Here is a 58,700-nt window from a genome sequence, read left to right as displayed (position 1 = left end):
TAGCGTATGTGAACATAGCCCTATGATGACTGATACGATCCGGTAGAGATGTCCAGCACTGGTTGATGGGCCACTGCTTTCAGTATTCGTTTAAGTTTATTTAGTGGTTGTAAACATGACCATACTAAGTCATTTTTAATTATTTTCCTCTGTACTTGGCCCAACTCGTTTATCGGCCAAATTTGGGGCAATGGATAAACACTCGGGTTAAAGCGTTTAATGGGGCCTTTTCACATTTTGGTAAACTGACAAATTAAAAAAAACAACATTGTTTCAGATTCGCAAATTTTCGTTTTAGTTATCATTTCTGTGAGGAAACAGTAATACTGAACATTTGCAATGCTCTAGAAAAGCCATTATATGAATCTTTTGACAATTTAAAAACCTGAAAATTATAAAGCGTTGCAACGCGAAACGATTGGAGAGTGCTGTTGTTGTCGTTATATTTTGTGATACTACTAGCATTGCTCATATAAAGTATAAAATACATCACTCATTGTATGAAAACGGATGGCAACGTGAAACGATTGAATTATTTGGAGAGTTCTGTTGTTGTCGTTATATTTGGTGAAACTACCAGGATCGCTTTTATAGGGTATAAAATCCCTTTTTCAGTGAATGAGCTTTTTTTATTTATTTTTTTAAATTTTATTCAAGATTTTTTACTTTATGCTTTTTAGATCCAAAGAATACATTTATAAATATAAAGCATTTAATGAAAACTTTAATACCTGCCAAAATCTGTGAAAAGGCCTCTTTAAAGTGGGTATGCACGATTTTTAGTTGTTCGCTTGCAAAAAACTAAGGTTAATAGTATGCATTGCAAGTCAGTCTGCTCTTAACTACGCGTAGAACGATAACCACCGCATCTGCCTGTTTATACTTCAACACTGGTCCACTGCAGACAGTGAGTGTGTGAATGTTATTAATAGTGTTTAACAGCTTGTGCGACGACATTGGCCAGTGTGTCAACGAAATCTGTATATATTGGCTGCTTTTAGGGAAAACGGCGCTTAATGCTATAAAATAAGTGGTGTCCCAGATAAGCCTGTGCACACTGATCAGTCTGTGCAATGCGCACAAGCTAATCAAGGACGACACTTTCTGATGTTATGGTGTTTTTAGTTTAAAGAGAGTCTCTGGTAATGAAATGAAAATTAATGCATATGCATTAAGCCCTGTTTTCCCAAAATGAAGCTTAAATGATCTTTTCTATTAATGATTGAAAAAAAAGATAAAAGTGATAATAACTTCAAAGTAACCTAGCTGACAAGGAAAATAAACAAAATCACTTTTAAATCAAATCAACAACCAATGAGTTCTAAATTTTTACCTTGTGGCATTTTTTAGTAAACATCTAACATGGACCTTTTCATAGTTTGTCAAATAATGCTCAATATTGATAAATTTAAACATTGGATCTTAAAAGCTACATTAAAAGAAAAGAAAGAATAAAATTAAAGAAACACAAGTTATCCTCAACTGGGCTCGAACCACTGACTCCTGGAATAAAAGTCTATCTATTAGACCACCCGGCCATCCGTGCTCATACAATGAGAGATGTATTTTATACTTTATATAAGCAATCCTCGTTATCTGCAAAAAATAACGACAACAACAGAAATCCCCAAATTATTAAATCGTCTAATTTTGCCAATTTACCAAAACGTGAAAAGGTCCATTTAATGTATTCAAACTTGCACATGGAATGAGTTCAATACACTGTCAGATCTTACATCATGAATAACTTGCAGGTTAAGTGGTTGCTTGTTAGCCTGGGGCCAGTAAATTTAATCCCAGGAAACTCAATTTTAAAAGTTGATTACAGTTGAACTAAAAAGCAGTGCAACTAGCTTTTTCAAAGCTTGAACAACTCAATCCAATAAAACATAAAATATTAATTGGCAACTGTGGATCAATTAGGCTTAAGAAATTATTCAATTCCGGCTCACAACAAGACTTGGTGCATTAAAAGTATGTCATGTCGGCTAAATTGTTGCTCAATAATTTAAGTAAATAAATAAAGTATTAGATACACATAACACAACATGTACATGATTCAAGGCTTGTTATTCTTTAGGAAGGCAATCACAATTCTAAAGATGGTTGCCAGTGCAGCAACCAATTGCGAAAGAAAAGAGACATATTGTTGTTATTTCGTCTCTCTGTTATCTCTTTGACATAAATATGAGGATAAACAGTGCACACACATCTCGACCTGCGCTTTAAGACATATTTTTTGTATAAATTTGAATGGGTTGTGTTCATTTCAAACTTATAAAAACCTATAACAAAATTGTGAAAACTAAGTTTCGTCTAAGATTATGCAATAGCGAAAATTTTCAGTGCATTCAGCGCTTTGATATGTGTTAAATTTTTATATATTGATAAAATATGTTTCAATAACACAAAATCGACAAGAAAAAATATACATTGAAGACGAATTTCATAAAATACAGCAAAGACAAAATTAGCGCCCCGAGCCGATTGTGACGAAGATATTGCGTACATATTTTCCTACAATAACCGAAGCATTCGTCTTTTTATTAGGATCGGAGTTAATGTGTGTGTGTCGTATGAATAGATATCATTGCAGGAAATTAAAATGAACCGTAAAAATAAATTTATATTCACAGCGTACATGCATGATATACATGCTGGCGAATTCGACTGTACAGCCATTTTAGATTTCAGAATTAAATATATGGCTTATTCCGCATTTTTCGACACATGTTCTTCTTAACTTTTATTTAAATTTATGTTGAAATATATGTATAATAAGTTTTTAAGTTTTAACACATTTTATATAAATTCATAAATATTTGACAAAATCGTACAAACCCACTTTAAAAAGCTTGTTTTTAGTTAGCAACATATTTATGTGCAAGTGACTGGTAGAAACACAAAGCAATTGCGATTATTGAGCTGAAAGATCGTAAAAAGTTTTAGATCAGAATAAAAAAACAATTTCACTACGTTTAATGAAGGCATTTAAATAACTATAATACAAGCTCGATTAAGTAAATGCCAATTTTGTCCGAGAAATATATTTCCTTTGTTATTATGTATTCTGCTGCGTCTTATAAGAGATATTTCGATCATTGTTCAAGTGTTGTCGTTATGCAGTAAGAGAACGATACACATTATGTAATATATATATATAGGTAAACATTCAGAATTGAAAGTCAACATAAAACAGAAAATCAATTTACATGGCGTGTCGATTCGAAAAATCAATCTGTAAGGACCGATATATAATTCTGTTTGAATTGACATTAAGTTATCAATAACAAAATCTGTATTTTCCATGAAAACACGTGTTTACACGATTTGTCCTTAGACTTCATGCATTCACGTTGGCTCTGGGTGTGAACATGCATTTAAGTCAAGAATGTTTATAACGAATGGTTTTGATATTATTCTAATTATATAATTGTTATTCCTAAACGTACACATTGCGCTAATGTCTGATGTTCTCTTACATCTGACAGTTGCATATGACAAAATGTAGTATTAGGCCATAACACTGGATCGATGCCAGCTTATTGAAGCTTAACTGGAAATGTGTAATGAGCACTTTAAAATATGTATTTTGTTTGAAGTTTAATTGTGTCTTGTTCTGAGAAAACTGGACTTAATTCATGTGCGTAAAGTGTCGTCCCAGATTAGCCTGTGCAGTCCGCACAGGCTAATCATTGACGACACTTGCCGCTTTAATGGTATTTTTAGTTTCAAGGAAGTCCCTCCTTACCGAAAATCAAGTTTATGCGGAAAGTGTCGTCCCTGAGTAGCCTGTGCGGACTGTACAAGCTTATCTGGGACGACACTTTACGCACATGCATTATGACCAGCTTTCACAGAACAAGACACAATAGTATGTGTCACTATTCAATTACTACAATGTTTCATGCGACATATCTGTTCAAGAGGGAAGTAGAAGCGTCTTGTAAAACTTTAGGATTTACTTGTAAAATTTTACAATATTGGTTTTATTAGAGCTACATATTTAGATTATAGAAATAATCAAGCACTTGAGCAATTATTAGAGGATAAATTCGTGTTCACATCCGATTGTATTTTATTTAAGACAGACGGTCAATTACCAAAATAAAAGAGGACAGCACACACAAAAGAAAAAAATATATAAATAGAACAACATCTGGGTTAACCGCATTGGACAGCCAAATGCAAAGCATTTGGAGTATTAACCGATAGAAAGGCATTCGAACATCGCACTTACGACACATTACATTACTAAAAACCAAAACTTTGCAAAAACTTGAAACTAAACGTATTTAAATAACATAAAAAGGAAATCTTATATACACTAGAGTAAATTGCAATACCATTAAAACATTATGTTATCTTCACAAGAGCAAGATAATTACAACATCCGGAGGCACAACGACGGTGGTTTTCAAACAAGTACCAGCTTTATCTCTTCTCGTTGACAAGATCATTACCAGGCACGTGTACCTGTCTAATCTGTCTAATTTTTACCAATGAAGAAATTATTGGATTTCCCCCCCCCCCCCCCATTATTTCAATAACTATGAGCATATTTTTAGTGACTGTCGTTGACCTTAATGAATCGCTACTATCGGACATTAATTTCAATAATTGTTCAAACGTATCACAGATGTTCCCTCCCTCTCCAGCGGAAACCTTTGCCGTCACAAGTACAATCCTTTCAGCTGACTTTGGACGATATTCAATTTAAACTCGTTCTGATTTCCTTAAATAAGATGCGGATTAAGGTCATATGCAAAAGTCCCCTGTGTATTAATGTAACAATAAAAACTCGGAGTGTTTAAATCTAAGTGCCTGACTATTAATGTTGCGGGACAGACACGACTGTTACTACAAAGTTCAAAGTTCTACTAAAAAGACTTATAAAAGGAAAGTCAAATTCTGAAGTTCGATCAATGTATATGGGACACTATTTACTCAGGGTAATATTTGTATAAATAATGCTTATATTAGAATATACAACTTTTAGAATCCAGCACAATTTAAGCAACGATTAATGATTTGCTATTAACTACTAACATCATAATGATTCATTTTAAACATGTACGAAAATAACCTATCAAAATAGTTTGATCCTTTCAAAGATTCTTGATCAATAAATTCGTACTTTCTATACATAACTTTCCTGTTAACATAGTAACCCGCAATCAGAAATTAAGGAAAGGTAGTGTGAATGAGTCCATCGCCGAGCCATACAATGAACAGTTTTAATGGCAATCTTCTAATGTATTTATTCAGGAACTTCAACCTTATTTGAAGTAATCTCGTCGATAATTTCTTCATTGATTTTCATTATTGTTTCATGGTAAATTATTCCTCGAATAGTTGTATAAAGTGCCTTTTCGTACTCGATGATGAACATGTATGGCAAATTTACCTGTGATATATTGAAACATTTCCCTTAACAAAAAACTCGATCAACAGCTGAATCGGTACTAGAGGAACGCTGACATCAATCAGTGTTAGGGACATCGATCTTCAAGAGCCGTAAGTGATGTAAAATCAATTACTTTTTGACTGATAGTTGAAGAGTCTTTGATTGATTTTAGAGACTTCAAAGAATATCGATATTTTTGTAATGCATAATGTATTTTACTTCACAACATTGCTTTGGGTATGCGGTATGCTACAAGTCAATATTTGTTTAGATCACTCTGTACAAGGACATTGACATTTTCTTTTGTGCAGAAATAACGGAACCGTTCATGGTATACCACGATACAAAGTACGGTACGCAATGATGTTTATTCCGCAAATAATAATTTCTACCGAACTAACGTGTTGATGTCATTAACGCTCCAATTAACTCATTCATGATCACGGTAAAGCTGTTTGGGGAACTTTTGTTTGTGTTTCTTTAAGTACTTTTAAATGACTGAAACGTACAATTTAAACGCAATAATAACAGGTTTGAGTACTTGTTTTAATGTCAGTATTGTAATTTCTTAATATTTGCCCAATACATAAATAAGCATGACAAATGTTTGAAAGATAATAATTAACCTACAGTCTTTTACGTCGGTTACATTTTAATCTCTTATGTATTGGGCTCAGAAAGTAGCCCATGAAAACCATCTGGTATTCAATCATCCTATCATTAAAATCATGCCCAACTTTTAACAGCTTTATTAATCTTCTGTCATGACCCCATGTTGACATTTTTATTAAATAGGTCACGAGTACATGTTTGTTTTTATGACCATGTTTTACATTTTAACTCTATGTCAAGTGTAATTTCTTATTGCATTCAAAACTAAACATCTTATTATCAACATCTTCTATGTTTAATTTACCGTTTGTATGGTTCATATCCGTGTAAAATCCATTTTTGTTGGTGATTACAATCACATGTTTGGATAGACGCCATATTTAAAGGAAGTGACTTTTGACCTTTTTTTTTAATTATGGGTAGTGTACATTGACGACCTCTGTAAAACTTGTCAGCAGACGGTTTTATCTTGCATTTTCGCAGTACATTTCTTCATCATGCGGAGGTTTGATTTTTATCAAATAATTACAGTCATGTGTATTTATATGTTCTAAACCTTATTATTATACTTAAAGAAACATTTACAGTCATTTTAATAAAGTTTTTACTGTTTAAACTTTAGGCGGTAACTCTGTTTATTTTGAGGTGATCGGTTACGCTCGGAAGACGCGCGAATGGTGCGCGGTTGAGTTATTGCTCGGATTAATGTTATGACCGCGCAAGGCTCGGACCTGCTCGGAGCCTTAGTATATAAACCCTGATAATTTCACAGTCAAGGACTCTGATTTTTTATGGAATTAAAGGCACATTCTCATTACTAAATTTTAATATTATTTTTTAGGCATTTTTATTAAAAGTAAGTTAGAAACATTTTTCATATTTTTGCATATAATAGAGTTTTTGAATAAGACTAAGGTATAGGGATATTTTATCGTACAGTTTTAAGACTGATTGAGCATTGTAAATGTGAGTTTGAGGATTGTATTATTTATGATAAATTGTTGAATGCATTTATGAACTATTGGTGCAAGTTAGTTGGAATAAAAATTTGTTGAACTTTATTTGGTTGTTTATTATAATTATTATTTGAGAGTCATTAAATGACTCAGGCTATTATCTTCAGTTTATTTTAACAGAGTCCATTTTATTTAAAATGTTTAAATACAACTTAATGAAAGAAAAGTTGGTTTGACACCAAGAGTAGGCCCGCTATCACATTGAAATAAGGAAAAGAAAAAGAAGAACCGCTCGGCTCGTTACACTTCTCTTAGATCCATGTTTGATTTCTTATATTAAAGGGACATTTTCACAGATTTTGGCATGTTGTTAAGTTTCCCCTTAAATGTTTTAATTTTGGTAAATGTAAAGATTATAACTTATTAGCAACATTATTAAACAAGAATTAAATTAGAGAAAGAAAAAAATCCACAACTGGGCTCAAACCACTAATCCTTGGTGGTTGTGAAAGTCTTGCGATTCAACCACTTGGCCAATCCGTACTGATATACAACGTGAAGTAGTTTATACAATATAAATATATATATATATGGTATAAACAACGATACATATATATAACTATTACGCCAGAACTCGACATAGTATACAATCGTTTTGCGTCTGTAATTTTCTGGTCTTTAATCGTCCAAAAATTACTATAATGAACATTTAAGAGCATGATCAATGTTCAGTATTTCTGTTTCGCCATAAATATCCCTAGTTTTCAACGCAAATTTGCAAATCTGTAACAATTATTTTCGATTGTGTTAATTTACCAAAACATGAAAACATGAAAAGGTCCCTTTAATATCGCGTTTGAAAATCATACACTTTTTGGATTTTCCCAGGCAGAAAACAAAACAACGTTGAATTCTTGTCCAAAAGTAACGTCATGAAACGATAAATAGATAATAATAGGTTGGTGAGGAAGTCGGAGGAAGTTATCGGCGAACCCGATAAGATCCTCCGACGAGCCAGATTACCATCACCATCCACGTCACCAACCTATTATTCTATTTATCCTGTCACATTTACAACATTCGTTGAAATGTTTCTAAAATATATAGTTTTCCAGTATTTTGTGTTTAAATATTTAATATGGGAAAAAACACGCCGCAGCAAAAACATTGTGACGTCACGTCATGCAAAACGCTTAGGCTAGCTTCCGTCTAGTCTGGATTACTGCCCCTTTGTATAAACAACACAGAAATCGAGTCAATCGCTATTAATTCAATACACAAAGACAAAATTATGCTGTTAAAGTAATAATTTTTAAACAAACAGTACTTTACACGTATGTTGTAATTTTTTTAATTGAAAACAAGTATATTTTATAAATAGAAAATAGTACAGGCGTGCGCATGCGCGAACAGCAACTGACGGATATTCGAGGTCACGTGGTCATCTAGCCTAATATCTTTTGGGATATTAGGTTACCTGGTTATCGGGCTGATTTAAAGGCATGTGACAGGATAAGGTTTGATAGCTCACTAACTTGCACAATGAATTAAAATGATATGTTCAAATTTCGGCGTAGAAATCGACATGTCCACGTAGTTTTGATTTAACTTTGGAGATAAATAACAATATATTGAGTATTAAACTCATGTTTGGTCAAATAACAATAAATAATCAATTAAACAAACAAAGGTTAATTCAAAGTATGTGCATACATATTTTAAAAAGAAGTTCATGTTACTGTGCGATCGTCGAAACGAGTATTGCATCAATTATTAAAGTGGATAAAACGATATAAGTCATTTAAAAATCATTTGTGAATACTGAATCCAATGATCAATGAAATAATTTTCGGTTTGTATAAAAACGGTTTTGTATATGAATTGTGTTATTTTGCAGAAACAGTACGATATTGTTAAAACGAAAAATATGAATGAATTTCTCGTTGTGCCATTTATATGCGTTGTAAATCTATTGATTCGTTATGCGCGATGGGCATATGAAGGGGAGGGGGTATTGTATGAAGAAGGGGAAAGAAAGCTCAGAAGGAAGTTGGGGCGTTCAAGGGCGAAATAAAGAGTATTCTGGATAAGAAGTTTGCTGACAAACGGAAGGTTCTCCAGTAAGAGGCAGAATTGGCAGTTAAAACATCGAGAAAAGGTCAGAGGTGATTGTTCTGTTAATTTAAATAAGTTGGTTAAAATGTATAACCTATTTTGGGACATCGATTACCTATGTAAAAGGCCAGATTGATTTGTTGTTGGGTGTTTTCCTTTTCGGAATTAACAATTTGACGTGCATAACACGGTCTTTTATAAACATCGGGCCATATGTCTTTTTAATTTAGGTTGTATTTACCACACAGTTGACACACCCACTCCATCGTTTTACGGATGCCTTGATTTTTTATTGTGTTGTTCGTGTTTTAGTTTTTAAGTAATTTGCAAATAAACCGTCTTACTACAAAAATAAATTATAAACTTGTTTGACATATGTTATTATAATATGCGTTTAATAAATGATTTATTAAAAGAAAATTGATCAAGAAGTTAACTTAAGTTTTAAGCATCTAATTATTATTATGTTTAAATGTCTGCAACATGGAAATCGTTCAAGAGTTTTATTTTGGTCAATAATGAATGCTAAATGTAACAAGTTGCTCCTTTTTTCTTCATTTTTAGAAGACCATCCTACTGTTTTCTTCGTTGTAGTGCAATTTGCAAGATGTGTTTGTCTGTTTAATGCAGCAGTTCCAAACGTTCTCCATATGCATACTTTACATATTCGCATTTTAATGTAAAACTACACTTTTTTACATATGAGTTTATTGACAGTAAAAATTTAATATGTCGTTTGTTTGTTAATTTCTTGTTGTGTAAATCTATTTAGTCAATATCCGAAATTGGATGTGACCCTAGTGTTTTAAGATAATTTGTTGAAAGAAACCTTTGTGATAATGTTACAGCTGCTATTCCCTAAAAAGAGTTTTAACAAAACACTTAAAATACTAAAAACTTAAATACTTAAAACACATCACTGTGCTTCACTGTGTGTACTTATGTGATATTTATTTAAGGCTAGCCGTCTGATTTGTATAAGTTATATTACGATGTGACCTATTTGTTTCTAATATCGTTTAAATACTTTATAGATATATACAATTTTGAACTGACGGTCATATGTTCTAATTATTTAACATTATGCTTCTGTGTCACATTATATGTTTATGTTTTTACTAAAAAAAACAGATGATCCATTTAAAATAGCTTTAAATTTGACCGAGCAACCTTTTTTATTGTTGTTTTTTTAAGTAATAGATACAAACTTCAAATAAGTGTTTGGATCGGTGTTTAAATTATTCCAATTGTTTTTGCAAAATACTTATTATTTAAGTATGTATATGTGACACCAGTTGTATCAAAAAGATTGTTATTACACTGTTGTTCTTTGTTGAAAGATATAAAAGGGGCTACCTATATTTTCTTACCAATTTCTGTTGTTGTTTTTTTTGGATAATATGTGCGATAAGAAAATCCACAATTACAAAATTGTGTTTATAGAAAGGCATAGAATATTTAAAGTTGGAACATCAAAATGGTTATTTTAAGAAAATGAAATACTGTATAAATATATCGAAAAACTATTTCTACTCGTCCTGTTAAACGTTTGAACTGTGATTTGTGTTTTGCAGATATTTCATATCATCTACTTTTTATTTAGACCAAGCTACTAGTATTTTTGTTAACAAAGACAGTTATTAAAATCAAATTTAAGATTGTTAGTTAATTTATTATTGATGATACTTTTACAAGTTCTTTTTCTGATTCTTGGTATTCGTTCATGTGGGGTTTTTAGTGCATCCACAACGGTTAATAATGTAACTTTAAAACTAAGTGTTAATACTGTTACCCTTACAAGTTCTATTAACAAGACTTTTTGTAGATTGTAGTAGAAACGTGGTAGGAGGAATAATGCTTTTCTCGTAAACCAGTTATGTTTAAGAATTGTTATGCCAGTTGACCTTTAATGAAGATCAGTTGGCCTAATGTGAAAACGTCATTTGTCTTTGATTGGTAAGGTGATCGTTTAAGTTTAAGTGATGTGCAAAAGCCAATTGTCTTGTATAATTAGCTGAATTATTAGTATTATTATTATTATCATTATAATCATAATTATCATAATTATCATTATATCATTATTATTATTATACTGCTACTACTACTATATCTGTGTATTTTATTATCTTCAGTCTGATCTGTGGTCAGCCGAACACCGTATAATGGCCAGTTGGCCAGGTGTAAGGACAAATACTGGATTGGACTAATAAGGAAAATGATGATTTTAATGAAATAAATAAACAACGAGGAAGGAGGGTATTTACAAAGAGTCTTCAAGTATCTTGCTTTTGCAAGAATGCTTGTTCGACTGCATAAAAGAAAACAAAAAGTAAATTGTATAAAACTCTTTTTTCGTGGAGTGTCCCTGCGCGTTTATAATCGTTTTGTATTAACCCATATTAACGTAATGAAAAAAAATAAAATCGTATAAACTCGTTTTTATTGTCAATGCTTTACAGGGTCCTCTCACTTTTGGGCTGATATTTGTCCACCATTCATGGATGGTTGTTGTTGCGTTGGCTGAGTGAAGTGTAGGCATTGGTTTCTTGCAGCTTTGCAGCTGGGGTTTTAGTTGCTGTTTATTTAAGTAGGCCCTTGTTTCCAAGTTTATTGCTTTTATCATCAACATCAATCACCAAGACCTGTGGTTGACAGTCATTGTCGGTAAGTCTTTGGAAGGATTTGTCTGCTGAGGGTTAAGCTGACGGTTAAATGATGGTATTATTCTACGGCAAACATCAAGATTGATAAATGGTTTCTTATTCTGAGGACCGCCGCAAGTTCTTTGTAATTGATTGAATCGCGTCACTGCAGTACAAAAGCTGAACCCGAGGTATCTTTGAACGTAATAATGATTGTGTATATATGATTTCATTTTTGAAAAGCCACGCAGTATGCTTGTATTTTTAATATATTACGTTTATTCAATATATACAATATACATACAGTCCATCAGTATACATGATATAAATAATGTATTCCTCGTTAAATGAAAACATTAGGATTGTTTGATATTTGAGAACGTAATATGCGATTGAATCATGAGCAATGTCAGCAATGGCAAACCGAACAACTGTTTGAAGAATCTGTTTAAAACAGGAAACGCAGCGCATTTATGTTAACAAATAATAATTGAATTTGATTTGAAATACGCATTGACGCAAGCGTTGTATTCTACTTAGACAAAATACCACATAATATGCAGTTTTTTTATTGTTCACGTAAATGCACAACTCATTTATGTTTGAAAAATGTCTTGTATTTTCTTCAAATTCTTTAGACTGTCTACAGTGTGCCGATTGGGTGTCGGTATTATCAAATGTATATACGATTTTATGAAGAAGATTCGGTAAAAAGGAAGCAATCCACATTTAGCACATGTTGTCAAACATAATGTTTTCTGCTACAATGCTGATAAAATCAATAAAATATTATACAAAATATTAAATTACAAAGTAAATGTAGAATTATCAGGTTTGGTCCTGATTTTTTTTATATATTTGAAAATGACTCTTCATCAAGTATACACATATTCAATATGTCAATAAATGATGCAAGTGACTGAGTAAAAGCATTTATAAGATACTATCAATATTTAGCGCATCTTTAGACTTGAACCTGTTCTGGAATAGCATGTAGGTGCAAGATTCAAACAGTTTACATCTATTGGTTACAAAACATTACTTAAACGCAAAGAAATACAGTTTTAATGCGAAGTGGATATATCCAAAAATACGTATGATGTTCTCTATCAGTTCCTTAACTACGTAGAGTTAGTTTAACGATGAATCAAGACATCAATTGGGACCTTCTGTCTATAGTTGTTCCTTCATAATAAATTTGTGTTTCCGTTCTTGTCAAACACTAAATTGCTTGACCAGCAAAACATTCCTAGCAAATTCATCTTATGTCAAGTGTTTTACAGCTTACTTGTTACCAATTGAATCTTATAGATTGATATACTCTTTAAAGCAAAACCCTTCATATGCCATGTTGTCGATCGCTATGTAATCCTCTTATCTCAATAACAAAAAAATACATACTGACTACTACATGTTGGTGTCAATTATTATAGATCAAACAACTTAATTTTAAGATATGTATCTTTTAGATATTTACGATGGTGTGATTGGCAAACACATGAAGAAACGCCACTATGTAATATACCAAAAACAATTGGTGACATGGGTGAATTTGTGACCAATGATCTAAACGAAGGCATGCACTTTTCATGTGGCCAGTGCTAGCGACTTTATAATTATTTGATGATGTGTCTGTTCCTCACATAATCATGTTTTAGACAAAGCATTGAAAAGGGCATCGTATCACTTGTAGTTGCAATATTGACTTCGGGACAGATTATTAAAATAGGAAAAATTTCCAATCCGTCAGTATTTTATTAAAGTCAGTTACTGATTGTAGATACAAGACAAAGTCATAAACATGACCTCAAACATAAAAATGATGCGTTCATAACTTTTTTTTGAAACCGAAATGAAGTTACGCCGACAAGGTTAATTTCTATTGGCAAGCGACATATTCTCTAAATGATGTGTTTCTATTATTTTAACAAAGTTTTGCTCATAATATGAATCGATTGCCAGAGAAAGCGCCTGTTACTAATGCACTGGCCGTCAAATGAACCCATAAATTACCATGACCTATTTGAACTATATTTGATCTCAAGAGTTTTATATGGTTATCTGGCAATTATACTAATGGGTTTAATTGTATCGAATAGAAGTGGACAGTTGTATTCATCAACAGAAATGCTCTAATTGCCACATGCTTGGTACGAATGTCAAGCTACATATAACAATTCTCCCTAACGGAAAAAGAAGTCTTTGGGGAAAATATGACTGAACTTTTAATTGTCATAACCGTAACAAAGGCACGCTTTATTCTCCACGCTTGAATTACTAATTATGCGGGTAAGATCACGAGATGTCGTTTGTATGGATGTCATTACACCATTAAAGATAATAGAAGATCGGTGTCTAGTTTGTTACTTTAAAACGATATATATCCAAAAACAATCACAGACAGTCTAATATATACGTTTCCAAATTCCTAAATGCTTTATAAACATGACCTGCTATGTACGAGCGGCGATACTTGTAAACTGGTTGTGACTGTATTTATATTTATATTTAGCTAGACATTTATAGTGAAATATATACACACAAAACTGTTATATACGGACAAAAAACAAACGCTTGTACGTCTGAGTTATGACATAACTATGAACGTTCAAACCGATATGTAACTAGATTTTTTACCACTCATTGTGTATTTCGCGACCATGTTAAAATAAAATCGTGGTGAAGCAAAACTCCATCATATGCTATTTCGAGGGTATATAAATATTTACATGACAAATGCTTAGATCTCTCCATTGGTTAAGTGCAGATCTTATAATACTATTTTCACACTTTTGTTTTTCTTTTTACCACCATCTTGTTATACTTCCTTTTGTGCATTTCGTATAATATGTACTCCCTGTGACATCATTTACACGTGTTTGATACAATTTATTATATATTAATAATTTTGAACACATTTCTTGTAATCAATACCTCTCAAATAAAATACGTGAAAGTACATCATTATGGACAAAAGTTAAATCAGTCACATGAAAAAGGCCACAAAGCAATTCAAACGGCCATAGTTTAAATGTTAATATGGTTTTAACTGCCAACTTTTTAGCAGCGCTGCTGCTTTCATTTAATTTGCACACAGTAAAAGTATGCCATTTGTTCTTTATTTCTGTCTTTTTAAAACAATTACATAATGTCACATGATTTGATGAATAATGTTTGTAAAGGTACCGTTCCTTTAAGACTCGCTTAAAATGTTCTTAGAAAAACTTTGTAGATATAAAGCAACCTGGTTTGGACTTAACCCTTTAAGCGCTGGAACCGAATTCTTAAGGCCTTTGCAAACAGTTTGGATCTCATCAGGAGTCAAACTGTTTGCTATTCTGATAGTATTCTTTGAAAACAAATCGAAGAAAATGCTAATTTTCAAAATTCAGCAGACGACATTTTAGCAATCGACAAATTTTCCAGCATGCAAAGGGTTAATTAACGCACGGTAAGACTCGTTTATCGACTTTGCAGAAAAACTGAGCTTCGTGCTGTAACCGTCAGGATTGCAGAGGCTGTGAAAACTCAGTGCAATAACCCCTCCAGAACCAGATACAACTATACAAGAACAATAAATAAATTTATTTACAACATTAAAATAAACTATTTACAATATGATATGACTATCAAAATAAATAAACCAACAAAGTATCAAAGTTAATGGCCAGTTAACGTAGTTCAACTGTAGATGTTAGATGTATTGGTGGAGCACTATTGAGTGTCACGACCTGAACCCATGTCCAGCCGTCAATGACCAGAGCCGAAACTGAGTACCGGTGTTAGTGTTCTGCGACGTAGCAACCTTCGAGCTGTATCAAGCCCGAAAGTAGAGTGCTGATAACCCGAGCTGTATCAAGCCCGGAAGTAGACTGTAGATACCCTAGCAGACTATGCCCGGAAGAAGACTGTAGTTACCCGAGCTGTATCGAGCCCGGAAGTAGTCTGTAGATACCCGAGCAGACGATGCCCGGAAGAAGACTGTAGTTACCCGAGCTGTATCGAGCCCGGAAGTAGTCTGTAGATAGCCGAGCAGACGATGCCCGGAAGTAGAACGTTGTCAAACGCCGAGCAGACGTTGCCCGGAAGTAGAACGTACTGGTGACGTTTACGTGACCGACCGTATATCGGTGCAAACGGTTCGCCGTATTCCGCCTTATAACGAGGTGTCGTCGGTAATGTCAACGAGTATGATCCCCTGTAGACTTGCGGATGCTCAAGTAGCTTTGGCGTAACGCTAACGGTGCGTTGACGACCTGACGTCTACCATGCCAAACACTACCCACATTGAAACGGCTAAAATAACTGACATTAGTAAATACTTTGCCATTAACGACCGCCTTACAGTCATACCATATAAATATACATAGTACAATGTCATACAATGTATCACAAACTTGCCTAATAAAATATTGCTACCCGCTTGAATGTATATATTACATGCATGGTGTGCCAAAAAGTTGTACACATAATACTCAATTCACCAACTAACATCTAAATGTTAAATATGATACTCCACCGTTAATGTGTAATATTGAATTAAATCAAACTCTAATGGTTTGTTCAATTTATGCATAAAACGTCTACACACAATAAATGATGTAAAGACATAAACAAAGTCATTATTATACATGCCTCGCGTATCTAGGATTAGGTACACAAGCAAACAACTACACATGTAATGCAAGTTTCCGCTTTTGACAACTATTTAAAAAATTGAAACACAACTTCGGCGTTTACTTGTAAACATGCAAACAACAATCTTCTTTATTCCTATAAGAATAAATGGTTATATTTAAAATAAACTTCGGCGTTTACTTGAAAAAATGCAAAGAACAATTTACTTTATTCCTATAAGAATAAATTGCAAAATTTAAATAAAGCAACAATATATTTCACCTAGCAAAACAAGAATCAAAAATGTACTTGAAAATAAAATTACTTACCCAAATGCCGTATGATATGGACACTTACGTCCCAGCTAGTGCTCTAGTCTCAAATCTGTAACTGTCCGTGTATGTCAAATAGTCTGTCGATTTATACGTGTAACCGCCCAGCAGCGTTTATCGAAAAATCGAGGAACATGCTCTCCATGAAATCAAACTGAACGACTTTTCTTCACTGACCAATAAAATTAGACATAAATCGATCATGTACACATCACCCGATATCGTACGACTAAAAGCGTAATTTACTGAGGCCCGAAAGTCTAACTTTACAGAAAAACATAACAATTTACAAAAATATGAAGATCGAAGTTTCTTAAAACCTTAACGAATTTAAACGTGTTTTGGCTTAAAATGTATCTTCTACCACACTGAATAATGTGGTTAACAAAAACTTGCTTAAAACCCCTATAATAACCATCAAACTGAAAAATCTGAAAACTTATATAACTAGACAAATGTAAAGTTCTATACTTTTTTCCTATAAGGGGCTTTGAGGGACAGATATTGTTGGTCGGTGTCGTGTTCGTTTAATGACTGCGTATTCATTTACGCCAGATCATACGTAAAGTCTAAGTTATATGATTTTTTTAAAAGCTTGATTGTATTGAAATCTTTAGACGAATTTAGAAAACTGTCGTATTAGTTCAAAGGGTAGAACCAGTTCATGGTGTCATTCGTGGAAACCAAACTCAATAATGTGGATTTAACCCGGTGAGCATTAAGCTCAATGATGGCACCAAATCTATCACATCACATGAAAATTATCTAAACGAACAACATGTTCACTCAAATCACTACACTCACAATCTGAATGAAAGGTGTAAAAAGAAATGTAAACGTCTTCAAGTATTATTAAATCGATTGGCACATATATATTTTGTGTGTATTTCTAAACAATCCCAACATTGCAACTTAGATTCCTTATTTTTTTGATATTTTTACAACACATGTTTTTCTCCTCCTACAAATGCGTGTTTTGGTACTCATTGTGATGTGTACTTCTTAATACATTTTTTTTTAACAACGTCCTTCTTTGTGATATTGACTGGTTATTTATTTTGATTAGTAATAATACACTATGCTAGCCCAGTGCTTATATGTGCTCTGTATTGATATTTGATTTCTTGTGTGTGCCAAAACTAATCTAAATTTTTCTCGAATGATATGACAGTTATACAGTCTATCACTTTCTGAGTTCGGGAGATCCACATATCAACTACTCTGTTTTTGAATGAGTGTTTTTGAAGTTTCAAGCGAGATCTTTCTTTGTATGTTTTCATATTGTGCCCCCTTGTATTTTCAGAATCTCGTATTTTGAATATTTTGCTCACCTCAGGGTCATATTTTCCTGTTAATATTTTGAACACCTCGATAATGTCACCTCTATGGCATCTGTATGTAAGTGACGGTAATTTTAACCTTTCTAATCTTTCCTGGTAGCTAAGCTTGTCCATTCCTGGTAGAGTTTTGTCGCCCTCCTTTGTAGATTTTTAATCATATCAATATGTTTCAGTTTATATGGACTCCAGAGAGGGCTTGCGTATTCTATTATCGGACGAACTAGACCAGTGTAAATAGTTTGAAGGTCTTGTCATCCAGATATTTAAAGGATCTTCTGATTGCTCCTAAGACAGCATTTGCTTTGTTTAACTTTTCGTTCATGTGACTTTCAAAACTCAAATTTTCATCAATAATTACTTCCACATCTCTTTCTTCTATTGACCTTTCCATTGGTTTTATGTCTTTCTTGAGTCTATATTTAAAGTCTGGTACTTTTGAATTTCCTATTCTCATAGTTTTACATTTATCAGGGTGGAATTGAAGCAACCATTTCTTTGACCATAACTGCATTACCTCAATATCTTCTTGTAAATTCAGACAGTCTTTTTCATTTATATTTTTTCTGAATATTTTCGTGTCATCTGCATAGAGAAAAATTTCACTACCGTGCTTTAGTGTACTGGGTAAGTCATTTATAAATAACACGAAATGAACCGGTCCTATTACACTTCCTTGCGAAATTCCTGATGTTACTGGTCTCCATGTTGAAGATTCACCTTTTACAATGACCCGTTGTCTTTTTCCCACTAAGAATGACTCAATATAAAGAAGTGAAACTCCAGCTCAAGCCAGCGAATATATAACGGCCCGATATGATATTTTTTTAGTTTATGCAGAAGTCTGTTATGTGGTACTGTGTCGAACGCTTTCATGAAATCGCAGCATGCAACGTCCACACATCCGCCTTCATCTATGATTACTGTCCATCTATCTTATACCTGAAGTAATTGTCGCACTGCTGATCTTCCCGAGATAAAACCAAATTGCTTGTCACTGAATAACTTATACTTTTGCATGTGTTTCACTATATTTTATCTTACAATTCTTTCCAGAACTTTACACAATATACATGTAAGTGAGAAAGGTTTGTAATTTCCAGCATATTTCTTATCTCCTTTTTTATACAATGCGGTGATGTTGGCCCTTTTCCATGTTTCTGGGATACGTCCAGTATCAACTTACTTATTGAACATGATGTAAAGTGGCTTTGCCAGGACATCTCTCATTTCCTTGAGAATACGGGGTTGGACTCCATCAGGTCCGGGTGATTTACCAATTTTCAGATTATTCAATTTCTTTACCACATCGTTTTCACTGAAGATCACATCCTCTAAAGTATCAATGTTTTCATCAACCTCTATATCTGGCATATTTTCATTCATATTTTCATATGTAAACACAGAACCAAAGAAATATGCCAGTACATCTGCCTTCTCCTTGTCTCCTTTAGTTAAGTTTACTTTATCACTGTCTTTATACAATGCTGAAATTGAAGACTTAGTTTTTGATTTTTTCTGCACATAGTTCCAGAACTGCTTTGGATTTTCCTTTGCATTTTCTGCAATAATTTTCTCTTTCAATTTTAATCGATTCCGGGTCATTTTTCACACTTGGTTTCTAACCTGGTTATATTCTTCTCGCACAGGAACCTTGAATTTTATCCACAGTCTTTGTTTTTGATTATTTTTTTATTTCAGTTTTTTATCATCCTCTCCCCTTTGAATGCGTTTTTCTTTCCATGCGTAATAGTCACCTTTGTTTAACTATTATTAACAGCCTCATTAAGTTTAGTGATAAAAACTTCCCTCTGGCCTTCAATGTCCTTATCTCGCAGTTCTGTTTCCCAGTCTAAAGACAGTTTTTTCTTTAATTTTAGCGTAATCAGCCTTTTCATAAACAAATCTGATTTTGTCTGGTATATCCTTCGTGTAAACGTTGAATTTTATTTTAATCAATGAGTGGTCACTGTTACCAAAAGGACTAGCAACATTTACATCATTTACCATATTGACTTCATTAGTAAGGCATAAATCTATCAATGTTGAAGTGCCCGCCCCTCTGCATCTTGTAGGTTCGTGTATATGCTGAAACATATAAAAATCTCTCACTTTCTCGATACATTCATATTCAGAGTTTCCTGGACCACCGGGCGTGCTTATATTTTCCCAATTAATGTTTGGGTAATTTATGTCACCGAAGACTAGCACATGTGAATATCCCAACGAGTTTATTACACATATATTACACAAGAGATCACCTACAAGTTTATTTATCGTTAAAACCAAAGTGTACGTTTAAATACAACTTACACTCAAAATACGAATGGAATATATGGGACCAATTGTTTATGCGGTCTATTATTGAGAAATCAAAATGCTTACTATTCAAACTAATGCTGTGAAAGTGTGTGTTATAACAGTCGTGCATAGTGTTTGTTAACCTATGGATACCTTTTCTTTTTTATCTTTCGTCAAAATAGTTGGATAGATTCGGCACTTTTCCCAACCTGTCATAACAGTAAAAAATAAGATTGTTCCTTTCATTTTAGTTTTTATTTCCACTTATTTTGACCTGTAGAAGATAAAACGCGCTTATTATTCATCAGTGCTAACGGATTCATATGGCTTCGTTCGATCCATTCTTGAAATCTTCTTTAAAGAAGGTAAATATTAATATTTTGAAATCCTGCTTCATCCTGAATTATGAATCACTTACTGACATAGTGAAGTTAGTCACTCATCAGGGCTTTTTTTTCCTTTTTGCGATGGGCCGTGGACGGACATTTCACAATTTTGACACGGCCAATTCACAAACCTGACATGTCCATGAATATTTACAAAAACGGCCGTTTTAAATCGTGAAAAACGGGGTAGCAGGCTCTTTGGGCCCCAAGCTCTTTGGGCCCCAAGCTCTTTCGGCCCAGTCCGAAATTTTAGGCTTATTCGGCCCCAAGCTTATTCGGCCCCAAATCGACCAGGCTCATTCTGCCCCATATTTTATTACACCTATGAACAGCGGGTGTACGATACAAACTGTTACCAATGTTTGTAATTGTTTAAATTGTTAAATTGTGCCGGCTTTTAATTGCATCAATTGTCGGTTTGTTTGTTAAATATTGCGTTTGATTAAAGGTATAAATGTAGGTATTAGTTCCATATGTTCCATTGTTGTTTTTTTGTCGGTTGTTTAGCAATTCTTAACGGAATATTGCAAAAACGTATAAAAGTGCTATTAGTGTTTTCATTGGTATCATAAATCATTTTGCTGTCTATTTTATACTTTGGTTACTAGTTCTATAATTGTGCTGTGAAATTTGGTATGATATGTGATGTTACTTGTGTAAATCTTAAATAAATTTTAACAAACAGTGTAAGTGTTTGTGAATTTGTGATGGAGGAGGACAAGTGTTTGGTGTGTAAGAAGGCTGTTCGCTCGCTGCAGCATGGCATCACAGGTGACGTTTGCGACAAATGGCAGTATCGCACCTGCAATACAGGTAAGTGTTTATTCAAACTCTATTTATTAAATATAATGTCTAAGATTTTCGACAGTCAATTAGTTGTCCAATATAAGCGATTTTGTTTTTATGTCCAAGTAACAAAGATTTTCCACTCAGCCCACCCCTCACAAGTTTTTATTTCTGAGTGTAATTCGCATATATAATCTACATATGTTTTGTGTATACAATCTTTAATCTACAAAAGTTTCGTTTATACAGATACCAAATTCCAAAATTAGAAAGTTGTATATGGATTTCGACAAAATCTATAATAGCCGCCCTAGTATGCATACATTGATACTTTTGGTCACAAATACTAACAATAAAATTCAAAATTCTCTCGCGAAACATTGTAAAAATGCTTTTAACTGGGAACTGAGACATTTAATGCAAACATGAATTAATCTAATTGCCTTATTACAATGTGTTAATCTGGTTACACACATGTATTTTACAACCTGATAAAGGTCATAAAACCGGGCATAGGTGCGGGTGCTATTCAATGGCTTCACTCGATAATGAAAGACGGGGTCGTTGTAATTAATGAATTATGATTTGGAGTTTATTATTATAGTCTCATTCAATATTTATATTTTTCATAATTTTGATTATATATAACATTAAGATGATGATGCAATACAGGTTAGTGTCAATGCCATCTGACTAGCTAAGATTACCGGTTACGGGTACCGACAAATAAATTATTTTCCTAAGTAAGCTTGAACATGGGTCTAATTTGCCAATTTTTTAATTTATTTTATTATCATGGTTATAATTTGCCAATATGTTTAATTTGTTGTATTGTCTGTTCAAAGTTAACTGATTTACCAACTTAAATCTACATTTTTTGTTACCTGTTAATCCGAATACACACCACACATGTATTTAACAACCTGATAAAGGTCATAAAACCGGGCATAGGTGCGAGTGTGCTAGAAAATGGCTTCATTTGATAATGAATGACAGGGTCGGAGTAATTAAAGAACACAACATCTGTTTAATGCATTAACGATGTGTGTACAAGTGTCAATAAGAATAAAAATTGATACTTTATTGGTTATGATGATAATTATGATGATGATTATTATTATGCTGATGATTGTGATGCTTATGATGAATGATGATGATTAATATTAATATGATGATAATTCTGATAATGTAATTGCATTATTAGTAAAATGAACAACTTGTGTGCAGTAGATTATGTATTATGTAATTATAGTAAATTAATGTATTGTGTTGTTAAGACGTATGTATTCCTTATCGTTATAACTTTAACATTATCCAAATATATGTAATTTAAATTATTTTATAGTTTGTTTTATCTTCAACGGCGTGTTATATTCTTGTATCTTTTTTTCTTATTTCGACGACGATATACCTGAAGCAAAAGACAAGATATTTTTTCAAATGCATTAATCCTCAATAAAGAGAATATATTACTGTAATAAACAATATTCCATAGTTTTAAAGAGTTTCGACCAACATATTTGCAAAGATTAATTCAAATAAAAAATGGGGCAAAAAAAAGCCTGGTACTTGGGCCGAATGAGCCTGAAATTGGGGCCGAATAAGCCTGAAAAAACCGGGGCCGAAAGAGCTTGGGGCCGAAAGAGCGGACAACCGAAAAACGGACTTTTCGTGCTCAAAACTGTCAAAAATGGTTTCAAAACCTCGTTTTAAATTCCGAATTCGCGGAAAATTGTCGACTCGCGTTAACGATGTTTGCTTGTTTTAATCGATTTTAAAGTGTTGTGTAACCGGTGAAACAGGCGTAAATAGTAAAAGCTCTGCCTAGCAACGTCTCTATAAAAAATGGCGACGCGGAACGCTCGTAACTACACTAAGAAAATTAAAAAAAACGCAAAATAATCCCAATTTATTGAAATTTGGGATAACAGTGAAGAAACAAAAGCTTTCTATAGAAGGGTAAGTTTTGAAACATGCACATTGATAACATTATAAGAAGTCATTTGATAAAAGTGAAAGCATCTGCCGCAGCTATGTATTTATGGAACTTGGAAGCTAGTCAAAACGTCCTCTAGTATTGATGACAGTGACTTGTAATTCGTATCTGTTTACGATTGTAAATCTTGCTTAAAGTAAAAATTTGGTCCCTTCATATATATTTTTTAAATTTAAATGCATATTCATGACGCATATTCATGATTCAAACTTTGTATGTAGTCTATTTATGCTTTGTGAAAAAATGTGAAAAATAAAATAACTCGTTTACATTTCTTACCAAAGTACTGTTGTTCAATGTATACCTAATGTTTCAGATCAAATGACAACTTCCTAGGGAGATCATCATGCACTGGCGAGGGTCAGGCTCACAGAACATGAAAAATATCATGAAGAAGGAATTTTCCTCTTCAGATATTGAGAGAATTATTGATATTTTCAAGAGTAAGATGAACAGAGTTTTAAAGCTGTAAAGTCCAGAACATGTCTGAGTTATGTGCCCTTGAAATGCTCTATGTTTAAAAATGTTTTTCCTGTGGTAAAGAAGTGTTGGGACCAGGTATTTTAGTTGCATTTGGTACATGAATGTTTTGCAAATCAGATATATGTATATGTGTTGTTATTATATCAAATACAGTATTCATAGAAGGAAAATATGCCTTTATTGCATTGCTTAAAGAATTGAAATTTTGATAATATTCAAGTGTTTAACATGCTTTAACTATACTAATGCATTGAACTTTGAATTTCACAATTTTAAGAAGTTTGCGACTCGTTTTTTCACAATTTTAAGAAGTTCGCGACTCAATTTTTCACAATTTTAACATGTTCGCGACTCATTTCTTCACAAAGCGAGGGGCCAGGGCCGCTTCACAAAGTCAGGAAAAAAAGCCCTGCAGTCATTCATTACAAACAGTAGCATACTAACAGCACGCATTAGGCATATATACATTGCACTATTGTAGAACTATTAAGTCTATTATGCATGAGTATCAGGCTTCCTGAAAAGTCCCAAAAAGTGCCTGTCAACCGGACAGGCTGATGGAAAAGTTAGCCTGTCCAGGCAAAAATTCACCTGACTGAACAGCGAGAGCTTATCACTGAATAATTAAGTAAAGTTTAACTCATATTTATTGCAATGTGGAGCATGTGTATAGGTACACTCGATAAAGTAAAACAAAACACCTGCTTGTTCTACCGTCGGCTTGAAGTCACTCCAGGGTGACATGAATTGACTTCTAGTCACCCCTGGGTGACTTGTGGGCCATTTCAGGTCGACAATGACCCAATGAGCTTTATTATCATAGAATCCAACCTCCTCATTGTATCGTGACTTTTACAAAAACAACTCAAGGAATGCTGGAACATTGATGTGTTTTTTTTCCTTCAATTGTTAGAAGTTTTAATTTATTTGATTGTTATCAAAAATAATAACTGCGATTATTATTCCCCCCCATAGGCGGAGGGATATTTTTTTGGCGTTGTCCGTCTGTCCGGAGCGATATCTTGGAAGTGCTCTGGCGGATTTCATTGAAACTTGGTATGAGTACATATATGGATAATAGGATGATGCACGCCAAATGGCATTGTACACCATCTGATAATAACAAAGTTATGGCCCTTTGTATTTGAAAAAAATGCTGTTTTTGGTGTCAAATATAACTCTTTTGTGTCCAGAAGCATATTGGCGGGGGATATCAATTCAACGAATTTGCTTGTTGTTATGATTTCCGGTGTTCATTGCAAAGTAGATCATGATTATTCCTGGGTGATGCTATGATTTTGAAATTACGTAACACCTAATTATGTAAGTTTGTTATGGATTAATAGTAGCTATATCAAATGTTTTATATGCCGCTTACTTTTAAATAAAATACGAACAAAATGAGTACGAGTGTCGTTTCTTTTTGGAAAAAAAAAACTTAGAGAGAGCACTCTTAAGAACTAGTGACGGGTTTGTGTTCTTTAAAATTAATGACAAAAGGCTCAAAATTCACAAAAGAGTGATTCTAATGGGGGTGTTTTTTTTCTTTTGGCAAGTATAAGACCTTCGGTATTTAATTATAATTTTTTTGGCCTCTCACAAGGACCGGCGATATAAGAAACTTCGCCGGACAGTAAAGAATTTTGCCGGACAAGACCGGCGGTCCGGCCTTTTCAGGGAGCCTGGGGTATAAATCAAAGGTACCGGTATTGGATGGAATAGAAATTTTAAAGGGGCCTTTTCACAGATTTTGGCATGTATTGAAGTTTGTCATTAAATGCTTTATATTTATAAATGTTAACATTGGGTTTAAAAATCTCCAGTAAAACAACAATAATACATTTAAAGAAATTAAAAAAAGTAACCCTCAACGGGGTTCGAACCACTGACCCCTGGAGCCATGGAGCAAGTCTACCGCTCTATTCACTAGACCATCCGCTCTCGTGACATGTCTAATTTATGCAACCTAAAAACACGACAATATTTCAACACACTTTTTTTGCTGCCATTTTGATTTTTAAATTTCCAACAGTGTAAATATTCGACGACTGTTCACCATTGTTATAGGCTTAGTTGTATCATAATAAAATATCACGATGTGCAAAAGGTTGGTGTACTGCTACCTAACCAATAGCGACTCTTTTTATCAGCAACAATACAACAGTTCCCAATATGGTGGATAGAACATACAAAAGAATAACAAAGTAAATAAAAAACAATTATTTCTTGCTTTAATGCTACCATTTGTATGAGCTTGTGCTTTAGACAGGTAAACATTGATAAGTTTAGGAGTATCAGTGTTCTTTAGCCTTTGCAGGGGTGATGAAAGTTTGCACCTTTGGACAATAGATGGCGCATTGCAACTCTCAGCAAGCTTTTGGGTTATAAAGCTCAGATTTGAATTGTTGCAACTAAACATACTCCCAGAGCCTTTGATAATTTTTGCTATGCGGCTCTGAGAGTACATATGTGCCTCTTCATTAACACAATCGCAGTTTTGTGCACAGATTTCGTGCGCATCTTTAAACAGATGACGTTTTTTACCAATTAAGGAAACCAATGAATAAACTCCCAAACACATTCAATTTACCTGAATGGCAGCCTACGGACGTTATCCATTGCATGTTACCTAAAAAACAAGACAATATTTCAACACACAATTTTTGCTGACATTTTAATTTTGAAATTTCGAACAGTGTAAATTTTTGGCAACGGTTCTACATCTATATCGACTGAGGCTAATAAAATATCACGATGTGCAAAAGATTGGTGTACTGCAACCTACCTGAAAGCGGCAACAATACAACAGTTCCCAATAATGGTGGATAGAGTGTACAAAAGAATAACAAAGTAAATAAATAGCAATTATTTCTTGCTTTAATGATACCATTAGCATGAGTTTGTGCTTTAAACAGGTAAACTTTGATTGTTTGCAATATCCGTTTTCCTTAGCCTTTGCAGTGTTGATAATATTTTGTACCTTTAGACAAAAGATGGCCCATTGCAACTCTTAGCAACCTTTTGGGTTATAAAGCTGAGAGTTGAATTATTGCAACTATCATACTCATAGTGTCGTGACTTTAACCATAAACCCTTAAGAAGAGCTGGAACATTAATGTGTTGTTTTTTTAATTTTTAGAAGTTAATTTGTTTGATGGTTATTCATGAATATAATTTAATGACGTGACGATCATTTTAATGATTTCTATTGTTCATTGGAAAAAAGGTCATTTTTATTCCAGTGCGATGCTATGATTTTTAATTTACAAAATTTTATATGATACTTATTTTTTAATAAAATGTAAAAATATTTAAAGAACAACATGAGCAAGAGTTTCGTTTTTTCCATTCAGATACTTGTTTTAGAACAAGCACATGCGCATATTAGCATATTTGAGCAACCAATCAGAAGGGCCAATACTATGAGACAATTGCACATGAAACAGATTACTTTAGGGAGCTAACTCACTGTCTAGCAATTATTTTGTCAATACAATGTCGATTTAAATGCAGTTGTACACATTGAACTATACATTGACATATAATACATGTACATGCGGGTTTTTGTATTTGTTTACTTGAAAGATGTGTATGTACATGTTGTATTCATTAAGAGGGCCAGTACTATGGATGAAGATGCTAACTTGTTTTCAAACAAAAACTAGTGTTAATAATTAAAAGTTTCACAGTGCATGAGTCCTTCACGTATTCCAACACTAAAATACATGGTAATATTTATGAATTTTCTTTAAATACTTATTTAAGCAATTGTTCATAAAAGCAAGACTAGTAGTTGTTATATAAACTGAACACAAAATTTCACAAATTCAGTCAAATAGTATCAAATCGGTCTTGCAACAGCATGAACAAATTATCAATTTAAGTTGTTTTTATGAAACAGTTCTTTACTTAAACAAATGTTTTTTTTGCTTGATGGCAATCACCAAAATGAATGACACCTTAAATGTGATAAATTGTATCACTAGGTATCCGGACAATTGCTCCTACGGACAATCGCTCCTACAATATTTTGACAGGGCGGAGAGTCGCTCCTATGATGTTTTGACAGGGCGGACAGTCGCTCCTATATTATTTTGCCAACCAGGACAATCGCTCCTACATAATTATGTCAACCAGGACAGTCGCTCCTACATTATTTTGACTCCACGGCAATACATAATATACGCCAATCAAAGGCTAACACCTATAATTAACCCACAATTAAAATTGCCAACTTGCTAAAAGTAAGCTGATTCAACATGAGCCGATCAATGTGATTTTAATTAATTAATTTACTTATTAAGAAACTATGTTACAGTTTGTCGTTTCTTTAAATGTAATTTAGCTCACTGTGAAAACTTATACTGTATATCGTAATGCCCCACACCTTCAAGTTCACATCCAACATGGAACTTCTAACTCCAACAAACGGGGTCAGTCTGTGCTATGCTTAGACGGTCACTAGTATTCAAAGCAGCACACGTCAAAGTCTACAAGACGATGGGTATGCAGTTAAAGTCGTTCCGCTTCCTGCAAGGGTTCGCCCATAACTGATCTAAGTGTAAGTCGACATATAAAAATAATTATAATGGTATTATGCCCATTCATGCTCACGAAACATTCGTTGTGTAAATAATATACTTAAAAATTCACGATTTAAGTGAGACTGCACGATTTTATCAAATATTTATGAATTTAATTGTCAGTTAATTATAGATGTTAGTCATTGATCGTCCTTTACTACGTTTTGTCGTGGAGTTAAAAATTATGTAGAAGTGAATGTCCGGGTTTGCAAATAATGTAGCAGCGACTGTCCACCCTGTCAAAACATCGTAGGATCGACTGTCCACCCTGTCAAATTTAGCGTAGGAGCGATTTTCCGTAGAACGATTGTCCGGGAATTGTATCACTACGGTCGGCTTTGTTTGACAATATTTCAGATTACATGTATTTTATATTTCTCTTTTCAATAAAAAAATTAAGTAAAATCAAGGGAGGGATCAAGTCCAGGTCTTAAATACTGTCATCAAATATTTGTAGAGCCAAGTTCATGGCTAGTGGATATGGTGTTTGCCTATTATTTTTTTATTTTCCCAGTACAAACACCCAGATGTTACTAAGACAGATGTTTTGACTGCGCTAACAGCATTTGGAGACTTGAGACCAAAATTTGAGGACTTTGGTAAGTGAACAGTATATGAAAATGTTTCAATTGATGTTTTGTTAGATACATATATATCATACTGAATGTTCCCTAGTAATTAATAATGATAAATATGGTTATCATCCATTTCAAAGTTTCTATGCATGCAAGGCTCATTTAATATAGGACACCACAATGTGTCATGCGACATAAAATTGTGTCTCTGATTTGCAGTGTTTAACGATGGCATTACTAGGCAGCTTGTGCAACTGGATGGAACCATACCTGTCACCTACAAAGGTACCCTTGATTGTTCAACTAGATTTCTCAGCAGTCAGAATATAGACATGAGTTTTGCTATGGGAAACAGGAGCTTAATGTTATGTGCGTCAAGTGTGGTCCTTCATAAGCCTGTGCAGTTCACACACATGCTAATCGAGGACTTTAAAAGGCGTAGGGATATAGAATTGGCATTATCAGTCTGTGTCTCACAAAATTTTGAAATTGGCAGGGTGATATGAATAGAGGTTATTTGTTGGATTTGGTGGAATATTGATTTTAATTCACGAGTGATCATAGAAAATGATATTGTTTGAACATGAAAATATATATTGTATATAATCATGAGTAAAATAAAATCGATGTTCAACCTAATCCAACACATTTTCTTTTTATTTTATACTTACAAATGATTATTTTTGCCCTTAGGACAATATAGTTCCTCATTGGGCGCCCCGACATGTACGTATGTTCAAGGGTAGCTTATCCATATGTATAAACATTCAATGCAGAGGAATAGACCTTGGTAACATTAGGGGGTCACAACGAGGAAACCAAAGATATTTAAAAATAGTTTGATCAAACAATGAAAATTATCCATAACTTTCACTGTTATTTTTCCCTGTTGGAAACAGTTAAATATCAGTTTTAATTCACTGATATTTCTCTATAAACCATCGGAAAGCATAAAATACAGTCAATGAGTTTGCTTGTTATGATTTAAATGCGCCGTATAATAATAGACATGGTTTTTGATTTTTTAACGAAACTGTTTACAGCTGATGAAAAAAATGTATAAATCGTTCTTTTCCACAGGCAATGTGTACAACATCCCTATCTGTATCTATCTAATGGACACACACCCATACAATCCTCCGATTGTGTTTGTAAAACCCACATCTACAATGCAGATTAAGTCCGGCAGAAATGTTGACCAGAATGGGAAAATAGACTTGCCATATCTGCGGGAATGGAAATACGTAAGTCAATATTATTTATATATTTTTCTTTTTGACTGACTTTTTGTTAAATTTCAACGCCCCAAATTTAAACGCCTCTCTATTTACTTGTTAAATAAAGAAATAGTTATTTGTTTCTCACTAAATCATTTGCACTGTCTAAGGTTTGAAATATATGCTTTCATGACCTTTTTAAGAAACAAATTTTTTCACATTTAGGACCCGTAAATTTGGTAATTTTCATGTCAAAGAATCACATAATCGGGGAAAATTGAGACATAAAATGTATGCTTTCTTGACCTTTTTAAGAAACAAATTTTTTCACATTTAGGACCCGTAAATTTGGTAATTTTCATGTCAAAGAATCACATAATCGGGAAAAATTGGGACATAAAATGTATGCTTTCTTGACCTTTTTAAGAAACAAGTTTTTTTCACATTTAGGACCCTTAAATTTGGTAATTTTCATGTCAAAGAATCACATAATCGGGAAAAATTGGGACATACATGTTGTAAAATGTATGCTTTCTTGACCTTTTTAAGAAACAAATTTTTTCACATTTAGGACCCGTAAATTTGGTAATGTTCATGTCAAAGAATCACATAATCAGGAAAAATTGGGACATTAAATGTATGCTTTCTTGACCTTTTTAAGAAACAAATTTTTTCACATTTAGGACCCGTAAATTTGGTAATTTTCATGTCAAAGAATCGCATAATCAGGAAAAATTGGGACATAAAATGTATGCTATCTTGACCTTTTTAAGAAACAAAATTTTTCACATTTAGGACCCGTAAATTTGGTAATTTTCATGTCAAAGAATCACATAATCGGGAAAAATTGGGACATAAAATGTATGCTTTCTTGACCTTTTTAAGAAACAAATTTTTCACATTTTAGGACCCGTAAATTTGGTAATTTTCATGTCAAAGAATCACATAATCGGGAAAAATTGGGACATAAAATGTATGCTTTCTTGACCTTTTTAAGAAACAAATTTTTTCACATTTTAGGACCCGTAAATTTGGTAATTTTCATGTCAAAGAATCACATAATCGGGAAAAATTGGGACATAAAATGTATGCTTTCTTGACCTTTTTAAGAAACAAATTTTTTCACATTTTAGGACCCGTAAATTTGGTAATTTTCATGTCAAAGAATCACATAATCGGGAAAAATTGGGACATAAAATGTATGCTTTCTTGACCTTTTTAAGAAACAAATTTTTTCACATTTAGGACCCGTAAATTTGGTAATTTTCATGTCAAAGAATCACATAATCAGGAAAAATTGGGACATAAAATGTATGCTATCTTGACCTTTTTAAGAAACAAAATTTTTCACATTTAGGACCCGTAAATTTGGTAATTTTCATGTCAAAGAATCACATAATCGGGAAAAATTGGGACATAAAATGTATGCTTTCTTGACCTTTTTAAGAAACAAATTTTTCACATTTTAGGACCCGTAAATTTGGTAATTTTCATGTCAAAGAATCACATAATCGGGAAAAATTGGGACATAAAATGTATGCTTTCTTGACCTTTTTAAGAAACAAATTTTTACACATTTAGGACCCGTAAATTTGGTAATTTTCATGTCAAAGAATCACATAATCGGGAAAAAATTGGGACATAAAAGTCCCTGAATGGGAATGAAAAGAAACACATAATTACTCATGTTTTTGTTGTCAAAATCTGTTTCAATATATCAAGACAAGCAAAACACAGCTAGTAATGATTGAAGCAATACTCATTTAAAGATTCTCTGGGTTCAAACTGGGGCGTCATAGTGTTATTTAAAAAAAGATAGAATTGGATTGTCAGAAAAATACTAACAACATTGGTGATTTATATTTGACTTTTTTAATGAGTCCATGTACATGTGTATCGTTTGGCATGGATAGTTGTGCACTTTTACAAGACCACTCTCAATAAGGATGGCACTGGCTAACATATTTTTTGATTCCTCTAACCTGTTTACTCCACATAAGTTGTATATTTTTAGCTCATCTATTTTTTGAAAAAAAATTATGAGCTATTGTCATCACCTTGGCGTTGGCGTCGGCGTTGGCGTCCGGTTAAGTTTTGCGTTTAGGTCCACTTTTCTCAGAAAGTATCAATGCTATTGCATTCAAACTTGCTACACTTACTTACTATAATGAGAGGACTGGGCAGGCAAAGTTAGATAACTCTGGCGTGTATTTTGACAGAATTATGTGCCCTTTTTATACTTAAAAAATTGAAAATTTTGGTTAAGCTTTGCGTTTAGGTCCACTTTTCTCAGAAAGTATCAATGCTTTTGCATTCAAACTTGGTACACTTACTTACTATCATGAGGGGACTGGGCAGGCAAACTTAGAAAATTGAAAATTTTGGTTAAGTTTTGTGTTTAGGTCCATTTTATTCCATAAGTATCAAAGCTATTGCTTTCATACTTGCAACACTTACTAACTATCATAAGGGGACTGTGAAGGCAAAGTAATGTAACTCTGACTGGGATTTTGACAGTTATGTGCCCTTTTTATACTTTCAAAATTGAAAATTTGGTTGAGTTTTGTGTTTAGGTCCACTTTATTCCTACAGTATCAAAGGTATTGCTTTCATACTTGCAACACTTATCAACTATCATAAGGGGACTGTTCAGGCAAAGTTAAGTAACTCTGACTGGCATTTGGACGGAATTATGGGCCCTTTATACTTAGAAAATTTGGTTAAGTTTTGTGTTTTGGTCCACTTTCCCCCAAAAGTATCATAGATATTGCTTTCATACTTGGAACACTCGCAAACTATCATAAGGGTACAGTAAAAGGACAAGCTGCATAACTCTGGTTGTCATTTTTACGGAATTATGGTCCTTTTTTGACTTAGTAACTTTGAATATATGGTTAAATTTTGTGTTTCGATCCACTTTACTTCTTAAGTATCAAGCTTATTGATTTAAAACTTCAAATACTTTCATGCTCTCATGAGGTTACTGTACATGGGAAGTTGAATTTTACCTTGACCTTTGAATAACCTTGACTCTCAAGGTCAAATTATTAAATTTTGCTAAAATTGCCATCACTTCTTTATTTATGATTAGATTTGATTGATACTTTGACAAAACTACTCTTACCTGACATACCACAATAGACTCCACCCAAACCATCCCCCGTGCCCTCCCCCCCCTCCCCCCCCCCCAAATCCCCCCCATAATTTTTTTTTTTTTTTTTTTAAGATCATCTCACAACTGACCACCACACCCTCACACTATACCCCCCCGCCCCACCCCCCAATTTTTGTTTGAAACGGTCAAAAAACACAAATATTTATTTATATTTTTTTATGATTGAAAAACCGTCCAACCATCGCACCCAAGAATCCCCCACCCCACCCCCTCCACCCTCCCCGAACCCCTCCCCCCATAATTTTTTTTTTAAGATCATCTCACAAATGACCACCACACCCTCACACTATACCCCCCCACCCCCCCCCCCAAGTTTTTTTTTTTTTTAAACGGTTAAAAATGTTATGTTTGAAATACCATCCAACCATCGCACCCAAGAATCCCCCCTCACCAACACCCCCCCCCTCATTTTTTTCCGCATATTTGGAAGATAATGTAATAAATGTCCACACACCCTCACTATACACCCCTCTTCACTCCACCCCTCCCTCCTTTGTGATTGAAAATGAGAGTTCCTTCATCTTTAAAAAGAAAATAGATGAGGGGTCTGCACCCGCAAGGCGGTGCTCTTGTTATACATATAATTATGACATCAAAAAAGATAAAATGATAAAAACTGTGCAAAATCTGTCCAAGATCAAATGCCTTATATCAAGATCTAGCATGAGTAAGCATATCGGGTGTCTGGGTCAATGTCACTGAAAACAGTGATTCTTTTTAGCTCACCTGATTGCTCAGGTGAGCTTTTGTGACCGGTCTTAGTCCGTCGTACGTCCGTCCATCCGTTAACATTTGTTGGTAAACACTCAAGAGGCCACATTTATTGTCCGATCTTCATGAAACTTGGTCAGAAGCTTTGTCCCAATGAAATCTCGGTAGAGTTCGAAACTGGGTCGTGCAGGGTCTAAAACTAGGGTACTAGGTAAAAAAAAAGAAAAAACTTGTAAACTCTGTAGAAGTCACATTTCATGTCCAATCTTCATGTAACTTTGTCAAAATGTTTGTCTTAATGATATGTTGGTTGAGTTCAAAAGTGGTTCCGGTCCATTGAAAAACATGGCCGTCAGTGGGCGGGGCAGTTTTCCTTATATGGCTATAGAGAAAGCTTGTAAACACTCTTTTTTTTTTTTTTTTTTTTAGGAGTCACAATTTTTGCCCAATCATCATGAAAGTTAATCAAAACATTGGTTTTATTGATATGTCGGACAAGTTCGAAAATGGTCCAGATTGGTGGAAAATATGGCAGCCAGTGGGCGGGGCTTTTTTCTCTATATGTATATAGTGAAAACATGTGAACACTCTAGAAGTCACATTTTTTGCCCAATTTTCATAAAATTTGGTCAGAACATTTGTTTCCTTAATACGAGAGTTGAGTTGGAAAATGGTTCCGGTCAGTTGAATAACATGGCTGCCGGTGAGGGGCAGTTTTCTTATATTTATATAGTAAAAAAAAGCTTGTGAACACTCTAGAAGTCACATTTTTTGCCTTATCATCATGAAACTTGGTGAATAGATTTGTTTAATATATATCTCTGATGAGTTTGCAAATGGTCCCGATGGGTCAATAAACATGATTGCCATGGGGGTGGGGCAATTTTCCTTATGTGACTGTATAGAGAGAAACCTTGTGATCGAACACTATAGAAGTCTCATTTTTTGCCTAAACATCGTGAAACTAAGTCAATACATTGGTTTTATTGATTTCTTGGACAAGTTGGAAAATGGCTCATATCAATGAAACACACTTTTTAGCTCACCTGATTGCTTAGGTGAGGTTTTAGGATTGGTCTTTGTCCGCTGTCCGTCCGTCCACATTTGGTTTGTAAACACTCTAGCATTCACATTTCTCAAGCATTTTTTTATCAAAGTTGCTGAAAGATCTCAGTCAAGTTTGATGATGAGCAAAATCACATAATTGATGCCATAATTATTGCCCTTAGATTGTCCAAATTTTCATTATATTATACAAAATCCTTGTAAGCAAAGTTTGATGTTAGGGGGGTCAACTCAAAATATAGGTCACCACTTCAAATATTACAAAAACAAAAACACTCCCTACGCCAGGGTTTTGGTTCAATAATGATGAAACTTGACCAGGATGTTTGTCTGGTCAATATCTAGGTCATGTTTGACATTAGGTAAAGATTGAATGAACCGACTCCTCTCAGGTGAGCAAACTAGGGCCATTTTGGCCCTCTTGTTTATTAATTGGGATGATTACTGGTACCAATCCAATTGGTAAAAATGAGCTCGAAAAAAAAGAAGAAAAAAATGAAATTGTGAAAATTTGCATCATGCAGTCTTCAGATAAAGAAATTAGTGCATTTATTTGTTGCAAACAAATACTTAAAAAATTGATAACTAAATCTTGTTAAGTTGTCAATGTGATTTAAACTTAGGTTTTAATTTAGGTTCAAGCCATATAGCTGCAAAGAAAAATAAACTAAATTTTGCATTTAATTAAAAAAATAAAATAAACCTTCAATTGGGATTGTTTTTGGGACAGCAATTAGGATTTTTTTAAAATATTTACCCCATTGGGAAAGTGTCATGTTCCAGAACTTTATAAAGAAAGAAAATATTCTGGAAGAATTATTTGTATTGAATAACTTGAAATAAATTTAGGAGTTGTAATGAAACTTGATACATGGATTCATTATATCCAGGTATTGCACATGAGATGGGTGTTGTCAAGGTCACTGTTACGAAATGAAAAACATAACCATTTTTTATCCCCGCCAAATTTTTTTTCGGAGAGGATATAGTAATTGGTCCTGTCAATCCGTCCGGCTGAAACTTTGTCCGGAGCATAACGCCAAATCTATTCAATGGACTTACTTTAAAATTAGAATATAAACAAATGGCAACTAGGAGAAGAGCAGTGACCAAGAACCATAACTCTGTCTACCTTAGTTTTTGAATTATCTCCCCTTTTATATAACTTTAGAGTTAATTTTTGTCCGGAGCATAACTCTAAATATACTAAAGGGATTTACTTGAAACTTGAAATATAAACAGATGGCAACTACATGTTGGAGAGTGCAGTGACCAAGAACCACAACTCTATCTACCTTAGTTTTTGAATTATCTCTGTATTTAATTTGAAAGTAAATTTTTGTCCGCAGCATAATGAATTATCTCCCTTTATTTGTTTTTACAAATATTATTCTACTCTCTTAAACAAATGTTGTCATACAAGAAAACACATTTCGGCAGGGATTTGGCACTACTGTGACAAGCTCTTGTTGTATATTATTATAAATAACCTACTCAACTAGATTTCCACTAAGTATAGACTTCATTGAAAGGAAAAATACCATAAAAACGGAACGTATTGTCCAAGATTAGCCTGTTCAAACTTCACAGGCTAATCTTGATCGACACTTTATGCTCAGCATTAAGTCCAGTTTTTCCAGTGCAACACTCAATATTTTCCAGCCCAACTCAGACCTACTGGGGATGATCCAGATCCTCGTGATCGTGTTTGGGGAGGAGCCTCCCGTTTATTCCCGCTCCCAGGCAACCAATCAACCACCACCCCTTCGATACCCCTCCCAGGGGACCCCCTATCCCCCAGCTGGAGGTAAGTATTGAGGGCAAACAGTTCTTGGCACCCTGTTATTAAACATCATATGAAAGTCCTAAGAATGTGTTTGTAATCTATCAAGACATTTATGTCACATGACCTCAGTTGGACCTTGTAATTGACTGACTTTTGGGCTATTTCATATGGTCAAAATTATTGGCTTATACATGTACACTGTTTGATTATCTAAAATATAGGTCACTGAAACTTTAAGAATCAGAACAGACATATCATCAGGTCTCATTTTTACTTTGACATTTACCTTATTTTTTACTCAGACTTACTGAAATAGATCATTAATACTGAAAAAACTTCCACCAGGATTTAGCAAGCACAAAATCTTATTTGCAATGGTAATGAGAACTATGTTTAACCCTTTCATTGCGGGAACCAAATTTTGAAGGCCTGTGCAAACAGTTTGGATCCAGATGAGACGCCACAGAGCGTGTCGTCTCATCAGGATCCAAACTGTTTGCTATTCTGATAGTATTCTCTGGAAAAAAAATCGAAGAAAGTGCTAATTTTAGAAATTTAGCTGACGACAATTTAGCAGACGACAAATTTCCCAGCATGCAAAGGGTTAACTATAGTTTTCTCATGAACTGAACTTCTTTAAGGTATGTTAAACTTAATAATGTAGTTCTCTTGTGTATTTGAAGATGAGAGAGTTTCAGGTAGAATCTTGCAGTTTTAAACAAGCTATGTGCATACCAATGTTGAGTGTAAAGTTGAGCTATTGTAACTGCTTGACAATTCATTTTCAAATATGTTCAACTCTATTTGTTTTGTTTCAGGATATGGTATGCCGATGCCAAGTGTGGGTGGTGCCCAGAACCCTCCCTACCCCGCAGGAAGCTCCTACCCTGGGCAATACCCAGCCCCTACATCCAACTACAATACACAATATCCAGGTCAGTCCAATGTGCTATACAGTGCATTATATAGCATATTGCATTATGGCACTTTGCATAATAGAACGTTGCTTTGTAGCACATTGCATTATAGCAAATTACATTAAAGCACATGGCATTATTGCACTGTACATTCAGTATATCAAGTTGTAATTTCACACATTACAGTATGGCACATTCAAATATAGCACATTGTAATATAGCTCATTGGATTATAGCAAATTGCATTATAGCACATTGCATAAGTGCTTATTGAATTATAGCAAAAAGTTATTATAGCACATTGCCTTATATATCAATGCGATATAGAACATTTCCTGACACTAGTAGCAGATGGCATTGTAGAACAGTATGTTACAAAGAGAATAATAGGTTAGTGTTGATTATAGATCGAGCCTTGGTGAGTGCTTTTTCGTTTTGGTGCCAAGCATGATAAACCTGATCTATAATCAACACTAATGTATTATTGTATTTATCCTTTTTTATTCAGTAAACCTTTTTAGCTCACCTGTCACGAAGTGACATGGTGAGCTTATGTGACTGTGTGATGTCCGGCGTCCGTTGTGCGTGTGTGCGTGCGTGTGTTCGTCAACAATTTGTTTGTGTAGACAGTAGAGGTCACAGTTTTCATCCAATCGTTATGAAATTTGGTCAGAATGTTTATCTTGATAAAATCTGGGTTGGGATTGTATTTGGGTCATCTGGGGTCAAAAACTATGTCACTAGGTCAAATAATAGAAAAACCTTGTATAGACAATAGAGGTCGCAGTTTTCATCCAATCTTTATGAAATTAGGTCATAATGTTTATCTTGATGAAATCTGGGTTGGGATTGTATTTGGGTCATCTGGGGTCAAAAACTAGGTTACTAGGTCAAATAATATAAAAACCGTCAATAATTTGTTTGTGTAGACAGCAGAGGTCACAGTTTTCATCCAATCTTTATGAAATTTGGTCAAAATGTTTATCTTGATGAAATCTGGGTTGGGATTGTATTTGTGTCATCTGGGGTCAAAAACTAAGTCACTAAGTCAAAACTAGGTCACAAGGTCAAACAATAGAAAAACCATGTGTAGACAATAGAAGTCGCAGTTTTCATCCAATCTTTATGAAATTTGGTCAGAATGCTTATCTTGATGAAATCTGGGTTGGGGTTGTATTTGGGTCATGTGGGGTCAAAAACTAGGTCAAATACTGGAAAAACCTTGTGTAGACAATAGAGGTCACAGTTTTCATCCAATCTTTATGAAATTTGGTCAGAATGTTTGTCTTGACTAAATCTGGGTTGGGATTGGTTTTGGGACATCTGGGGTCAAACACTAGGTCAAATAATAGAAAAACCTTGTGTAGACACTAGAGGTTACAGTTTTCATCCAATCTTTATAAAATTTGATCAGAATCTTTATCTTGATGAAATCTGGGTTGGTATTGGTTTTGGGTCATCAGGGGTTTAAAAACTAGGTCACTAGGTCAAATAAAAGAAAAACCTTGTGTAGACAATAGAGGTCACAGTTTTCATCCAATCTTTATGAAATTTGGTCAGAATGTTTATCTTGATAAAATCTGGATTGGGATTGTATTTGGGTCATCTGGGCTAAGAAACTAGGTCACTAGGTCAAATCATAGAAAACCCTTGTGTAGACAATAGAGGTCCCAGTTTTCATCAGATCAGAGAAGAAAAGGAGGTTGTGGATAAGAGACTGGCTTTTAAGACGACCGGCTCTCGGCCAATACGAGACTTTGATGGCCAAACTGATGGCTGAAGATCCGGCGGCTTTTAGAAACTTCACCAGAATCGGGCCTGATATGTTCCATGAGCTATTACAGGTTGTTGGTCTCGGGATCACGGAGAACCACACCTGGTTCAAACAGTCCATCAATCCAGATTTGAAGTTGACAATTACCTCAAAGTTGTTGGCCATCAGGGACAGTTACCGTACATTGATGTATAGGTTTCGTGATGCACACAATACGATATGTAGTATTGTACGGGACGTTTCAGTTCAGAGAAGAAAAAGAAGGTGGTGGATAAGAGACTGGCTTTTAAGACGACCTGCTCTCGGCCAATATGAGACTTTGATGGCGGAACTGATGGCTGAAGATCGGGCGGCTTTTAGAAACTTCAACAGAATCGGGCCTGATATGTTCCATGAGCTATTACAGGTCGTTGGTCTCAGGATCACAAAGAACCACACCTGGTTTAAACAGTCCATCAATCCAGATTTGAAGTTGACAATAACCTCAAAGTTCTTGGCCACCAGGGACAGTTACCGTACATTGATGTATGGGTTTCGTGATGCACACAATACGATATGTAGTATTGTACGGGACGTTTGTGATGCCATAGTTTCAGCATATGCTGGGGATGTTATCCAGACTCCTACTGAGCCTGAGGAGTGGAAGGCCATAGCCGATCAGTTCGCGGCTAAATGGCAATTTCCACACGCCATTGGAGATGGAAAGCATGTAGCCATACGATGTCCCAAGAACGGTGGCTCATAATACTATGACTATAAAGGTTACCCTTCTGTTGTGCTGATGACCCTGGTGGACGCTGATTACCAATTCATATGGGAAAATATTGGATCGCAAGGAAGATGTACCAACGAACAAATCTGGAATCAAAGCGACCTCAAGTTGGCAATCGAAAGTGGGTTGATTGGCATGCCGGAAGCAACACCTCTTCCAGGTGACGACAGTCCAATAGATACTATATCATCGCAGATGATGCATTTGCCATGAGGATATGGCTCATGAAGCCATTCTCACGACGAGGCCTTGAGAAGGACGAGCGATTTTTTAACTACATTGTATCTCCTGTCTGCCGCTTGCATGTTCTCTTTTTTGGAGGCATTTTGTGTATGACAATACAAGAGGCTGTGGGCTCAATGTTCAAGCCTAGTTTGTTCCTACCTGTCCGTACTAGTCCATCGCATTTCCCACTGCTTCGTAGCGGACTGTTCTAGTTCGTACTGACCCGTACTAGACCGTAGTGGATCCGTAGTTAGATTGTACATATTCGCGTAGCATTGCACTTAATCGTACCAAACCATAGCGGATTCGTAGTTTAATTGTTTCGATTCGTGGCGCTCCGTCCTAAATCGCATCGATCAGTAGCAGTCCGTACCTTTCCATGTTCATTTTCCAATATTTTGATGGTAGATTGGTCGAAATACGTACTCAAATGGTTGTGCTCCGTACTGAAATCGTAGCGGCCTACGAATTTTGACAATTTCATAGTCATTCGTAGCCGATTGAATCGTAGCTCATTCGTAGCTCTTATTCGTGACAGTGTGACCAAGGCATAAAGTAACGGGGTGCAGCGGATTAATGAACAGGTTTTATTTTGTCATTGTGTTGACTACCATTGCTTGATAAAATCAATAAAGCTGGACACTGTGATTACACCCGATCACTGTTAAAACGTTTTAACAACTATTGCAAACTTAAACACCCTAATAAAGACATTGAGTATTAACAAACCTTAACAACAGAGGTTAGGAAACCACTATGCTTATTGCATAGTATATTTACGCTAATTGACAATTGTTATTAATCAGCAGTTAATGCTCGTAATTCTTAAAGGATAATGAGTGTTAATAAAACTCAACATGATTCGAATTCTGCACTAGCTTTCATTGGTCAAGGTAAGGAACAATAATTATGGGTAAATGACATAAGGTAATATTACATCAGAGAAACATCACAGTTCACCGACAAGCATGTAAACATTGTCGGAAATGACTTTCAGAAATGACTAAGTATTGGATTCCAAATGTATATTCCCAATTTACAGGACCTACACAATTTGTAAAAAACCAGTATTTAATTGATAACATGGTTTCAGTAATTAGGTTACAAGACAATCAACAAGACAGAGTATATTTGCATATACATGTAATTGTTTATAAACGTATACGTTTTTCGGAAGTTTTTTTTCATTTATGTGTCAATACGACAGTCGGTTAACCGCTCGAATATCTAAACAGGTTAACTGGTTACGGATTTGCTTAGGTTTGCCATCCCTATAATTAAATATTGTCAGAATGTTTGTCTTGTTAAAATCTGTGCTGAGATTGAATTTGGGTCATCTAGGGTCAAAAACTAGGTCACTAGGTCAAATTAAAAAAACAACTTTTGTAGACAGTAGAGGTCACAGATTTCATCCAAACTTAATTAAATTTGCCAGAATGTTAATCTTGATCAAATCTGGGTTGGGATTGTATTTGGGTCATCTGTGGTCAAAAACTAGGTCACTAGGTCAAATCATAGAAAACCCTTGTGTAGACAATAGAGGTCATAGTCTTCATCTGATCTTAATGATGTATGGTCAGAATGTTTATCTTGATAATATCTGATTTTGGATCGTATATGGGTCATCTGGGGTCAAAAATAAGGTCACTGGGCCAATTCTAGTAAAACCTTGTGTAGATGAAAGATGTCACAGTTTTCATCACATCTTAATGACATTTTGTCAGAATGTATTAATTAATGAAATCTTTCTTGGGATTGTATATAGGTCTGATAGAATTTAAGTTGATGTAGCAAGGTTTGTCAGATGAGCGATTCAGGGCCATCATGGCTCTCTTGTTTATTTAAACACAATTAGTTTAACTGGAGAATTTCGATGGATTTATGACGTCATTTTGTCGAAAAAAATGACGTCGTTTCGTGCCATGGTTTTTAGCAGAAATTTAATCAAACAGGGCTTTAATCCACCGAATTTGCTGTGAAAGTGTGATAAAGCACATTATGTTATAGCACATAGCCTTAAAGAACATTGTATTGTAGAACATTTCATGATAGCAGATTTCACTGTAGCACATTATGTTATAGCACATAGCCTTAAAGAACATTGCATTGTAGAACATTTCATGATAGCAGATTGCACTGTAGCACATTATGTTATAGCACATAGCCTTAAAGAACATTGCATTGTAGAACATTTCATGATAGCAGATTGCACTGTAGCACATTATGTTATAGCACATAGCCTTAAAGAACATTGCATTGTAGAACATTTCATGATAGCAGATTGCACTGTAGCACATTATGTTATAGCACATAGCCTTAAAGAACATTGTATTGTAGAACATTTCATGATAGCAGATTGCACTGTAGCACATTATATTATAGCACATAGCCTTAAAGAACATTGTATTGTAGAACATTTCATGATAGCAGATTGCACTGTAGCACATTATGTTATAGAACGTGATATTTAAGCTCATTGCATTATAGCACATGGCATTAAAGCATGTTGCATTATAAAATTATTATACATTGCATTTTAGTGCCTTGCATTATAGCACATTGCAGACAAAGTGTGATCTCCTGATATTCATTTCTGTATCTAAACAATTCCAAACAAAAAGTAGTCTGTTATCTTATCAAAATTTCCATTTACAGTCACAACCCGATGGCTCAATTTCGCTTGGCTCAAATTTTCGGTTGGCACAAACTCTTCTCTAAGCAACGATTTTTTATTGATATATTTTCATGTAAATTTCTGTTGCCTGGCTCGAATTCGCGAGGGTCGAATAATTGAATGGCTCAAACTGTTTGCACATTCCCAGTCACAGTTTTCACATGTTCTTTTGTTTGTTTGGCTCGAACTCGCTTCGGATCGCGGAAAACTGTTAATTGATTATGAGCACTTGATTAAAGACTCGCTATGGTTGCAAACATGTCATTGACTCGATGTTTAATTGATTTGATTAAAACTTAAAGATGACATTTTGTAAACAATCTGGCGTTTTTGTTAATGTTGTAAGATTATGGCTGCAACAGCTTTATCACAACATGTAATATGCCAACTTGATAAAGTAGAAAACTTTGTATATATACATCATGAAATTCTTAAATATAAAAAAAAAACAAGCAAATAAAACAATACATTGTTGTACATGTCATGCTGTTAAATATTTCAGTGATGTGCATATGATGCTTATGATTGCTTTGTTTAACGTTGTTGCTTACATGTACCCATTAATATGCTACGTAAAAAACGAGCTGATATAATATACATTTATTATCATGCTCCCCAAAAAAATATTGGGGGGAGCATATAGTTGCCGCTTTGTCTGTCCGTCAGTCCGTCCGTGTGTCCGTCAATCTGTGCGTGTGTCAGTCCGTGCACAATTTTTGTCTGGGCTATTTCTCAGCAACTAATGACCGGAATTCAATGAAACTTTATGGGAAGCCTCACTACCAAGAGGAGATGTGCATATTATCAGCTGGTTCTGGTTGGATGATTTTTTCACATAGTTATGGCCCTTTGAAATTTTCCATTAACTGTACGTAAAGTGCAATTCTTGTCCGGGCTATTTCTCAGCAACTAATGACTGGAATTCAATGAAACTTTATGGGAAGCTTCACTACCAAAAGGAGATGTGCATATTATCAGCAGGTTCTGGTGGGATGATTTTTCACAGAGTTATGGCCCTTTGAAATTGTCCATTAACTGTACGTAAAGTGCAATTCTTGTCCGGGCTATTTCTCAGCAACAAATGACCGGAATTCAATGAAACTTTATGGGAAGCTTCACTACCAAGAGGAGATGTGCATATTATTAGCGGGTTCTGGTTGGATGATTTTTCACAGAGTTATGGCCCTTTGAAATTTTCCATTAACTGTACATATAGTGCAATTCTTGTCCGGGCTATTTCTCAGCAACTTATGACTGGAATTCAATGAAAATTTATGGGAAGCTTCACTACCAAGAGGAGATGTGCATATTATCAGCGGGTTTTGGTCGTATGATTTTTCACAGAGTTATGGCCCTTTGAAATTTTCCATTAACTGTACATATAGTGCAATTCTTGTCCAGGCTATTTCTCAGCAACTAATGACCAGAATTCAATGATACTTTAATGGAAGCTTCACTACCAAGAGGAGATGTGTATAGTATTAGCGGGTTCTGTTTGGATGATTTGTCACAGAGTTATGGCCCTTTGAAATTTTATATAAAAATATTCTTGTTCCCCCAACTACTGTGCCCTCAAGACGTTTCCTTTAATCTGAATATATTGTGCAATATTGTGACATAAAAAACTTTGGGGAGCATCACCCGTCTCCGACGGTTTCTTGTTATATGATATTTTTGAATGATTGCAGGTGTAACTGTTTTAAAATATAGATAACTAAATAATATTAAGTTTATATTAGGTAATTATTAATTCATAAGCAGAAAGTCGTACAGAGTTTAGGCAGTATGAAAACTCTTCAACTGGAGATGTAAATCTATTTCAGTTTCATGTTAGTAAACATAAGTTTATAAGAAATCGGTTGGCCTGAATTCAGGATGGCTCGAACTTTTGTTGTTGGTCCCAGCGAGTTAGAGCCATCAGGTTTCAACTGTAGTTTAATGGTTCAAGTTTATTGTAAATTACTCCTCTGTCATTGTTTTTTATTCCATGCTTCACACGTGACAATGCATCTTTTCAATTTTTTAACACCAGCAAGGGACATGTGTTGGTTTTTTAGTGGAGGGGAGGCACCCTCAAACATTAACAACTTAAGAGAAGTGTATCCGCCCCATAATGTGCCCACCTCAAAAGTCTGGTCGTGTTAATGTGTTAAAATCCAAGAATGTTTAATACGCTTCTCAGAACATTCATGGATGATTAAACCAATCTTATAATCATTTATTAGGAATGTTTCTTTGTGAATATCTTCATCTTTATTAAATTAAGTACCAAATAGATTTTGCATAAACACAAACAGGTAGTAACATTACAAATTAAATGCAATAATTGCCATGGCAATAAGAATTCAATTAATAGTTACAAATGTTAATTACAATGTATTAAAGTTTGTATGATTACATGTACATTAACAGGAGCCGTATTCACCAGGGCTATATTAAAACCTTGTTAACACTCTAGAGGCCACATTTATTGTCCAATCTTCATGACATTTGGTCAAAAGATTGGTCTCAATGATATCTTGGATGAGTTTGAAAATAATTATGTTTGCTTGAAAAAAATGGCTTTCAAAGGGCGGGGCTTTTTAAACAATTTTTTTTTCTTATATGGCTATAGTAAAATTTTGTTAACACTCTAGAGGCCACATTTACTGTCCGATCTTCATGAAACTTGGTCAGAAGATTCATCCTGATAATATCTTGGAAGAGTTCAAAAATGATGCTGGTTGGTTGAAAAACATGGCTGCTAGGGGGCGGGGCATTTTTCCTTATATGGCTATAGTAAAACCTTGTTAACACTCTAGAGGCCACATTTATTTTCTGATCTTCGTGAAACTTGGTCAGAAGATTTGTCCCAATAATATCTTGTTATCTCAGGTGAGCGACTTTGGGCCTTTCAGGCCCTCTTGTTTAGTTTTGTTGATAATTTTTTCCCCAAAATGGAAGGCAACGCCTTTTCCCCAAATCAAGAAAAACAGTCCTAATTAACGTCAATTATGATGTTTGTACTTCTTTTGTTTAACACAGCTTACAACCAAGCCCAGACAAGCAGCTACCCTGGTTACCCGGCAACCAATTTAGGTGGTTACCCAACATCTACTGCTGCCGGAAGCTACCCAGACAACACCCCATACCCTAATCCATATCCACCAACACATGCCACTACTGGTAAGGATAGATTCGAACAGCATCCTTCAACTGTGATAATTTTGTGTTGAAAATCAATAAAATATAAATTAGCCTCATTCTGCGAAAATGGGGCTTAATGCATGTGCGTAGTGTAATTTCAGATTAATCAGAGATGACTGTCCTCTTTTATTGTATATTGTGCTTAGAGTTAAAATGTTCATAGCAAATATTCCAGTTCAGGCAGAAAGGATTTTTCCTAATCAGCACAAGCATGTCGGGGATGACAATAAGCATATGCATTAAGCCCTGTTTTCCCAGAGTGAGGCTCAAATTAATTATTGGATTTATACAATCTCATAGTTGATGTTAAATTAATTCATTTCTGGAAAAGATAAAGATAATATTAGGTTAATGGGTTTGGTTACATGAATTTGAATTACTTGTTGATGAAAGGTTTACATTGCAAGGCTTTAAAAAAACTTAAGAGTTACAAAGTTATATGTTGTGGCATGTATAACATAATCAGGGGAACAAGTATCAGGGGTGTGATTTCTCCTGCTTTTAGCTTATTTCCCTCATGTGAATGTAAAACTAATTTTTCAAAGTTTGAAACGTTTATTGATTTTTATTAATAAAGAGTTTAATTGAACCCTGTAAGAGGGATAGGGCATTTTGTGGTGGCTCTTAACTTACACCTGTGAGTTTGTTGGCCATTACTTTTGCAGTATAGTTACCTTCTTAATTATGTGTTTAGTGTATTCAACCATCAAGCACAATTGTTTATGATAGCAACACTTTGGTAGAGGTCAGTGCTCATATTCATCTGCATGATTTCTGTGGTGTAGCTTCAACGTTCAGTGGTAACAGCACCGTAACAGAGGAACACATCAAGGCCTCTCTGCTGTCCGCTGTGGAAGACAAGATGAAAAGAAGACTGAGGGAGACATTCGCCCAGGCCCAGGTTGGTGAATATGTGCGAAATCAAGGTTGATTATTTAAGCATCATACTGGAAAACTGGGCTTAATGCATGTGGGTAAAGTAGCATGCCAGGTAAGCCTGTGCAGTCCCCTCAGGCTAATCAGGTACAACACTCTGCTGAACCGGATTTTTGCTTATAAGAAACTTTATTTAAACAAAATATTACGTGGAAAGTGTCATCCGTGATAAGTCTTTGTGGACTGCACAGGCTAATATGGGCAGACACTTTACATGCGTAAAAAACAGTTTTCATAGAACCAGGCCTATTTAATGATCAGATATGTTTTGTCAAGCAGCTGACCTTCTTAGTTCTAACTCCCTCTAGTAAATAAAACAGAAAAAAAAACAACATTATGAAGCCAAATATTTAATAAGTTGGGCGCAAATTCATGCTTGCAAATTTGCTGGACTAATTTTGATGTCTTATTTAATTTTCCATTTATTGTTTATGAAATTTGATTTTGAAAATAAAGTTGAAGTGCTATAATTGCTATGTCCTTTTGCAATATTGATCATGCTATATTTTGTTCCTTTGCAAGGTTATACATACCATGTTTTGTTCTTTTGCGGAGATGATCATTCCTTGTTTTGTTGATGTCATGTTTTGTTAATGTCATGTTTTGTGAATACCATGTATTGTTAATGCTATTTTTTGTTAATGCCATATTTTGTTAACATCATGTTTTGTTAATACCATGTTTTGTTAATGTCATGTTTTGTTAATACCATGTTTTGTTAATGTCATGTTTTGTTAATACCATGTTTTGTTAATGTCATGTTTTGTTTATGTCATGCTTTGTTAATGCCAGTTTTGTTAATGTCATGTTTTGTTAATGCCATGTTTTGTTAATGTCATGTTTTGTTAATGCCATATTTTGTTAACATCATGTTTTGTTAATGTCATGTTTTGTTAATACCATGTTTTGTTAATGTCATGTTTTGTTAATACCATGTTTTGTTAATGTCATGTTTTGTTAATACCATGTTTTGTTGATGTCATGTTCTTTTAATACCATGTTTTGTTAATGTCATGTTTTGTTAATGCCATGTTTTGTTAATGCCATGTTTTGTTAATGCAATGTTTTGTTAATGCCATGTTTTGTTAATACCATGTTTTGTTAATGCCATGTTTTGTTAATGCCATGTTTTGTTAATGCCATGTTTTGTTAATGCCGTGTTTTGTTAATGCCATGTTTTGTTCCCCAGGCTGAGATGGATGTGCTATATAAGACACAGGCTGACCTGCTCAAGGGCAAACAGAAACTAGAACAAATGATGCAAGATCTTGAAAAGGAAAAGGTACTTCTTGACAAAAATGTTGTATATACCAGACCAGCATCTTTTGGGCAGCGATAAGTTGTATGCATTTATGGAAACATTCACATAAATATGTCAAATAATTCATGATAAATGTTGCCATCGCAAACAGCTTGACAGAAAGTATTTCATGACTGTTGTATTCTTACCCTTAAACAGACAGAGACATTCAACATTGTCATCTTCCCTGTATTTGTCTGTTTGTTCAAAAATAGTGTGCATTTAACTTAAGCACTTTGAGATTTGTTTGCAATACCACATTGAGTCCAAATAGTATGTTGTCGGGGTTTCCTTTTCACCGACGCATCTTATTTGTGAATACAGTTATAACCATTAAAGAATAATAAATCAAATGTTTTTTTCTTCAATCTTAAACCAGATTGATTAATACATGTTACAAGTTATCACTAGAAGTATTTTGTACAAAAGTAAACAGACATACCTTAACTATTTTGCAGACTGACCTCCAATCACACATGCAGCTGTCTAATGGATGTGTGTTTATCTTGCAGACTGACCTAAAGTCACACATGCAGCTGTCTAATGGATGTGTGTTTATCTTGCAGACTGACATCCAGTCACACATGCAGCTGTCTAATGCATGTGTGTTTATCTTGCAGACTGACCTCCAATCACACATGCAGCTGTTTAATGGATGTGTGCTTATCTTGCAGACTGACCTCCAATCACACATACAGCTGTTTAATGGATGTGTGCTTATCTTGCAGACTGACCTACAATCACACATGCAGCTGTTTAATGGATGTGTGTTTTTCTTGCAGACTGACCTACAATCACACATGCAGCTGTCTAATCGATGTGTGTTTATCTTGCAGACTGACCTCCAATCACACATGCAGCTGTCTAATGGATGTGTGTTTATCTTGCAGACTGACCTCCAATCACACCTGCAGCTGCCTAATGGATGTGTATTTATCTTGCAGACTGACCTACAATCACAAATGCAGCTGTCTAATGGATGTGTGTTTATCTTGCAGACTGACCTACAATCACACCTGCAGCTGTTTAATGGATGTGTGTTGATCTTGCAGGCTGTCCTACAATCACACATGCAGCTGTCAAATGGATGTGTGTTTATCTTGCAGACTGACCTACAATCACACATGCAGTTGTTGCGCTCCAAGGAGGGGGAGGTGAAGGAGGCGGTGTCACGGATGAAAAACCAGGAGCAGCTGAGCATTGATGATGCTGTTGATACCACTGCACCACTGTACAGACAGTGAGTACAAACAGGGGACCATGTATGGTTTTGTTTGAAAGAAAAATAGTTTCTATGTGGGAATGTTTAACCCTGTCTCATAAGAAGGTTGATGCAAAATTTGCCCAAAAGTTGTGCGACCGTCTTACAGTCAATCGGTTTTATAATCTAAGAAGTCCGGTAGTAGTGTATGAGTCTCACTCTGGGACAATGGGGCTTAATACATGAACCTAAAGTGCTTGCTGTCACACAGGCTTATCTGGGACAACACTTTTCATTTTTATGATATTTATACCCCCACAAACGAAGTTTAAGGGGGTACTAGTATATAGGAGTGAGCTTGTCAGTCGGTCGGTCTGTCTGTCTGTCGGTCCGTATTAAGCGTCCGCTCTCTAATTCAAGTTGTTTTCATCTGATCTTCACCAAACTTGGTCAGATTTTGTATCTACATGATGTCTAGGTCAAGTTTGAACACGGGCCTTGCTGGGTCAAAAACTTAGTGTGTTTTAAAGATTCAGCATGGGGTCCGCTCTCTAATTCAAGTAGTTTTCATCTGAGCTTCACCACACTTGGTCAGAAGATGTATCTAGAGGATGTGAAGGTAAAGTTTGAACATGGGCCATGCCGGGTCAAAAACAAGGTCACGGGGTCACTTAGTGCATTTTAAACATTGAGCATGGTGTCCGCTGTTTTATGTAAAGACAACATGCAAAATATTCTGTGTCAATGCGGCATGTGGGGGTATTCGCCACATCTTTGACAAAGCTCTAGTTTTCGTTTGCAGAAAGTCTCTTCTTAACAAAAATCCAGTAAAGGCAAAAAGTGTCGTCCCTGACCCGCCTGTGCGGACTGCACAAGCTAATCTGGGACGACACTTTACACACATGCATTAAACACCCTTTTCACAGAGCGTGGCTTATATCTTTCAATCATATTGGTCTGTGTGCTCACTGCTGATTGGTCTGTGTGCTCACTGCTGCGTTCATATTGGTCTGTGTGCTCACGGCTGCGTTCATATTGGTCTGTGTGCTCACTGCTGCGTTCATATTGGTCTGTGTGCTCACTGCTGCGTTCATATTGGTCTGTGTGCTCACTGCTGCGTTCATATTGGTCTGTGTGCTCACTGCTGCGTTCAATTTTGTTTGTATTTTACTCCCAATGTTCAACTTTGGTTTGCTATCAAAAATTCAAATCGCCTTTGTGCTTATGTAGTGAATACGGCAACTGCCTTGTAAAATGGAGAATTCATTTTTGATTTCTAATTATATACATTGATCCGAATCTAAATGATTCCTCAAATTGTCATTGCCCTCCTAGGAGCGTATTCACCAAACAATTTTTAGACTTATCAGTAAATCTAAGAATAAATAATATTCTTTAAAATGAAAATTCAGTAATTGTTTGAATTTTGAGTCAAATTTGACATTAACTTCTCTATCTATATAAATCTTCATGTACCACAATTTGTTATGACATAATCACTAGTGGTAGTTTGTATATGTTCAAATGATGGAAGTATTTAGTGGTTCTTAGTCTATTCTTTATTTTAAGTCTAAGAACGTGCCCTGGTTTGAACCCTTTTTGATAAAAAAGTATTGTCTTGCCAAGAGTCACTTTTACAATAGCTTAGATGTCAGCAAAATTAAAGACGTATGCAAGGGAGAAAATTTATATACATGTATGTTGGAACTCAGATTTTTATGATTACTAAGTATGATAAGAACTACGACATTCATGGGTAATTATTATGAATAACAAGTAGTGTGTTTATATAAAATATCAATTTGTGCGCCATCCAGTGCATTAAGAAAACAATAAAGTCCTGTATCTTTTTTTATTCATCACACGTTAATGGCAAAAGGCTTCATCGCTTCGACGTGGAACTGGTCTCCCTCATGGTTGTGACTTGTGGTGGAGTTGATTGTCGTCACAATAATGTCCGTGACTATAGTCAGCATTAAGAGAATTTTTAGGATTAATGAATGCAGCATTGTGTAGAGCAAATACATTTTTCGGTGTTTAATTGCTTTTAATTGATTCTGTGATTAAACTAATTAAAAACTAAAAGTGGTTGCAGATTCACAGTTTGCTATTTTAAGTAAATTTTTCGGATTAATGAATGCAACACTGCGTGGAGCAATTACATTTGTCGGTGTTTAATTGCTTTCACGGGAGGGTTTTTGTCCGCAGTTGCAGATTCACAGTTTGATATTTTGATATATATTATTGTATGCCATTAACTACTAGTTCATTGTTATGATTAGCTGATTAATGGGCCTGAATAACCGTTAGCGACTATCGGTAATGCTGTATGTGCTATCGATCGTTTGAATCATTGACAGATTTGACAATATGCATTTAAATATTATCTGCAAAAATGCAATTGAAAACGTTACAGTCAAAGATAAATTAAGTAACAAATTCAGACAAATTAGTTACATGCAAATGCATTGTTGTCAACAGAATTTCATTTTCATTTTTGCAAGGTTTTCAGAAAGTTCCCGGAAAGCGCGTTTTTTGCATGAATGCGCGTAAAACGTGATTAATTGTTGCTATGTATATTATTGCATTCAATCTAAATTTAAATTCACTTGTCTATAAATGGCCTCATTTTATGTTTTTATTGATGTTGTTTAGTGCTGCAACAATACGCCAAAAACCGTATTGCAATTTATTGTCAGTTCAAAAATCCGTATTGCAATATATCGCAATATATTGCTAACTTGTACCAAAATTATAACTTGCCAATTACCCGATAATCCCGTATATTCCAGTTTTAAAGCAAATTCTGGTATATATTTACTATAAATGTGCTCAAGAATAACAAGAAACACAAACATTCGCAAATTTTCTTAAGTATCAAATACATTTAAGCATTCGTTACTATTTAAAGATGTGATGAAATAACGTCCAACCGGGGCGTTTTTTTCCACTGAACACTCGTAATTCACCTGATGTGATGTTCCCGTTTTTATGCAACACAAAATACACCCATACTTTCCATGCCAAGTTCTACATGTCTGTATAATTTTCGTGCGCTTTTTATTGAGACAAAGGATAAAGCACTTTTTATTTGATGCTATAATTTTTTATTGTCGCATTAGCATTAAAATTTGGAAGCGTAATTCCGAAATTCGGAATACAAATTTAATAATGCTCAATTCAGAATCGAACAAAACATTTACAGCTGTGCGCAATTAATTCAACGATAATCTGTTCAAAAGCATCGAACGAATGTTCCGATGTAACAACACTACTCCGTATAATACACTTTCAGAATGCTATTTTTATGGAATTTTTTTTTTACACTGCTTTGTTTTGTTTACCTTGTTATGGTCACAATATACTAAAAGATTTCCAACACAAACATATCTTTTCTTAAAGAGCATTCCAAGCATTTCGAGCAAAAAATTTAAACAATAAAAAAGGGGGGTCATACGTTATGCAAGAAAGAACTCGACGCGAATCAGCGGTCACTGTTTTATGGCAATCTATTTACCGGCTTCGTACCAGTTGAGAAGGGTTTCCCGCCATCTGTCAAAGTCTCATGTAGTCTCCAACCTTCAAGCAAAAGAGTGAATTTCTGTTAAACATCAATGTTTTCCCTACCACATGCACAAAGAAACATTCTAAAATAAAGCCATGGCAAGTGCCCCAACAGAGAATTGTGTCTTCTTACAAAAGATGTTCATGTTTTTAGAGAATATAGCATTGCACTCCAAAATATTTAAGTATATTGTAACCTGTTATCATTATTTCGAATGGCTTTTCTGGACGAAATGTGAATGAATTTTTGTAAAATGTTCGTACCGGTATGATGAAAATCGTATCGCAATACAATATGCGGATTGCGTATTGCGATATATACCGATAAACCAGTATATTGTTGCAGCACTAATGTTGTTATTATATTGGATTATCGCATATATATGCACATTAGAAAATATACAGTTTATCGATAAACATTTTCTTCTTTCAATTTCGCATCCCTGAAAACACAATACACACAATGGGTAATATTTTCGGATTAATGAATGCAACACATTTGTCGGTGTTTAGTTCCTTTCACGGGAGGGTTTTTGTGCCCTCCCGTTTTTTTCATGGGAGGGTTTTTGTACGCTCCCGTTTATTCATGAGAGGGTTTTTGTCCGCCCCATATGAAAATGACAGGAGGGTTTTTATCCGGGAGGGGTTTTGTCCATATCCCAGAAATGACACCTCTGTAGACATAAGGTGTAGTCTATTTTTTAAGTACATCATGTCTTTCAATGTACATGAATAAGGAACTTAATACATTACAAATAAATCAGCTTTGTAAATCAATCAGTTGCAAATTTTGGCCTTGGCAAAGGTTTGTAGCGATTAACAACTTGATTGACAGTAAAAGTACAAAAACAGTGTGGGCTTGTTTTTAATGCAAAAGATCTTTTTTATAAGCCCGTTTTTAAAAACGGGACGTATTATAGTTTCACCCTTGGTGGGAGGGCGGCGGGCGGCGTCCACAGCAGTTTCCGCTCTCTAATTCAAATAGTTTTCATCCGATCTTCACCAAACTTGGTCAGAAGTTGTGTCTAGACAATATCTAGGTCAAGTTCAAATATGGGTCATGCCGGGTCAAAAACTAGGTCACGGGGTCGCATTTCAAGGATTAAGCATGGTGCCCTCTCTCTAATTGAAGTAGTTTTCATCTGATCTTCACCAAATTTAGTCAGATGTTACATCTAAATGATGTCTAGGTCAAGTTCAAATAAAGGTCATGCAGGGTCAATAAGTAGGTCTCGAGGTCACTTAGTTTATTTCAAGCATTGAGCAAGATGTCCAAAACCTTTGAACGGGCGTATCTTGTGACAGTTTGGCACTCTTGTTTAAATTTCTTTTCAAATACAGTTTTAATTGCCTTTATTCCCAGACATAAACAACATACAATGTGTTGTTGTTTTTTATAAGATAAAATATAAAACAAGAAGTGTTTTTGCATTTTTGACTTAATAACATTGGGTGGGGTAACAGCTGCCATTCAGTATATGACATTCCACTTACAGGCTTAATCAAATGCTATACCGAGGAACGGATCCTTGTAAAAACAAAGTGAATCTCATGGTCAGAATTATGCCTGTGTTTTATTAGCTATGAACCATATAAAAAGGTTTAATAATTTTTATTTTTTTTTAAATACAAAATTCATATAAAGCTGCTTTTATAATTTTATATTTGTATGCCCCCAGATCGAATGATCAGGAGGTATATTGTTTTTGGCCTGTCTGTCTGCCTGTCTGTCATTGTGTGTGTGTGTCTGTCATTGTATGTGTGTGTCTGTCCCAAAACTTTAACCTTGCTCATAAAATGAAAACTCTTGGGTTCTTTAAACTTCACATGTGCATGCATCTCATTTAGATCTACAATCAAACATGGTTTGAGGTCACTAGGTCAAAGGTCAAGGTCTTTGTGACCCATACATTCAAACAGTTATGCATTTGACAAAGTTACAGTTGGGGCATTTGTGTCGTGTGGGCACATTTCTTGTTTTCAAAATTTAATGATTGTATGACATGACATTCCTAACTCCTAGGGAACTGGACACTTTCCAAGAAGGGCAAATAATCAGTGAAATAAATCTTAGGTTGTCAGTATAATCAAGCCGAATGTGTTTGATGTAGGCAAAGGTTTAGCAGCTTATTAATAGGGTATTTATTAATTAAAATTGTGGTTATTTAACAAAAAAAATATGCAAAATATATAACAGAGTGAGACTGTTATGCTGCTTGACAGGTACCGGCACACAAACCTGTACCCCTACCTTTCATATTGAGTGGTATACAAACTGTGATAATCTGGTGGTCACAAAAATTCTTACTGTGCAGCTGTGACAAGGCCTGAATGAGCTTAATCTGGTGAAACAGGGCTTAATTCATATGCATTTATTATTCACTTTCCACGTTTACTGGATTTTACTATGAGTAGAATTCCTTTAAATGAAAAATACCATAAAAGTGGAAAGTGTTGTCCCTGATAAGACTGTGCGGACTTCAAAGGCTTATCTGGTAAGACACTTGATGCACATGCATTAAGCCCTGTTTTCCTAAAATGAGACTAAAATAACGTTTTTTTGTGTGTGTGTTATGATAGGTTATTGAAGTCATTCGCAGAGGAGCAGGCTATAGAAGATGCCATATATTACCTGGGAGAGGCATTGCGGAAGAATGTTATTGAGTTGGACGTCTTTCTCAAGGTAAAAATATCTTGCTGTTGTCAGATTGTAATATCACTAAATGTATAGACATCAGAAGAGTTGTAATCTGGGAAATTCTATAAGAATGCTGTAAAGCTAAGTCATCAAATTCATTCCCATTGGTTGGTTATTTGGAACAGCTATGTATTAAATCTTCAGACATTAAATGAAAAATAATAGTATATAGAATAAAAGTCTGAAAGACATGATATTACACTTCAGCAGAATTAGTTTCATTTGTTGCAAAGATGTGTATAACAGTTAAAACCTATTAGTGTGTATATAAGACAGTGCACTGTTTTGAGCGGGAAGGGAAGGGTGTAGGAATTTCATTTTTGCGGTCAGTCCTTCAGTCTCTATCCATATGTCCTTTACCTTTCTCCTATACCCTTTGAAGGATTATTAGAAAGGTTTCTTAAATATTCATAAGGTGATTGAGGTGATTTGCAGAAGGCATTAGTCAGTAATTTCTGGTTCAGGTCAAAATCTTGAGTCCTTTTTTCGGCTCAATATTGCTTATACCTTTTGAAGGATTATTATGAAACTTCTTTAAAAGTTAATGTTATTGAGGAGATACTAAAATGTACGTGTCCTGTTGTCTCAAGGTAACAACTTGAACTTTAAAAAAAGAATCACATGTGGGGATATAGCTGATTCTTGAACGGCATTGCCAATATTTGTGTGGTGTATGAAAAAAAAGGCCTCTGTGAAAAGGGTGGTTTAATGCGTGTGCATCAAGTGTCGACCCAGATTAGCCTGTGCAGTCTGCTTTTATGGTATTTTTGTGTACAAAAAGTCTCTTTTTATCAAAAAAACATTTTAGGCAGAAAGTGTTGTCCCTGATTAGCCTGTGCAGACTTCACAGGCTAATCTGGCATGACACTTCACGCACATTCATCGAACCCCCTTTTCATAGAACACAGATTTCTTAATTTCAGAGTAAGTTATTGAATGACAATACATGTATTTACAGCCTTTGGATCAGCACTCTGACAGAATTGTAGTTGTTTTCTTACATGTTGTTATTTTCAGAATGTGCGAGAGCTGTCAAGGAAGCAGTTCATGTTGCGTGCATTGATCCAGAAGTGTAGGGAGAAGGCAGGCCTGCCTCCAATAGCCTAACTGTGTCACAACTTAGCTTAGCTCTGAGAAAACTGGGCTGAATGCATGTGCGTAACATGATGCCCCAGATTAGCCTGTGCAGTCTACACAGGCTAATCAGAGATGACACTTAACGCCTATACTGGAATTGTTTTTAGAAGGGACTTCATTTCTATGAAAAATCTTGGGCGACACTTTCAGCACTGGCATTAAGCCCAGTTTTCCCAAAAGGAGGTACTCTACACTGTTGTGTGTTGCCAGTCATTTGTGCTGAACTTGTCATCTGGAAGCTCCGTATGGGAAATATGTTGCTTTCTTAAATTCCTTTCTCATTCATAAGTAAAGAAAAAGAAAAAAATGATGTCATATTTGAACTAGAAATATTTATTTTTTTTAGTTGTTTTTATACGCCCGTATAAAATACGGGACGTATTATGTGAAACCCCTTGGCGGGCGGGCGGGCGGCGGGCGGGCGGCGGGCGGCGGGCGGAAGGCATCACTTTGTCCGGACTCTAATTCAAATTGTATTCATCCGATCTTCACCAAACTTGGTCAGCAGTTGCATCTAGTTGATATCTAGGCCAAGTTCGAATATGGGTCATGCCGGGTCAAAAACTACGTCATAGGGTCAATAAGTGCATTTTCAAAGGGGCCACTTTGTCCGGACTCTATTTCAAATTGTATTCATCCGATCTTCACCAAACTTGGTCAGCAGTTGCATCTAGTTGATATATAGGCTAAGTTCGAATATGGGTCATGCCGGGTCAAAAACTAGGTCATAGGGTCAATTAGTGCATTTTCAACGGCGCCACTTTGTCCGGACTCTAATTCAAATTGTATTCATCCGATCTTCACCAAACTTGGTCAGTAGTTGCATCTAGTTGATATCTAGGTCAAGTCCGAATATGGGTCATGCTGGGTCAAAAACTAGGTCAAAGGGTCAATTAGTGCATTTTACTTTGTCCGGACTCTAATTCAAATTGTATAAATCTTATCTTCACCAAACTTGGTCAGTAGTTGCATCTAGTTGATATCTAGGCCAAGTTCGAATATGGGTCATGCCAGGTAAAAAACTAGGTCATAGGGTCAATTAGTCCATTTTCAATTAGTCCATCTCCAATGGCACACGAATCGGGCGTATATTGCTCCGTCATGCGGCGCTCTTGTTAAAACAATGTTTCAGTTATTGCGGACTCCAGCTGGTTTCTTATTTAATACATAAAATGATGTTGATATTAAGTTAGTTTTATTGTGGACCTTCATGCCTATACCCTGTTGTGTACAG

General features: G+C 34.9%; 1 protein-coding gene across 2 annotated transcripts; it reads left to right on the top strand.

Annotated features, from left to right (window-relative positions):
- The first annotated feature begins 20,501 nt into the window (after positions 1-20,501).
- On the top strand, positions 20,502-57,821 carry LOC127850021 (tumor susceptibility gene 101 protein-like). Of its 2 annotated transcripts, none has more exons than XM_052382759.1 (12): positions 20,502-20,684; positions 29,068-29,152; positions 29,348-29,413; positions 30,209-30,372; positions 36,959-37,103; positions 37,901-38,017; positions 46,469-46,609; positions 47,416-47,531; positions 48,756-48,848; positions 49,973-50,106; positions 56,212-56,314; positions 57,347-57,821. In XM_052382759.1, the coding sequence occupies exons 1-12, from the start codon at positions 20,643-20,645 to the stop codon at positions 57,434-57,436; spliced, it is 1,296 nt and encodes a 431-aa protein (XP_052238719.1). In that variant the 5' UTR covers positions 20,502-20,642; the 3' UTR covers positions 57,437-57,821. The 2 variants fall into 2 exon arrangements, with proteins under 2 accessions (XP_052238719.1, XP_052238721.1); XM_052382761.1 differs by lacking the exon at positions 20,502-20,684 and adding an exon at positions 26,763-26,885.
- The last annotated feature ends 879 nt before the right edge of the window (positions 57,822-58,700 follow it).

Source organism: Dreissena polymorpha, chromosome 11, assembly GCF_020536995.1.
Source record: "Dreissena polymorpha isolate Duluth1 chromosome 11, UMN_Dpol_1.0, whole genome shotgun sequence".
NCBI lineage: Eukaryota > Metazoa > Mollusca > Bivalvia > Myida > Dreissenidae > Dreissena > Dreissena polymorpha.
This window is presented reverse-complemented; position numbering and strand designations above follow the sequence as displayed.

Excerpts from the sequence above, each read along its gene's own strand:
- LOC127850021 (XM_052382759.1), top strand. The coding sequence starts at position 20,643 with ATGGCTTCGTTCGATCCATTCTTGAAATCTTCTTTAAAGAAG. Across the intron at positions 38,018-46,468 it reads CTACAATACACAATATCCAG|CTTACAACCAAGCCCAGACA; the intron begins GTCAGTCCAATG and ends TGTTTAACACAG. Across the intron at positions 47,532-48,755 it reads AGACATTCGCCCAGGCCCAG|GCTGAGATGGATGTGCTATA; the intron begins GTTGGTGAATAT and ends TTTGTTCCCCAG.